Genomic DNA, 62113 nt, shown 5'->3' with positions numbered 1-62113 from the left:
ATTTGTATAAGGTGTATCCAAAACCTAAGTCACATAAAAGAGCTATATGTAAGTCCTGATTTGTCCGCAAATCCTTGGTGTTACACAAGTGATGCTGGGCAAGAAATAGGGACCTGAAAAATATGGGTGTGCCTGGTTATACCAAGCACGTGTTTTGTAAAACACCAATTCACAGAACTCAGGGGAAACCCCAGCCTTAGCAAAACATTGCAGAATATTAATGGGTATCAAAATTTCTGTCTTAGTGTTGCATCCGAAAATCTGTCATTCAGCAGACACTTGGGATGTGTTTTTTCTCATGCTGCTTTTGAAGTGATGTAATTATTTCTGGTGATGTCAACAGGGAGTGCAAGCAATGATGAATTTTAGCCAGCACTATTTTTGACTGCCTAAGCTGAAATGAGGCAGGAGAACTTGTGAAAAACTGTATGCCCTTTGGGTGGCGCCTACTGCAAAGCATTTGGTTTCTTTTCTTACAAAGTAGAGCTGAGAAAGGTCCCAGCCTGGCGCTGGCTACGTGACCTTTAAGTCCCTGGCTCTTTTGGGTACTGCTGGGAGAGGGTATCACCGCAGACCGTCAGGGATATCTGGTATGCAAACAGTCGACATAGAGTAGAAAATGAATAGCATCTATTTATAAATGTAGTTTGCATTTGGTAAGCGTGAGTCATTTGCCTACTTGGGTTTTAGTTTTATATGGCTACTGGAAAAAAAAGCTGTAAACATATTTTATTAGTTATTAAATTTATTGGCTTTTTAAATACTATTGATGTGTACACCCATCAATAAAACAAGTCCTTGTCTAGTCTCACAGTTAAAACATCAGAGAAAACACCAATTTTCTTTCTTTTTCAAGGCGTAGTAACATGTTTACATTACCTTAACAGACACTGGTAGGTTAGGTGAGAAGAACAGGTTTTAAGAAAGGCTTTGAAAGCGTAATTACGGTTAGAGATCAAGAGCTGGCACACCTGCTCTGGGGTGTAAGCATGTGGGCTCTTAGATCTTGGGTCAGATCTGATTTTCACCAGAGATTTTCACACATAAGGGCCTGGGGTGATTGTAGAATGTGAGGTGTGAACATAGCCGGGCTCGCCTCCTACCTGACCTGCCAGGCCAGCAGAGCCAGCAAAGGATGTTGTAATGTGCTGCTGGATGTGCTAACGCCATTCTGCCAGCACCTCCAGCTCAAGGGAGCTGAAGGCAGGTCTCTCTCTGAGCTTGGTTTTCTTGGATTGTTTTAGAATTGCTTCTCTGTAGACATGATGGTGCTCAGCTCTGGCCACAAAGTCTCCTCCTTTTTGTAATCCAGAGCATAAATGTTGTATGTCACTGGTATTTATAATATATCACGAGGCAACACGAAACATGATACACGCTTCTAAACAGCTGTGATGTGCCAGACTACAATGACATAACAAGGTTAGCCATTAAGCTTGGTTATTCATCAGTTTATAAAATCAATCTCTGGGAAAAGAAAACAGGCTCAAAATACCAAGAAAAGAAACACAAGGAGTTCATTATCCAACACAGAAGACTTTATTTACAATTAGACATAAGGATCTCAGAAAGAAGAGTTTGAGTTTTATTTTATTTGTATTGAGTTAATTAACATTTAAAAAAAATGTTTACCCTGCACTTTTTGAACAAATCTAAATACTTAACATTAGCCTTAATAACATGAATTAACAATAACTGCAACCAATGCTTTGGACAAAATAACTACTAATTGTAATTCAAGCGCAGTCTAGAGGTTGAACATAGTTTAAAAGTCCAAACCTACATTGAGATCAATGATATTATACATATGAACAAACATATTCATGTACATGCAAAATTGGGCCCTGAGACATTTAAAATCATGGCCTGACTTGCTGGATCACTGCTGCTGGAGCACCACATAGCACTAAACACCACCAGTAGAGCAAATGCTAACTTGCTGACAACGGACTTGAAGCCAAAGAAAATTAAGCTGAAATGCTAGTGTGTCAAAACAGACAGGAGCATTGCTGTTCTTCCTATGGTGAAAAGTCTCACATTTATATTCTAGCACAAAAGAATAGTTTTAGTATAAAAACTTAGTGTCAGATCTTGAACCACAGCAGAGCTGTGCATGCTTCAGAGGAGGTGACTTAATGACTTTAGTGGTCCTCATACTTTTTTGACCAGGCCATAGGACTCTAGGGATGCCTTCAATTGTGTCAAACTGTACCCGGACTAATATGAGCACAGAGCATCACATATGACACCAGCAATAGTGTAGAGATGAGAGGTCTTTTTTTATTATTATTTTATTTTATTGACTAGCAAGGACAGTGAGTAATCAAATGCATTGGCTCTCTAAGTGAGAGCAGAGCTTCCCTTGGGTGCCATGCCTCCTTCACATCTCTTGTCCTGTTACTTTGCATTTTCAGCTCATGGCTGGAAAAAGAGAATGTACGTGGACCTTGCCTTCTAGAACAATCTCTTGAGATTTCTGTGACTCATCAGTTCTATTGATAGCTACAAAACTTTTTCCACAAGGAACAGGGGATTAAAAAACCTGCATTTTAAGTCTGTTGGGGTTTTCCCTTTATTTCCAAAGGGTGAAAACACCTTACTAAAAATACCTGGAGAAAGATATTGTCCTTTACTAGCAAGATAAATCTTCCTGGTTTAAAGTCCATTGTAGCACTATTTCCAAACACAAGGCTATGAGAGGCTGTCCATTTTTGATCTTCCTTTGTCTTTGCAGCTCTTTTTAAAGGGGAAAAAAGATCCAAGAAGAAATCTTCAAAAATGCTGAATTTAGGCTCTTGTTATGAATTCAATGAGTCCATGGGAAAAGGAGAGACCCCACGACACTCAATATGTGCCCCATTGACTCTCATTTCTAAGATGTAGCATTCAGATTAAATTAAAAAGTAAACCATTTATGCAGATGGTAGTGTTTGCTACCTGTCTACAGGCTGATGCACCTCATTAAACAAATGGTTGCACAAATTTCTTTGTGGCAGATGGTTTACCAGTAAAGAATCGGGGTTACCTGTTTTCGTTTATGTTCTTCAACAGCAAGAAAGTGGAACTTTCTGATGTTTGATCAAAATAATTATCTCAGGCCTTCCTGTGTCTGGAGCATTCTGGAATATTTTCTCTTGACCCTAAAGGGGATGTATGAGATCATTCCCTAAGGGAGGTCTTGGGCAAAGTGAGGTTAGGGCAGAGCAGAGGCTGGTGTTCAAGCAACAGCTGGAAAGGAAAGCACACAGGAGGCAACAGTAAGAGCAGTGGAGCAGATTGGGAGTTAAGGAGTAGCTCAGATTGATAAACAGCTGTGGAGCCAAATGTTGATGAGCTCCATTAACACACAAATGACTGTGGTGTGTCTATGAGCCATCTCCATATAAAATGTATAAAACACGTATTTTAGTAAGTCTTTTATTAACTTCATGTATTACAGTTAGTAACTTTACATAATAAACTTCACATTCAACACAATTCACATCCCTGAATAGAGGACAGAGAGCAGTTCTATTGCAGCAGCTTCTATTCCCTGAAGGAACAGAAAGAAACATTGCAACGAAGGCATCTAGAGCACAGCATGAGCTCAAAGGTGTTGTCATTCCCAGTCTGTGCTCAGAGACAGAACATCAGCAAACAGCTTTCATTTGTCTTGCAAATCCCAGAAGAAAAAAAGTAGCAAGTTGCATAAACGGCAGAAAGTGGACTAAAATCCAACTGCATCTCAACTTCAGTTTGCTTGAATGTCATTTAAAATTTGTAACAAGGTTCAAATAATCAAAATTATTTGAAAGCATAGTTTCCATGGTGGCCTCTTCAGTGATGTCAGAAGTATGGACCTTTGGAAACATCAGCTTATTTGGGTTAGTGAGTTGGTCTTCTCAAAATGGAAAAGCATGTTGAATTCCGTAGCATGTGGACTGCTGTGCCTTGAATCATACCTTTTGTCTCTGAATTTTGACATGCTGCTTGGTTGAAATTTCAATGAAACGTTGCCTACCTCTGAAGTCTTTTGTTACCTGTAGTGAAATAAAATCAGAATTCAGCTTGTGATAAGTCTTCTCAAAAATGTCTCTTTACTACAGCGTACTTTTCACCATAACATTCATGTATCTGCACTTCTTTTAAATTACTCCAAAAAAGCGTTTTTTTTCCCTAGATGTCAGTGCATTAATCCACCACTTGGTTATTCTACCCATAATGGGAGTATATTTAGTCCTAGAGGGCTAGGTATGTCCAGGAGATGTTTAGGCTAACATGACAGTGATACATGACTGAGAGAAAGAAGAGAGAAACCGTCCAACACTCAATAAAACATGCCATTTACAGTGGGTTCTCTGAACCCCAGGCAGGGGTATGTCCTGGAAGAGCACAAGCATCTGCAGCTGTGTGGCCTCTGTGGCAGAGAAGTACTAGAGGGCACTTCAGAACAGTGTAGCAGTCTTGGATAAAATGTCTATTTTCATAAACCCACAAGAATCATGTTGTGTTCTGGAACAAAAAAAAATGTTGTTCTTCTGATATAGTTCCCAATACCCTCACCTGGGTGCATTAAGAGTATCCGGAAAGATTGAGGCTGGGAAGAGAATTCGAAAACATTAGATAAATTATCTGGATGATTTCCCACAGAACTGCCGACTTTACTTTACTAGCACTTCAAAAATAAGAACAGATAAATAAGCAATGATTCTGAACTTCTTGAGACCCTGAGGAAAAGTTACTGCTGAGAACTGAGCCATTAGTGCTTACTTACTTATTTTAATTTCTTTGATCTGCATATGAAATAGGAACCCATGAATGCGACGAACAGCACAGAACCTGCGATCATTAACACCATCTGCAGCACACTCAGCATCTGGACCCGACCGGTGACTTTATTTCTGAACATTTCTGCTTTCTCATCCCCAATAACAGCAGACTGAAACAGTGCAAGAAAAACGTCAGTGAAAGGTAAGATACAAGCCCTCACTTGCTGCATATACTATTGGTGTGTGCAAATCACAGCATGAGTTTAATTGCCCAATTTCAGGGCACCAAGACTGAAAAAGCTATGTCAGGGTTTTTTGTTTGTTTGTTTGTTTTTTGAACAGTGAAGATTAATAGACAGAAAATATACTAACCTCATTTAGCCAAAGAAGAGGAAAAATATAAGGGTTTTTAACTTTTGATAAAGCTCTGAAATGAGAAAAAAGAAGTACAGTATGTTACCTTCAGTTTGGTGAATAAGCCCAGTCTCTATTTAAACATTTTTCTTGTCTTCTAACTACATTTTAAACTTCCAGATCTACCGTTTTAGTATAGATTTGGACTGGGAAAAAAAAATAAGCTTACAATTAATAACAGCCATTTTACATATAAGGCAACAATCTCTTTCTTTCTATTTTTCCATATGTGGGTAGTCAGAAAGAAAAAAGCTTGGACACAGCTTGGTGCTGGTGAGAGGGTCTGAAGATCTGTGTGGTGTTCACCTGACAGATGCACGGGATCCCCAAATGCTGTCTGTACAACTACATTTGGGCCAATGAAGATAAAAGAAACAGCTAGAGACCCATCAACACTTGTGATAAAATCCATCTAGTGACAGAGCACACATGAATTCTCTCTCTCATTGGATTTATTACAGAAAACACATTTTGCCTTCTAGTTCATCCTCATGGCCCCATTTGGGTTTTGTAAGAGTGTTATTTTTAAGAACATGTTGCCTTGTAAGCTTCTGTGGGGAAATCAAATGTGTGTTAAAATACTGCCTTGCTCAAGAAGGCTTGCTCTTTTGCTGAAATTTATGTTCTCTGAAAAGTCATGTCCTAAATTTTTGCAAGAAAGACAAAAAGGCTTTGGGAAAGTATTTTTCTTCTTTTCCCAGCCATTTCTACTGACAGTCTCATAGACCAATCAGCCCTCTTGAAAAAACTTTTTTAAAACAGAATATTGAAGTAGTACTTACTCAATTTTTAGTGCAGGCTTCACAAGGAGGTTTACTTGTAACCTTTTTGCAAATTGTAGTGTAAAACCAGTGGTCTAAAACCAGGAAAAAAAAACCAAACCAACACATTAATTTAAATTTCTGAATCGGATGCATAAGACTACAATATGGACTGTGTCAAAAAGCACTTTGGTATTATTTTATCCTTATGTTTTGAAGGATTCCATTTCTAGAAACTTTTATGTTTCTAAGGGTTTCTCATTTCTCATAAAAGTTCTAATTTTATGTTCTGATTTTGTGGCTTTGTCATAGTTACTTTTTTAATTTACAATTAATACTGAGGGTAAAAAAAAAAAAGGTTAAAAATACTAAGTTATGAAATGTTTCATATAAAAATATTTTTAGGGTTTTTTCCCACCAGAAATTAGCTAAATTTTCTTGTTTCAATAGAAAGGATGTTTAACTTGCACAGGGGCAGATCCAAACATTTCATATAAGAACAAATATATCAAAGCAAAAGTCATATCTTTCCTTCACCTCCTTCTTTTTCCCTCTGTCCTCCATAAAAAAAAAAAAAAGACAGGGAGTGATTCTTGAAAATTTCATATCAGATTTAAGAAATTCTGGTGGATAACTATTCCAAATAAGGTGAAACAAAGATCTAACTTTAGATGTCTTCGCTGAAGTTACATAGCTTAACTGTCAAACTATACAACTAAAAATCTTTTAGTGTAAAATTCTGAATTTTAGCTTTTCATCCAAATTCAGAGCTAAATAAAATTTTGAAACCTTAAAATTCATCACACAATTCAGAAAAATTTGGTAAATACACTTAAAGTTAAGAATCTGAATCACTGGAACAGAGGCAGAGGTAAAATTGGAGGCAATCAAAATCAAAGTTGTCATAAATTCATTCAGTTTGGGAGTTCTGTTGGACAATCCAAGTCACAAAGACTATATTGATCTGTTCTAGTCTAGTCTGTTCGGACTTCTAGCATTTTTCTTGGAAGTAAACTGATCTATATTTAAATTCAATTAAGATAGTAATTATACAAAAATAGCTAGTTATAGAAAATGAAAAAAATATAGAAGGAACAGAAGAACTTTCATAGAAAAGAATTTTCAAAATACTTGAATGTCATAGAAAAGCTATAGCATGCTTCAAAGTTTGCGGAATCTATTTAACACCACACTACCAAAAAGGAAAAATCAAAACTTATTTTCCAGACTTTGAAGGTCAAAATGAGACAAAGTTCTGCTCTAATATTCCCCTGCTAAAACCGTAATGCTTGTGTGAGCAGACCTTGCAAAAGAAAGCATGAAAATATTTTATCTTCTGCTCGTCCCTCTGGTAAAAGGCCTACTGTACTATAATTAAATTTAAACATGGCAAGTTTAGTGAGTTACAATTATTAAATATTTGGACTTACAGGCTCTACATCTAGAAAGGTCTCATGCTCCTTCTCATTTGGGCTCAGGCCTTCAACATCATGCAATACAGAATCACTTGCATGAAGAAAATGAGGGAGAGAGATAAATACCGGTTTTCCTATTTGAAAAAAACAAACACATTTGAATCATTAAGCCTGGTTTCAGTGCTCATCTTCTCAGGCCATTTTCCATGCAAACACAGTTTTCTTATATAGACACACAGTCCTGATAAAAATGTTAATAGTTCCACCACCCCAAAAACCTGAGCATTTCTGTAATTCTGCTGCCTAGGAAAATTTGCACAGTGAATCAAGTTGTAGTTATAAATCCTGCTTGTCTTCATCCACACTGTGGATCTGACAGTGTTCCCAGTTTCACAGTGAGGTGAGGACCTGACTGTCGCTGTTTCCCTGCACCCTTATGATCTCGTTTTAGTAGAAGCCAAACCTGGAGGGAACCCATGTAGTCCACTCTTCACCAAACACAGACTCTGTATTTATTTATTTTGTTAAACCAATGCTAACCTTAGGCAATGGTGTTTCTCAATCTCTGCATGTGTATATAGCTGTGTACACACAAACACACACAGAGTGTGCATGGATTGTCACAAATACAAGGATGGGGACTATCTTTGTTTTTAATACGGTGCCTGTAGAATCCTCTTCTTTCCTTTCTATACATACATTCCTGCAGTTTCAGTGTACAATCTGTAGTACCACGACTTTGCATAGCACTATGCAAAACACAGAAATACTATAGTCCGCATTTTGGGAACTGAGGCTATAGAAAAGTGAAAGGTCTCACAGGCAATCTGTGGAAGAATTCACACACATGAATGTCCTGGATCTTAGAGTAACACCTGAGCTACAGGACGTTTGCTTTCTCCCCAGGTAAACAGCTTGTTTGGAAGTACCGTGTCACTATTATACCTGATTTGCAGGCACTAATGTCTAGGACTCCAGCTATTGTGCAGTTCTTTGATATGACTTGGTCTTTACAGAAGCAATAATTATCTCTGACTTCAGCAGGTGATGCAAATGCTTCACGAGGAACTGTGAAACGATAGAGTGGGATTCCCTTCACATTCTGCGTGCCCTGGAAAACTCCGTAGATTGATCTGAATATAAAAGAGGAGAAAAATGTTTCACAGAATCACAGAATCACAGAATCACCTAGGTTGGAAGGGACCCTTTAAGATCATCTAGTCCAACCAATGAAAAAAAAAAACCACCACACACACACAACACACACACATACCACCACACCACCCAACACTAATCCATATCCCCGAGCACCATGTCAACTCCTCTCTTGAATACCTCCAGGGATGGTGCCTCAACCATCTCCCTGGCCAGCCCATTCCAATGCCTGATAACCCTTTCGGTAAAGAAATATTTCCTAATATCTAACCTGAACTTCCCCTGGCGTAACTTGAGGCCATTACCCCTTGTCCTATCATCTGTAACTTGGGAGAAGAGACCGACCTCCGCCTCTCTACAGCCTCCTTTCAGGTAGTTGTAGAGAGCGATAAGGTCTCAGTCATTTGGATTAAAAAGCTGAACTCATGGCAATACTCCTTAAGCATCCGCCAACTGCCTCTCTCTTAAGAGAAACGGATACTCTAGGGAGCCAATGTCCAGGCTCCCTTCACACTATTCAGCAGTTTGTAGGGGTGTTCCTCTGTAATGGAGGATATCCCACACTTTCACAAAAGGATTTACACAAAAAGGCAGACAAAAATACACAAAACTAACAAATTAAATAAGAGGTCTTTTCCCTACACACTTCTGCACTCACTGATATGAAATTTTTGAAAGTTTTTGGACTACAGTAGAGATACTTATCAGTGTAACTCAGCTCTGCTATAGGTTTTTGCTGACCTGATGATACTAATCTAAGCTTTATGATGCAGGCAAGATTCTGCATAAAACCTTATTCCATTGCATATGAATCAGAATACCGCTTAAGCTGCATCTTGCTGATACATTATCAACTGATAGGGAGCTGTGGTTGTAACACAGTAATGCAACCAGGGCGGCAGCACTTGGTACTGCAGCAAACCAAAGAAGGGTTCTGGGTTTTGCAACATGGACAGAGCTGTTTTCCATGACCCCATTCCAGCACGATCTTTGGGTGATTGCAACTGTCCCTCTTCCTTCTTCATTGTTCATTAATTGTGGCAATTAAATGGCGGAAACAATCTCTCAAACTGTGTGCAATCATTCCAAAGAATTTAATCATTTCTCCTCTGCACAGAATTCCCTTTTCCATGACTTGTGAAATGCTTTCCTCTTCAGGGATACAATTACTTCACCAAAAAAAAGAACTTTAAGTTCATGTAAAAACACTGATCTTTAAAAACAAACAGTTTGCAAAGCAAGTGCCCCTCTTTAAACCTAGTTAAAAGGAAGCAGCTGTTTCCAGGCAGCAAAATAAATATAGGGATCAAACCACCCAAAGTAAATACACTGTGATGCACTTTAAATCTTTTAACATTGCTTTCAGTGATCCCACTGGAGAACTCAGGGACACTGGATAGCCACAGCAGAAGCAGAAGCAGCAGGCTGAAAAGCCATCAGCATGGGATGCCTTAAGCAGGTTTGTTTGTTTATAGATACATAAAAATAAAATATGTTAAAATATCCTGTGAGAAAACAATTTCAAGTACCTAGTGGAAGATGGTAAATCCTGTTCTGCATAGAGGATGTTCTGTAGAAATGCCAAAGATGGGCCTAACTGGCCCCTGCTGTATCTATGCAGAGGGGTAAATTGCCTTCTTAGACCAAATAAGGCAGGTTATAGGCTGGGTCCTGGTCTTAGAAGAGGTTCAAGACTTTGAACCCTATGGCCCTCAATGTCTTTCATAGATCTATAACAGCTTACAACAGTGTCAAATATTCCTGAATAACACATCTGCAACTGGCTGAAACAAAATACACCATAAATAGCCTGCCATTTGACATAAATAAAAATGTAGAATTGGGTTCAAAGTCATGAGCACAGCTCATGAATTTATTTATGCTTAGGTGAAACGTTTATGTTGAACTGCCTCGGTGACCTGAGCCCAGGCAGAGCCACCGCAGCTGCCCTCTGAAACCAAAGACCGTGTGGGTGCCACATGTGGGACCAGCCTACCTGCAAATGTCAGAGGAGAAGAAGCGCAGTACCTGACTCTTCTTAACAAATGGTGGGAATGATGCCCCATCTGTGAATAAAATAAGAGCTTGAAAGCAATTCCACTTAGAAGACATGATTTAATTTCTAGCTCAATACTCAGCTGTTACTTTCCTTTTAAGCTGCAAACAAAGTAAACAAAATGAGTTATCTATGGGGAAAATATTTATGGAAACAATGACAGGTACTCCACAGATAAGATTGTATTGTTTTTGAAAGGAAGCCAAATTCCAGCAGCTATTTTTTTTTCCCAGATGTGAAGCTGGATCATCAAGTTTATTAAAAGCAGAGGATACAAAAAACAATCCTGCTTAATATGAATCCAAATGCCTGTTGCCATTGCTTCAAGGTTTATGCTGTTTAAAGACCTAAACCTTTCTAGAGATGCTTGGTTCAACTGCAGTTATGGCACTCGGTGCTTACAAGAAACACAGCTTTGGACTTCAAAACTGCCTATTTAATAATCAGTGCTAAACCTTTTTTTCACCAAAGATTGCTCAACCGGATCTCCTCTTTGTAAGCTGAGATCGTCTCTATAGCTAATGGCGAGAAGGAAGCACTTCTAGGGCACAAGCCATCTCACCCCATGGTAGACATGCAAAAGAGGTCAGAGGAGTAGCACTTTGGTGATGTCTTTTTCTCCACTCATTTTAAAAAGAACATAGGGAGCCAGTTCTGAGGCATATTTCTGCATTGCAAACATCCAGAGTTAAGTAAGAGGACTCTCTGCCATTTTCCCAGACAAGGTGTTGTAACAAACCTTTAACCAGAACATTCATTACTTCTTGCTACAATTTATGTTTAGTTTCTTAGTCAGCTGCCATAACCAAGCCATTGAAAACATCTGTGATATCTTTGAACCTAGTTGGCAAAAGAGAGAAAGCTAAATTGCATACTGCCACTTACCCACTGCTGACAGTAGCACTTTTTCTTAAAGAAGATCCAAGATCATCCTAGACACACTATTTCTAAATCTTGGCAGTCTTGGAGAGTTTGAAAACATGAATTCATTTCAAGCTCCATACAAGAGTACTGCTTAATATTTTTATCTAGATATTCACTTGGGCTATACATGTTGTGCTTTGGTGTAAAAGCTTACCAAGATAAGAGGAATTCTCACACTTACAAGACTTTTTTAAAACTCTTCACACTGAATACTCTTGAAAACTGTGTGGTAACCTTTGCTAACAATGAAAATCTCCACATTTTCACTGTACTGGAGCACTTAGTCTTGTTAGCTGAGTATGCTTATTCCACCAACTGTGAAAGAAGGAAAAACAAAAACCTGACCCTGGGAAAAAAGGTTCAGGCTCCACAAGAAAGAAGGAAAGTCCCAGAACCTAAGAAAATATTGCCTCTTATAAAATTAATTACATAGTTTAAAAAGGAACTAATCCTTCCTGATTCACAGACTTTTGGAAAGTTAGATTCTTGTGATGTATTTGAAATACTTCAAAATACCTTCCATGTGCACTGGGTTCTAAGTAAAATGATCTATGCCATATAAAGCAGCACAGAAAAGGAAAAAAACAAAACAAAACAAAAAACAAACACAACCCAAAAACCTGCCTTTTTGATAATTGCTCACTAAAGGCCAATAGCTCTTTGCAAAAACCTCTGCCATTACATCTGCCAGCCTCAGCTCAACAGATTCTGGTGTCCTCACAGCTACACTTTCACCCATCAGAAGAAAAACATCACCTTGAACAAGTGTATCCTTAAACAACTCATCTGTTTTCATATGAATTCCAAAAGCAAATTCAAAAATATTCCTCTAGTTTATCCATCCCAAGCTACACTACTTCTCCATCCATTTTCACCTGCTAGCAGCCTCCACTTCTCTGAGAGCCTTCTTCCTTACTGCCTCAATTTCTTTTTATATATCAGTAAAAATATTTTTCTGTTCATTCTGTGCATTTAATTTTATTTTTCAGCACTATAAATGAATGTACATTATTAGAATGTAAAGAAAATTTTTCAACTTCTATAGTAAAGAAAAAGAATCTTAGTTACATTGTACCATAAAGATAATTGGTAGAAACAGAGATGGATTCTTTTCTTGTGTCTCTTCCACATCTACTCTGGCTGAAGAGGGTGTGTATACATCTATATATAAAATACTGTACAATACTGTATAATATATATTATAAAAGACACACACTTATGCATGTATAGTAGTAGCAGTATGTATACATTCATATTTATATAGACATCGAATATACAGAATACAGATCTCTCAAATCCCAGGGGAATTAACTTAAATATCGTATCTCATTATTCCCTTACAATATCAAGAAATGTGTTGAAATTTTAAAAAGCTTTGATAGGCTCACCTGTGCCATTAACCAAATCGCAGTAACCTTCCCAGTATGAAAGATTCCTTTAAAACAAACAAACAAAAAAGTCACACTCCATGTAGTATAGTATAACCTGTACTGCTAAATATAACTGCTCCAGTATAATCCTGATTCATTAGCAAAGTCAGAGGGTAGAAATGTTCATGCATTTATTCAGATAAACTATATGAAGCATTAAAATAGGACAAAAGGGACCTAGCTACTTGAGTATGCAAAACAGAAGTAACTACTTGTATCAAAGAATCAATAATTGTCTTAAATCCATGCTCCTGACAGAATCATGAATAGCTGAAAGACAGAGGTGGTTTTGCTAAGCCCAGTGCTTGATACAGCTTTCCATGAATTCTTGAAGATTTTCCATTTATCTATAGCTCTTAGTTAATCAAGCCTTAAAATTTGTACCTTGAAAATATGTATGATCTTTAATTATACAATGCTGTGATACCTTTTGTTTTTATAGCTTTCAATTATTGCTGTTTTTTTAATATCATCTGCCCCAGTATAGACGTTGTAAAGTCCATCCAATGTCTCATTATACTGTAACAGACACAAGAAGAAGGAATAACAGTTAGAAGTACTGAACTAGACTGTAGTATTGTCAGATTCTTCTTCCTCACAGCAGCTGTCTTAATTTTTACTCACAGAATGATAACTGAAGGCTTTGCCTCCTCATTGGTTTCACTTACCGGGTAGAACACTCCCACAACTGGGTCCAAGGGGAAGGGGATCTTGTTTAAGAAGGGATCTTTGTATCCCCACAGCAATTCTTTCACTGTTCTGTTCTGCAGCATCTGTGACTTAGAAGCTTTAATCCAAGTGTTTAAAAGTAGTTGCATAAAGCTACTTGGATACACAGCAGGTGCAGCCTACAAGAGCAATACAATTAATGTTTAGCATAAAATTCTGCATGTTCTTTTTATTGAGAACTTATCTTTATCTTTTGACCTCAAGAAAGCTGGTTTCTAGAGTTGCAGCTCAATGTAAATTAAGTTTTTACTTAAAACTGACACTCCTTAACAAAACAATTACTGGACATAACCTACACAAAAGCAGATAATTTGTCTTTACTGCTTGCATGAGTTCACTAGATCATCCCTAATCACAGAATCACAGAACAGCTGAGGTTGGAAGGGACCTCTGAAAGACATCTGGTCCAACCTCCCTGCTCAAGCAGGACCAGCAAGAGCCAGTTGCCCAGGGCCATGGCCAGACAGCTTTTTAAGATCTCCAAGTAATAATCTCAAACCCCCATCTGTATAACATGGGTCGTACCACTTCTGGTTTTCTACCTCTTTTCTGTCATCTCCATATGTCACATACTTCAGATTCACTCACACTATAAACATCAAAGTAAATATGTACAAGCCTTGTTACTTATTGGCTTACATAAGTGGTTTAGATTTGCTGTTAAGCTAGCATCAGAACAACTGTATCCTGCATAAACTGGCCAAGTGCTCAGTCTCCATTATTTCATTACTTAGAAAGAATACATAATTGCAACAAAAAAGTCCTTCTTTCTGAACAGCTTTAATTCTAAATAATGGATATAATTTTCTAATTCAATGAAGAATAATGTAGCTTTACCAGCAGTAATTGTAATGAACATTCCCAGAGGCATAAACACAAAGTCGAGTCCCTAGGCACTGAGTAGCTTGTGGAAAGCAAACAGAAATTATCTATGTTGAAGCAGGAAAATTGTAACAATTTTCATAAGTAAATCTGTGTAAAAACAAATCATTCTCTTAGAGCAAGCACTCAGGCCTTCAGTAGACCATCTCTTTGTACTCAGTGCTATGGGGATAGTGATGGAAGAGTCTCTTTTCCTCTCATTTTCTGCCCTCCTCCACCCCATGAATCTTCCACTCTTGTCTGAACTTGAACACAGAGCAAGCAGAAAGCACGGATATGACAAGAATATGAGATAGAGGAGATATGGGTTGAATCCCCTCAGGGTTAAGAGAGTGTGAAAAACATCTGTCTGAATTCCTTGTGAGTATTTTGATCAAGATTACAATATAAACAGTGGGCTCTACTGGATTGAAGTCAGTGCTGTCAAACGAGACACGCAGAGCCTCTCTGGGAATTTGGGCTTACAACAGTTCATTTCTGAACAGCAAAATGGGGCTTGGATCCTCTGTGCCCATCTCCCCTGACTTGACTGCTTCCAGGCATGTGTCGATGCTTAGACTCAGAAAGAGCTACTTGGTCCAGAATGTGGGATCCGAGCAGTGTTAGTTAACACTGTGGCATGAAAGACTGAGTACAGGAAACAAGAACAGCTTTCCAAACCAGAGATGCTGGTCTAAATTAGGACACAGGCAGAATATCTCTGGTCTGAATAAGGTAATTTGCCTTTATTTATCAAGTCTTTTCTCCCTAGAGAATAAAATGCTCAGGTGGACTTCATCACAATATTCCAGTACTTAAAGGGTGGTTAGAAATTTCCTTTTCTCTTCACAAGAGAGTCTCTTTCTTCACAAAGAGCAACACGGAGAAGACAAGGGGCAATGGGTACAAGTTGCACCAGGAAAGGTTTTATTTTGATAGAAGAAATAAATTTTTTACAGTGAGAACAGTCAATCACTGGAATGGCATAGGGTCCCCATCGCTGGAGGTTTTCAAGGTACAATTGGACACTTCTAGAAAAATCTTATGTAGGCTCCCTTTCTCAGAAAAGATTGGATCAGATGATCCTTTGAGGTCACTTCCAACATGCTCTCTTCTATGATTTTGTGATTGATTCTATGATTCTATATTGTGTTAATACCAAGTATCTCTTCACTCTGCCCCTAGCACCCACCCTATCACAGTGATCCTGAACACTCACACATGGACCCCACAGAGTTAGTGCAAGACAATCAGGCAGCACAACGAGGGCTGAGTATAAATATGAAAACTGTAAACATCAGTCAAGGGCAAACATTCTCAGCCTGTGACAATGCAAAAACACCTGGACTGAAAAGCCTCTAGCACTGCCCTAGGTGAGGACCCCTGTGCTTTTCTTTGAAGAACTAAGGTAGGACAGGAGAGGTCAGGGGAGGCCATTGCAGTGCTGCTGAGGGGCACCATGCGGAGAAAGCAGCTGGGGCAGTGAGATCATGCATACACTGAGCATGAGATTTAATACAGCCTCCCCTGCAAAACAGAACTGAGGACATTATGGAAAGGGTACAGTAAATCCAATTTATACTGTTCATGCTGTACCTTGCACAGAAAGTGAATACATCCTCAAACTCTTGATTCATCCCCACACTAAAATTGACTAGGAGGATGCTTTTTGATACATCCCATCCAAACTCATGACTTTGTTTCTACTGACAGGAACAAGTCAATTTTCATTTAGCATTAAGATTACCATGGGAATATAAAGAAACCTCAATATATATGCAACATGACCTCAGATTTTAATTATTTCTTTTTTAAAACAGTAATACAACTATCCTCAGGATAGCTGACACTCATGTCATCTGAGTTCATAGAGAGGAAACCTATCCTGTGGCAGTTTCAGTATTACTAAAGCTAACTTCTTCCCAGTTTCCTCCAGTGTCTCCACATTTGAATGTGGAACTTATGGTCTTGTTTCTTTACTTACAACAACAGCAAGGTTGAGGCACGTGATGGTATCATTTTCTGTCCCAACAGACATATCAGGTTCAAAACGAGCAATGTTAGGCAACATGTAGGATATTGTGCCATCAGAGTTTTCCGTGACATTCTCTTTGGGTAAATATCGCACCCTTGAAATACAAAATAAAAGAATAGAATATTTTTAACATTTGATTTTCGAGACAATGCATAACCATGCCTGACAGAAGTTTTCTGAAAAGTTGATGAATATTTTTGTAGGTGAACATTGAACATTTTATAACCACTGAAAGAATTCTAAACTTTTCATGTGAATATATGTAAAAATTCCATTTTCTGTAAAATATTTTTCTTTTGGAAATATTTCCCTAGTGCCTAATAGAATTTTTTTCTTGGTACTAAAATGAAAACAAATATTTCTTTTTTAGTTTTATTTCAATAATGGACCTTGTATCTTTTATATTTTGTTTTAAATTAATTATATTTTGTCACATTTTTTTCTAAGCTTTCTCATGGTTGCATGTAATTAGAAGGGGATGACTCAGAATCATTAATAAACACTCTTAAATTTTGATTTGGTAGGTCTGTGTTACAACAAAATAGATTGTAGGTTAAACCCGTAAGTCAGTTTGATAACATTTCATACGCATGTGGAGATTCATAAACAGTCTTTCAGCTCCGCTGAGATTCTCATAAGCCTCTCAAGCACATCCTGTCAGCGGATCACTAAGGTACAAATCTCTGAGCTGTTGCAGCTCTAGTTTTAGCTCAACTCCTCAAGTCCCCATCCTCTTGCTAACCCCTCTGTGGGGGCAGCATCCACCAGGCATCACAACATCCTGTGCTGTGGGTCCACAAAGCTTATCCCAGCTCCATCCCAGAAGGAATCTTCAGGGTACTCCATAAGATCTTCCAATCTGACCAAAAGGCTCAGAGAACATTTCCCCAGGGTACACACATAGCCAGTGCAGGCAGGCCTTGCCCTAAAAGCAGACGGATCTTGGTTTCCCAAGATTGGTTAGTGTGCATGCCATTTTAATTAATAGCCTAATGTGCAGAGTACTTCCCTGAAAGTTTGGAGGTTTGTTTTCTAATTAATATTACTTCTAACTGGAAGCAAAAGACTTAAGGTTTCCCATTTCCCAACAGAATCCCAGGGACTGTTGCATTTTCAAGGCCAAGGAAGAGAGAGAGAGACCCAATGTCATAGTCATTCAGGTAGACCCAATATCCCAGGTGAGGATGACTGCAGCAGTAAGAAGAGCAATAGTCATCATTTCTTACATAGTCTCATCTAGGCTTCTGGCAGAGATTTGTTTCTGAGAAAATAGGATTCCTGTTTAACCTTTTCTTACATCTTTCCAGGTACATTATGAGCCAAGGTATTCCAATGAGAAATAAATAACCTTTTTGGCATCAAAGCTCCTCAGTTTTAGATGCTGCAGCAGTCCAAAACTATCTTACAAATACAATATCCATCTCCAAAACGGAAGAAAGAAATATCTTATTATTTTAGGAAAGCAATTTCATAACAAGGGTGTCAGTGATATCTGGGCATTGGGCGTGATGACTCAGGAAGCATCAACTAATCCTATGTCAACATCATATTTAAAATTATGCAAACAATTAAAAGCTTCCCGGAATGGGGATGAACTGCTGCGTCTAGGCCCCAGCTAGTACATTCAGAAAAAGGAATGCTTTTCAGAGGAAAAATTTTAAAAGGAAAAGACATAGATTAAAAATGAGGAGCAAAGAAACAAAACACATTATTAAAATAAATATGAGTGGTACATGGGTGATAAAATAATCTCTTGGGTTTAGAGCATCTGGCATGTTTTATTCTATGTAAAAAGTTGTTAAACACTGAGCAGCAACAAATACAACGTGTCTGTGTGGTGGTGTGGCAAACACCTTGCTGACAAGCAATTGTTTTTCACAAGAGCAAACAGCTTCACACTCAATTACCTATTTCTATATGCATTTTCCCAATGTGAGATCCAAACAGGAAGTGTTTGCAATTGTTGTGTGTAGCTGCAATTTAGGCATTTTTGTCAAGCATGACTAAAATACAACACTGGAATTTTAAAAATAAATTTTAACTCAGCAGAGCTTTCCCTAACTTTAGCAAAAATTCTGATATGACATGTCACATATTCAGGGGGCTTTGCTTACCTGTATGTGTATGGTCCTCTTTGTTCAAGTTTTGGAGGTGCTCCTTCGTCTAATACCTCTGAAGGATTTTGCACGTGGAAAACCCAAAATTGCCTGTAAACTGAACTTCCTGGCACAAGCCAATTTTCAAAAGCAATGGTACCCTTTGCAATGATAGCTTCCTAAAAGGACAAAAATCAAGGCTAAAGTTAACCACAAAAAAAATTAATGACAAGCTGCATTTCCTTTCCAGATGATTGTAGATGTCCAAATAAACAGAAATTTAAAAAGCTATTTTATCATCAGTATGAGGCATATAGCACACATTTTTTGCCAACATTTGAAGGCAACCTGTCATTCCTGCTCAGTGACAGCAAAAGTGAGTCCCCCTAAAGCAAGTGACCACAAAGCTGATGTAATTGCCATTGTAGTCAGCGGCAAAACTTTCCTACTGCTGTGGTCAGGCCTTAGTTTGCAATTACTTGCCAAATCCACTGATTATTTGGAAAAAGAAAATCTTTGAATGACTAAATGATACCCAGCAGTTTTTAGAATCCATAAACTACTTTTCATACATTTGTAAAAATGCAGGGAAGGAAACAAGAGTTATCTCTGAGCATTACTCAGGCACTAAGTAATTTTGCACCCAGAGAAAGCAAATAGTGTTCTTGCAGGACTGTTTTTTGTCAGAAAACTCTTGTCACCAAAACTGAGATTTTCTAAGAAATATTTCTGGTTTTGATAACATTTTGTTAGGAAAGTTTCCCAGATCTAGGGAATGAGGGCAAAATATGGCTATAAGGACAAGACAGGACATCAGGAACCTCTCTAGAGTAACCAACAGCTTTGTGTCTGTGGCACTCAGCTGTAATATGGTAAATGTCTGTTCAGTACTTGGGACTGTACAGTCAGAAGAGTTTGAATGTATTGTCAGGGAAGTGCCTGCTTTACTGGTCTACATCAGGCCTTTTTCTCTATGATTTTCCCAAAGCCCTGGGATAATGTAGCTATTTCTCTTGGTGGTAAAAATTCAGAAAAGTTTTTCTATAAGAAGAAAAATCTAGGCTGCCTGGCTCCAACTTATAAAATTATTTTTTATTAGAGTGGTGCAATATTAATGAGTTAATTTGCACAGCTCATAGAGTTCCAGGAATTAAACAGCTGGAACCCCTCCAGATAGCAAGAAAAGACATTTTATATTACAAGTTGCTAGTTTTTCTTTCTAACTTAAGTTTCTGCCTCTAGAGTTTGCTTAGCAAGCACTATCCAAAAAAAGGGAAAGATACTACCAATTAAGAACCACTGCAGTTAGAAATTAATACCATGTCTTGGAGAACTCGTAACACAGTCAGGGCTTTGTCTGTGGAAAGCCTGTTTGTATGGTGGAGTTGCAGATGCCTTGCTGGTAGTGCAAAGCACAGGGCTTGCTGTCTGAATATCTGCTATAATTTACATGCATTTGTGTGAGAGGGGAAGGAAACCTTGGGGCAGCAAATGTGTTACCAGCTTGAGGTCTTGACTCAGACCCAACAGCTGTAATTCTCTTCAGCCTTGTTTTGCAAATCTCAGGAGGCCAAAGGCTTTACCACACCTGTGATCCAGTGTGAGGTGGACGACCTCCTTGGTGAAGACAGAAAAGCTTACATGATTTGGAAATCACCTTTGCAGTTTCCACAGAGAATTGCTCAAAGGATCTGGGAGAAGCAGACTGATATAAAGAAAGGTACAACTCAGTTTGCTCAGAGTTTGCTCTGCCTGTGATCTGCACTCAGCGGAGTCCTGGGATGGGGGTAGATGCCAGGATTTGAACTCCTGCCTCTGTGTAACTGGGGTAGGGAAATGGCTATGGATTCCTGGCAACTATATTGTTAAGAGGACAAACTAATCTCTCTAGAAGTCAACAATGCACAGGCACAGAGGTGAACAGAGAAGTTTCAACTTTGTGAGAGTAGATTTTAAAGCAGTGTTACTTACTTCTTAGAAGTTTTTCCTTCCATCCATTCCTCCCTCCCCTTATAACCCTTTGCTAGGGGTTATAAAAGTCCAGAAGGATATGCTAACTCCCCCGCCACTGCAGAGTTTGTGCAGAGTGCCTGAGCCATAGGACCTCTCCCCCCATCCTGCAGAGACATAGAAATAGTCCCCAGCCTGCCTCCAGCTTTAGACATTTTGGGCACTTTGAAAAATGTTTGTTCTGCAATGATCACATCTTATGACTTTGCTGACTTGGAAGAATATAAGGAACGTACCTCCTCACAGCCTTCTCCATGGAAATGATTTTATTTTTTCCAAAGGGTGGATCTTTGCCTCTAATCCTCTCTCTGCTATTGCGGGGAAAGCTAAGAGTGTGCAGGACTTCATACCAGCTTTTTAGTACAACAAGGACAACTTTCCATGTAAGCTGAGACTGTAGGCTATGTGACCAACCTTTCCATGTACTTTCTGTACTGCCCCTTAATGCACTTTATGATGTACTTCCTTATCAATCTAGAACAAATTTACTGTCCACCTAAAGAGGTGAGGTGGCTCTCCTTTATTTCTCATGCAAGCATAAGTACTACATCCATATAATACCCCTAGGTAATGCCAACAGAGAAAAATTATTTCGGGCATTGTATGAAGAAGACCCTGGGACCTAAGTACATGGGTCACCAGGTCACAACGAGTTACTGTGTGGATTTGCAGCCCACCATTTACTCTGTGCTAATGCAACCGTAGGCACTCCTGGGGGGTGCTTCAAGGGGACAGCTCTTCCAACCTGACAGTGCTGCAGCCCAAGGAGCAAGTTGGCTCCCACAGCCCCCGGTATCTGATCCATGTGCCTCCCCCCTTCTCTGTGCCAGCTCTCACTCCTCAGGTAGCTGTTTCTCCATGCTGGACTCTGGACTGGAGGAAGAATATTTCCTTTTTTTTTTTTTTTTTTTTTTTTTCTGGATTACCTTTCTACCAGTCAGCCACTTGGCTCAGTGATGTGGGTAGGGGGAAGGATCAGATAAGAGTTAAAACAAGGGAAACAGCAGGACAAAAGAGAGAGGGGGAGGAAGGGAGCAAGATCATTATTTTTGGTGGCATTCAGCCATTATTGTTAATAACATTTCTCCCACAAAGAAGATGCATATGATTCTCTGTCACATAGTTCAAAAGTGCAAATGGTGGGTTAAAGCAGAAGAAAATCTAGAGCGCTGTCTTTATTCATGTCTTCATTTAATAAAACTAATATCCTCACATCAGCAAGCCCTGGGGTTTTGGCTGTCTGATCACTGGTGAGGCCAGCCCTAAATATTATCCCTCTCTATGGCTGGTCACTTGCATATTCCTCAAGTAACACTGCCATGTTTTGTGATATTATGAAAGGTATGGTAATTTGGGAAACTACTAGTTTGCAATTGATAATATGAATCACTTCTCAACTCCCTAGTCAACCTACATCAGCTCTAATATCTTATGCAATAGTTAGCTGTTGTTAGCAAAAGTAGCTATACAAAATGTAATTGTTGCATAGTCAAGTTCGTCTCATGACCTAACTGTGCAAGACTGAGTGAAATCAATGGCAACTTTAACCCCTTTTGCTTCTGACACAATCTTCCCCCCCACTTGTGATGGGTCAACTGGCAATACATAAATTCAAGAAAAGCTGAGCAGTCAACAGTACAAACCCGCTGTACTTTGTTGCTTTACCCTAAATTCAACCAGCATGATTACTGATGAAGAAATACAAAATGTAAGACAAAAGTGGCTGTCTTGACAAAGGAGCTGGACAGACGGACAACCGAGGCCATTTTCTGGGAACTGAGAGGTGTCATGAATACTTTAGGCTGTAACAAAATTGTTACTAGTTTATGTGTTGGATGTGTTGGGCTGCATGTGTAAGATAGAGGAAACAAAAAATACCATTCTGTAAAACTGAATAAGCTAAGTTCCAGGAAAGCAAATAATCTTTTATTTTGCAGCTGAAAGTACAAATAGCCATTTATTGTTTTAAAGTGATGATTATTATCTTGTTATTGGCCTTTCTATTCAGGCTTTTTTGGATCAAAATGTTTAGTCCTTTTTCAGTCCTTGATCATAAAAAATTATGGAAGCCAATCAAGTTTATCTTTGGTAATGCTGGAATATGTGTGATTAGATCACTTATGCTCTGCTGAGAGCCAGAAGTTGCTTTAGCTTCATTTGTTTAGATAAAGAAGTACCATACGAAAATCACAAACACAATTTTAAATTAGAAGTGTTTCCTATGCCTCCGGTAGCTAAGGAAATACAATCTGGTCAATGACAGATAACAGGTATGTAGAGACGCAGATGGCTAAACATAATAGTACCTAAAATTGATAGCTTGATTTCTAAAAATAGCAGAGACTAACCCCGAGGACTCTACAGAAAAAGCGCAGCACTGAGGTATTGTGGCAAATCATACACCATTCTATATTATCAATGCATCAGGAATTCAATATATTAAGTAACACTATATGGCTACTGTTAACCTTCTGAGCTCACGTGCTTTGGTAGAAAGCAAAAGCTCTTAGAGATGTGGTGATAAAGATCTTTCTGGCAAATGAATCAGCTACCAACGGGTTTGAGTGGTTAGACCTAGCTGGAAAAAAAAGCTGATCAAGTAAAAACAGTAAGTTTTATCATAACTGAAATGGTAGGAAATTTTGCCTAGACAAATAATATTGTTTTAAGGGAGGGAAAGGCAGAAAATAGTAATTGAGCCATGTCAAATTATCTCCTTCCAACAATATCAGATGCAAGCTTTCTGATTTGTTGTTTTGAATTCACCTTTCATTTTGATTTTTTTTTAATGTTAGACATGGTGTCTGATAATAATGAGAATAGACATGATAATATGCAACTGAAATGTGTGCAGTCAGTTAAAAAAGTATGTTTTGATAGTCACAAACAAAATATTTTTGTAAAGAGCTCTGAAACTTTCATGTTTCACTCCTAACGTACCAAGGAGAGTTTTCTAAACCCCTAAGGCCTTCATGGAAAGGCATCTCTCCCCTCTGGATAGATTCAGTGCTGGAGGAAACTAGGATTTTTGCCCTTTGGTACTGAAATCAAAGACACATTTTAAGGGGCAAGTCTCCTTTCCCTGAATAGTATCAGAGCTGAAATATCTCTGCACTAATCTAATTCAGTGGATCGCTGCCAAGATACTGCTGCTGGTGGTGTCATTTTGAGTGTGCTCTTCAAGTAACTGTTTCCAAAAAGATTCAGAAAATGTATATAATGTTGAAATTCTTTAAAACCCTGCCCCCCACTAGAGGCAGGAGTAAAAAAAGATGTGAGAGAGGTAAAGCAGTCTGGGGTTAGAAAACAGCAATGTGTTTTGTGTTGAAGCACAGATGTATGTTAATAACTGGAACCCATGAAGATTACATGGACTTTGGGCTGTCCACCCATGGACTGTTCATGGGTGGAGAAGAGCACCAGCCTGCAAGGAGATAACAGCCTATACCCTGAGAGTCTCTGTTAAATTTCTAAGGGCACCTGAGATTGTCTATATGCTTGCAAATGCTGTCTCTTTGCTGCAAAAACAGTATGCAGCCTTACAGCAAAACATATCCTGCAGTGTTTACTCAGGCTAATCTCTCAATGACTGCAATAAAGGAGATCTGAGGCTGGTAGGGCTTGATAAGCTGCAAGGATGTGTGCTTAAGGGAAGCATGCTCAGGCTTCTACTGCTAGCAGAACAAGAACAGTAAGAACTACTGATTGCATTGAATTTTGAAATCAAAGTTGTCCCTATTTATTGGGAGACGCTAAGAAGCTCAACTGGACTTGCTTGAGAGTAAATTGATGATAATGTGATTTGACTAAATCTTGATAACAACTTAATTTATGAAAATTTGACTTGTTATATTATGAAGTGTCCTAAAACTATTCATTCAGGAGAAAAACATTTATCCAACATTTGTTTCTCTAATCCAGCAATAATATTTTATAGCAAAAATAATTCCCCCTAGAAATATAGACTTAGTTTTACTTTGTCACTGTTAACTTGTACAAAGAACTGGGATTTACTCTGGGATAGGATAGGCAGAGGAACAAGTAGGCGTCTTTTTTCAAGCTTTGGACTGTGCAGAATTTAAGACACAATTTTGCTTATAATGACGATATCTGAAACAGTTTTTCCCTTTTATTAGAAATATGTCATTTTGACATTTGTTTTCACCAAGTGGGTGAGGAACCCAAGTTCAGACTTTGCCTCATATGAGTCCAAATGGAAATAGAAATGCTTACAGGCCATATCCGAGAGAACATCTCACTCAGGTTTTTGACTGTCCTAGAGTCTCTATTCTTGAGAAATTCAAAATGAAGTTGTCATTGAAACTGATCTGTTTCTACCAAACATTTCCTAAAAAAATGACATTTCCAAAAGTAAAAGATTTCAGAAAAAAATTTATTTTCAGTATGCTCTGCTCAGCAGACCTGCTTCCTTTGTAGTCAGCTCTATATTTATCTTAAATACAACTGCAGTGAATAACAAATATTTGTTCTTCTTATAGCCCTTTCATCAACACTGGTAAATCAGAATTACTTAGACTCGAGTCCTTCTTGACCATCTGCTGAACTGATGTCATATTTCAGTTGTTGCACCTTGACATATCTTTTCTGAAAAGGAATAATCTTAATTGTCTGAGAGTATCATGGTCTCATTAAAGAGTCAGTGTGATAAATAGGAAAAAAATAATCTAGCATGACTTGTGATAAGGAAAAACCCCATCCATTTCCTTAAATAAATAAAGCCTCTACAAATTTACTCTTTTCTGCTCTATATAAATACTGGTACAAATTTTCCTTTTTGTATATATCAAACAAGCTGCCTTGAAATAGGTACAAGCATTTGAAACATGATCACAGTGCAGAAAATTATATAGAGATTGAGGAAAAAATTACTCTGTCTAATACTTTAGCACTAAGAATTCATGCAGGTATAATTTCTTATGTAGACATTAGCAAATCATGCTGTGTAACTGGTTCATTATTAAAAATAAGCAGATGAGCACATAACTGCTAATATGTGTAATTTGCTTTGAAAATACTTAATGGCATAAGACAACACTGAATTAACTCAAAGTAAATATTTAAAGTAAGGAGATATACACTTTTAAAACTATGTGCTTTCTAGAAAACCTGCCATTTCTTCAATATGTCAATCAATTAAAATTATTTGCAAATATAGAGAGTATGACTGTTTTTGTAAAATGTTGCAAGGTGAGTGAGATATAATCTAGTGAGAATTATTTTTTTATTTTGCATAGATTTGAAAATTTCATGAAAAATACAATAAGAATTGGAAAATTTAGGTTTTCCCTGAGTTTGCTGACAAAATTAAAATGTTACATAGAAGTGATTTTTTTCAATTTTTTTAAAAAACTGATGGGAGGATCTAGATAGGGCCTTAATAGACAGTTTAACATTTCCTGACAGTTCATATATCCACCTTCTCAATTGACATCAACAGCTGTTGAGTTAAAGGCAGTCTTCCGGAAGGGCCTTTGAATAAGTATCTCCAAGATCTCCACAGTCTTCAGCACCACATCAGATCTTTAGGAGGACTAACCATCAGCCAAAGACCTTAAGGCTTCCAGATTTTTAACTGTAGGAGAGCCCACCTTGTCTGCAGTGACCCCAAGGAGACTCCATGGTGGACACCCCAGGGCTTCCATGGTCTTTCATTCCAGATTATGCCATGATTTAGACCTTCAGTTATATACCTTTTTCACCAAAGATTTAACAAATTAATTTTCAATTTTTCTTTAAAGACAAAACGAGATTTTAAAAAACTAAAATCATCTAAAAATAAGGTGGAAAAAATTCCATCTGCCAGGTCTACAACACTCTACTTCAATTGTTCTTCACACTCCTTGATTCAAGGACATGTGAAGATACAATCAGATCCTGTAGTCTTGTGGAGCACATTGGCTTGGATCATATAGTCACAGATGTGAGCTAAATGCATGTAAGTGTAGGATTAGATTCTGAATCAGAATTTTGTTTAGATTATTTGCACATAATGTAAACATTACATAAATATAAGCGCATGGAGTCAGTACCAAAACAAGAAAAAAATACAGAAAAATAAGTAAGTGGATCACCATGGAGAAAAAAAATAAAGAAAGTAGAAACAAACATCATTAAAATAAAAACAAAAAATGCTTACTTTAAATTACATTACTGAAAACACATCTTGAAAACAATATTTTGGCTTCTCATGTGCAGCATGAAAGACAGCAAGCAAGCAATGAAACGTGGTAATATAATTAATATATTAAAAAATATTGCTGCAGCATCTCTTCCCAAGGAAGTCTGGATTGCTTATCTTACAAAAACTAGGTTTAATAAAGAAAAGAAAAGGAAAAAAGGAGAAACAGAACACAAGATTTAGAAACAACAATTTTAGAAGTAACACCTATTCAATAACCACAAACCATATATATTGAAAAAAAAAAAAAAAAGAAAAAACTTGTACCTTTTTTATTGCTTTGCCTATAAGGTGATCTCCAACCGGTATCAGCACGCCTCCGAAGATAGCCAGCACAGCACCAACGATGGCCCCAGTGAGAAGCCCACAATTTCTGTTACAGCCCATTCCTCTCCTTTGTCAGTGTGCAGACAAACAATGTAAAAATTTCCTTGCTGGAAGGCTTGATGGTTTTTCCTCACTTCTTGGTCCCAGTGGACTCACTGATCTTCCTGAGAGGAGCTGCTAATATAAGGAGAGAGTGAACAAAAATCACATTCCAAAGCTCAAAGTACAAAGTGCGTGATGTGAAGCAGGTAGGAAGATAACACATCAAAAGCAGCCAGTCAGTGGCAACCAGTGCCAAAAAAAGAGTTGCATATACTTTAGGCAAGCTTTTTTTTTTTTTTTTTTTTTGGCTCTGTTGCATTAGGGCAAACTGACATAATTACATTCAGCTCACACTCTTCATGAGGTAAGCACCTTCTCTAAAATCTCTCTGTGCCAAAGGAGGAGGTTATAGTGCTCTGCTTTTTTCACAGCCTGCAATGCCCATGGCTCCCACTTCAGGCAAAACCAGGACTTTACACCACTAGTTTGAGCTACTCAGGCTGTTTCTGCGCTATGCCAGTAAGGAAGTCCTCAAGGTCCACCAGCACCTTGGTGGAAATGGTAGCCTCTCATGCGAGGCACCTGTGAGAAGTCTGTCTCTCCAGATTTCTGTCAGTCCACAGTCTACTACTGAAGGGATAAAACTTTGTTTCAGCAACTTCATGACAAAGGCATGGCTGGATTTTCCTTTTAGAGGTGCATTCTTACCATCACCTAGTTTCATCAATCCCAACTGCCTTACAGAAAGGCAAACTTCTTCAAGTGAGTCTAGATTTTGATCATTGAAAGATATAATACCTTATATTTCAAGATCATTCAGTCTCAAAAAAAAAAAAAGTCTGCAACTACTCATTGGAAAATAACAGTTGCTGGTAATATGTGCTAACTTATCTTAAGGTCTGGCCCCTAGATAAAGGTGTTGTAACGAAAAACAGAATACTGGTTCCGAGAGACATGGTAAAACATAAGCTCCCAGTGATATTTTTTCTTATTTGTTACTGTTTATGAATAACTGAGACAAAGAGCTGCCTAATTTGCAATTTAGTCTTGCTCAGGAATTAATTACATCCACAGAATTTGCAAGGTTGTTATTTGGTCTAGGCCTCCAGCTAACAGAAAACCTGCTGGTTTCTATTTTAGATGTCATTGTCCATATCCTTTTTATTCTTACCAGTTTCTGTTTGTTAACATGTTGTGATCATCTCTAAAATAAATTTTAAAGCAGCTATTAGTTGCAGAGTTAATTACGCATTCAAGGCCAAACACAGAGAGCAAAGGAAAACAGAAAGATAGAGTGGAAGGACAACCCAACCTGAATTCCCCTTTTACTCATGAGGATTAAAGGTCTAAAAATCTTCACGAATTTCTAAATAGTAAATCAGGTGTAGGAATAGTACGTGTTTTGCTCTCATAAATGCAGTTATGAGGTCCTTTTATGAAAAAATAGATACATACAGCACACACTGACATGTAAGGTACCGTGGGCAGTAGGCTAATGATGTGTTCTCCCCTGTCCTACCAAACTCACAATTATATCATGTCCATACCTGAGCCCAGAATTCTCCTTTCATCTGCATTGGAAACCCACCTTTGGCCTGCTCTTGCACCAGCAGCAGTTTATGGCTCCCTTGCCATTAACGATGGACTATTTCTGTACATTTGAGCTTGTTTGGTATTTTTATCATTTCTCCTTAGATACTTGCAAGCAGATTGACCAAAAGACTACTTGCAGCCTCAGAAAAATAATTGTCAGCCACCTGCCGCCAGATCATTACTTGTGGTTCCCACATCAAAACTTTACCCTTTGATGCTTTACCTGCACATACAAGGGACCAAGAAAGAAACCAGATTTGGCTGAAGTTCTTGATTTTCACTAGGGACTGAGAAGAGTCTCTTTACAGCTGTAAACCTGGCTTTTCTGCTGGAGGAGGTACACCTTATTTGAACCACAGGTTGGCTTAGTTGCTTTCCTCTCTACCAGCTCATTACTCTGTGCCTTAACCTAGAACACCAGTAGAAACTCATCAAATGGGTAACATTAAGAAACAAAAAAAATCAATTTTCCCAAACTTTTAATGCAACTTGTTGCACTTTTCACAAAGATAACTGAAAGATGACTTGACTGAATTATAAAAACGCCAAGTTACTAAAGGCTCTTTGATATAGTGGATGGATGCATAATGACTGCTGGCAAACCTCAAAGTCAAGTTGGAAATTCATTCTGAAGAACTTTTAAGTGAAAGTCACTAGGACCAACTCTCCTATCTTTGTAGATATGTTCAGATCAGGATCTTTAGTGTGGCAAAACAAGAACTGTAATACAGCTGTGCAACTCATTGGATAAGTGATGTGGCTATTTAAAAATCTGACTGCTGTTACACATTGTAGCAAATCTAAGGAGAAGCAGATATTCTCAACGAAATCAAATTATGAAAAGTACATATTTCAAGTTGATATTTTTTTCCCCAATGCTATCTATTCTAATAGATTTTTTTAAAAAAATGTGAAAATACACATTTTAAAATTTAAAATGGAAATTATCTCTTCCAGAAGTGTTTAAAGAGGGCTTTTAGACATTTTATTCTTGGCTTACACATTGAAGCTTTTCAAATTCAACAGAAATACATTTCCATCTAAGTCTGTACGAGGTGTTCCAATGGATTTTTGGTGTGTTAGGTAGACTAAGTATCTCTCATAAGCACTGGCAATAAACAGCTAGAAAGCGACTGGCTGCTAATAACTTGTGTCTATTCCAAGCTTTTGCCAATTGTAAAATATTCACCTTTCTCCCACCAAACACAATGCAATAGCAGTCTAGACATACCTCAATTTATGCAATTCAAATTATTTATTGCACAACTGCGATGGACACTCACAACATAACACTCAATTTCACATAGAAGTCAACAAGCTATTCTCATCTATCACAACTGAATGTAAAATATGAAAATATAAAATATTAATTAGAAATTTCCAGTAAGAATGCAGTTGTGTCTGGGAACCCATATTCAAGCAAAAATTATTTACCTTAAGCAAAATAGACAGTACCATAACAAAATTACATATTGTCTATGAGACTACAGTATAATTTAAACTTAGATTTGACTACAGGATTTGTAAGAACTTTCACCCCATTCTAGAGTGTTGCATATGTACTTTTTAATATTGTTTCAAATGTCCTTACTAGAATATTGACAATGGAAATGGTCCATCCAAATCTCTGAAAAGTTATATTTACAAGCAACTGAATAGGAGGAAAGATGCAAAGTGTTACTAAACTTTTTCTTCCCTACTTAATTTATAATCCTGTACATGACAGTTTAAAGCAAGCCCTTATAAAAATCAAATAATAATATCTGTTCTTCTTAATGATTTCTCCAACTCTAATAGTAATTCTTAAACATTGCTTGATATGGAATTACTTTAATTCTGTCAAATAATCAGATTTACTGCCCCAAATGAGAGCAACTACGTGGGGAAGAGGCAGTATAGTTAAAATTAAAATGGGTTTTGAAAATGCCTATTAAGAGTTACAGCCCAAAACACAATTATGTTTCTTTAGACATAATTACAGTTTCTCCAAGGTCAGATGTGGGATTAAAAATCCTGAAATTATTAAGACATATATTTGCAAGGAAGAGGTTATTTCTGCTTTTTTTTTTAATCTTTGACATACTTTGAAATTATAGTTTTGAGCTTTTAATCTGCAATAGCAAATGTTACAAATATAACTTTTAAAAGATGGATTTCTTATAAATCCACATGACTCCACAACTGTAGTTTCAAGTATATTAAATATCAAAAGACAGACTGCAAATGGAAAAGCCAGCAATACTGAACATAAGATACCATTGTTAACATAGTAATGAAGCATTTCACTAATACATGTAAAATTTCACTGTTTCTTGCAAACAGCTTTGAAAAATCTTGCCATTTTATTTTCTATTACAAATAGATATTTTCAAGAGCTTTCCGCCAACTGATTTTAAAAGTATTTCTGAGGAAAACCCTCTGATTTTAAACGTTGTATCATATGACTCACCTTGAATAAGGGCAACTGACTTTTCAGCTGAAGGTACAAGTACTTAATACATGACTTGCATCAAGTTACGAGAAGACAAGCAGCTAAATCTCCCCACCAAGCACATACCCTCTAAACTCCGAGGGAGTGTTTATATATTCCAAGAGACGTCAGTTCCCTCTTTATCTTTTTGCCAGAAGAAAAAGTTAAGTTGTATTGGTGCTGGGGTGGAGGGGGGAACGTTATTTTTGCAGTGTGACTAAAAGCCACTACCTACATCTCGTGGTAATATACTTAGCAGCTGCAATCTTTGTCAAATTTTGATCCAAGTGAGTCAAAGGTCAAGGAGACAAAAGGGTAACTTACTTATTTGGTTCCTGGTCACTTCTCTAATATCCATTTGCTTTAAAACTGCTCATATTAACAAGTTATAACTAACCAGTTCCTACATCTCCTTAAAGAATATTTTCAAATCTTCTTTGCTATGCCCTGCTGTACAAATAAACCCTTACTACTGCAGTCATTCTCTGTCAAAATACAGCTTAATCATCATGATAGTATATTTTCAAGTAATAAAAATCAGGAAATGTCAGAATATTTTTTAAAGAGATTTTATTTCCCACATTGGATTACAACATTTCCTCATAAAGTGCTAAGGCTCTTCCTCTTTTACTACACGTTCAATGAACTTCATCCCAGAAGCTTCTTTATTTTAATGTATCTAAAAATCAGTTATTTTTATGCTGACATCTGTGCAGACCAAAGTGTCACCACTGCACAGTGTCTACTAAAAATTAGCAATAATGAGTTTGTCAAGCTTCTGCACAAATGTGTTTTAAATACCTCCTCGTCCCAGGTGAATTAAATGAATGGATTGCTTTAAAAGATTATTCTGGCAGCAGAAGCACAAGGAAGTAATTTATATTTGGCTTATTTGCTTATAAGAGAGAAATTATTCCTAAAAATAGATTCTTACATCCAGATGTTCAGGGTACAGCACAGAATAGTTTGTGATCCACATGTTTAGTATTTGCTACGTGTTTTGACTGATTGTTCATTGTTCTGTTTTTGATATCGCCCTATTTGAAAGTTAAGCCTTTGTGGAAGAAGCCTCCTTCTTTTAATCTACTGCTAAGTAAATCTAAGGTGGATGAAGATTAATGAATTTGAGGTTTTATCTCCTACTGGTAAAAGCAAGAGTGAAAGTGAGCCTGGTCCTTTGAAAGCGACCTGCAGCAACCTGTCTTTGTACAAGGCTCACTGTCAGGGAAAGCTGGTGACCCTGAATCACCCCAGTTTCACATCCTTGAAAAGTGGAGTAAATTTGCTTTCCTCTATTCTCTAATTAAAGAATGGAGTTTAACTCCTGAAAGAAGCAGTCCTCCACACTATGGTTCCCATGCACTACTTCTGTGAATATCATTAATAATTATTTATATTGGACATCTCTTTGTATGATGCTCTTGTTCAGGATGCTCCAGCTTTCCTCTCAGGCTGCACTGCCTTCTTCACTGCTCATTTGTCTCTTCTAAAAGGAAGAAATTCCAGTTACTCGCACCTGCCCATGGAGGTGTTCCCTACTATGCTCATTTTCTCCATTTGTGTCGTATGGGATTCAGTGTGCATCACTCGTAAGGGAGGAAAATATCTACTGCTAGGTTTTTTTTGGAATACTAAATGCACCAAAGCAAATGCAATGAAGCTTAGTTTTCAACATATACATGCTGAATTGTATCAGCTGATTTTGTGACTTATGGCATCCTATTATTGTCCTATACAAGCAAAATCTTTTCTAGCAGGCAGTGCTTGGCAGTGAAATGAGGACTTCCAGGTTCAACTGCATAAGCCAGCTAAAAGTATTTGAAGCTAAGAGAGTTGTGCACTTTCGGATATCAGCGATTTCTGTTTCTTAAATAAATAATAAATTTAAAAAAAAAAAAAACAAAAACAAACAACAACAACAACCCCAAACCATAAGTACTTAATGGTCCTTTTATGTTCTCTGGCTTCATATCAGAGTTCAGAGGTTATAGGGGAGAAAATACAGAGCGATGACAGAAAAAGCAAAAAATTATGTACTTCAGTGGAGTCCCCAGTGGTGCAACAGCAGGCAAACTACCCCACAAGGAGAAACTGTTGAGACAGACAAATAGTGCAAATGACACTCACATGCTTGATGAAGACACAGAAAACCGCAGGAAGCAGGAAAAGACAAATGCAGTTGTTAACACCAAATGAAATCCACTCACACTTCATGGAAAAAACATACTACTGAGAAGAAAATACTGAAGAGATAAGTGTGATTCCTAGCTTTTCTAGATGCCTCATAGCAGGACCTTTTGGAAATCACTTTCTTTGGGATGCTTTCTAAACACAGAGGGCACAAAGGAGGAGAGTTATCATCTTTCTATATGCCCTAAGATTCCTAAACACTCAATGCCCTCCCTTTTTTTTTTTACGTTAAGATCCCTTCCATCAGGGGATGACATAGCTTTATGGTACATATAATTTGAATTTTGAGGATGCCCACATAAACGTTCTCATGTTCCTGTGGGAATTCTCTGATGTACAGTACAGCACAGCACGATCTTATGCTCCCATGTCTCCAGAGTCATGGTACTCACAGTGTTTCTTCACCTGCCTATTATAAGACTTGTCAAAACCACTCTTAACATTAATCCCTTGTCAGATGTGGAGATGTTAGCAGATGTTACCTGAGGTTAGCAAGAAAATTAGACAACTCCAGGAAACTCCTGTCTCTACTTTTAAAAAGAAATCTAAAACAACCTTCTAGTTGTTAGGCAAAGTGCCAAGCCCTAGGGTAGAAGATGAGGTTAATGTTTTCAGCATTCAAAACATGATTTTCTATAATCTTTTGGGTAATCTATTTTGAAATAAAGGTGTGAGGAATTATATTTGCCTCATTGCTATGGTAACTAAAATCACAGATTTATTGTTTATTGGGCTTATTCTATTAGCATCATCTTACATGGCTTCTATACACCCTGCCCAAAATCCTGTTGCTACCACTCAGTGGTCCTCTGGCTTCTCCAGTTATTAAGCCCCACAAAAATGGTTGTATCTTGCTCAGTAGAGAAAAATTTAAAGTATTCAAAAAAACCACAAAAAATAAGAACATGTGCCTCTTGTCCCCAAACAAGCTCTTTCTGATTCATCACATTCATGTTCACTCATGTGCACTTAGTTCAACTGAGGAGGAGAACAATGAAGATGAATCATCAAGAGAAGAAAATGTGTAATATGTCACCAGCTGGATGAGACTTCTGCCCCTCCACCTGTTTTGGAGATACCAGGAGGTGTTCCTTCATAGGGAGTGAAATTTCATATTCATGAAAGGTAGTGTGATGAAAATCTTCTGTGTATCACGCCATCACATAATACATAAGAAGCAGCACATGAGCTATCCACCCAGACCAGCCTCAACAATTTACTTCACTCCTATTGTATTAGAGGCTCCCCTAGAGTGAACACGGCCTATCTTCAAGTATTGCCTATAGTGGACTTTAATATATAGCACTCAAATTATAGAAGTAATAAAATAGAAGTAATATTTTTTTTTTCCTAAATTATATATTCACCGTCTCTGTCCCAGCTACCCTCACTGTGACTACTATTTTGTACCACCTTTCCAAAAGGTCATTTTCCAAAAGCCCGGGGATAGAACAGAGTTACATGGCAGGAATAGTCACCTCACTTTAAAAGAAGGAAGCATCAAGATACTTCAGTTGTTTCAGTTTTGCTTTCAATATTTTTCTCTAAAGTCCTAAAAGAAACAAAAGACATAGTTTCACAGCAATAATTCTTTTCTTGTCTAAAGTTAATTATAAATTTTGTTGCAAATAACTTTATCCAGGTAAAAAGCCGGCATCTGGCCTAAGGAAGATTAATTTGTTTCCTCTCCTCTCATTGGAGAGGTATGAGCACATCCACAGACTCATCCCATCTACTTTAAGTGCTTATCTGCAGCAAGGATGTACCATATCCTTCAGAGGTATTGATGTCTCTCCTTTAATTGCAGAGGATCTAAATGTCTTGCCTAAATTAGACATCTAAATTTTAGAAGGTTAATGTTAGAACAATTCCACTCAAACTCTCAAAAAGGTCTTTCACTTCCTCCCCTTCTCAGTGCACCATACCAACAATACGAGGACAGCTATACAAGGTTCTGCTAAGTGCAAACAAGTTGTGAAGCAAGAATAAAATACACTGAGAAAACTTCAAAATATTTACCACATGACATTAATAGAAAGTTTGGCCAAAGATTGCAGAAATGGTGTAGCATTTTTTTGGCCACTTCACATCACGGACTTTTACTGCAGGTGTGCTGGCCTTCAAGACTTTCTAGCGTATGCCCTGAGGCATACTCCAACCACCAAGAGCAAGCAGTCTTCAGCCCCCTGAAAAAAGATCTTCCCAGTCATGCATTAATACCTGATTTCTTTCCACAAGAACTTGGAAAACTCATTCCAAACTGCCATGTAGCTCCTTCGTTACCCACTAAAGATTCCCAGATGTAGTATTCCCAGCTCTGTGAAGTGTTAGGACCTAAGGTGCCATCCCTTGTGATTCTCAATGGGTTCTGATGATACGGAAAACATCCTAAAATACCATTGGCTAAAGCCAACTTGGCAGCAGTACAGTGGAAACAGCGTGATATCTTTGGTTCCTGCAAGTGATGAGTTTCTCTGTCAAATTGTAACTAGGTTCTTTAAGGGAAAAATGGGTGATGGAAGACCCAGCAGCTGCTTTGGTCCATTTTTTTCCCCAGAAATATTAATTCTGATCTCTTCTTCACTGACTGATGCATGCATAAACTACTGCCTTTCCCAGTCCTCTCAATAATTTAAAAAATTATTTTGAAGTGATTTTAGCTGGAGAAACAGGTGAAGAAAGCACAAGAGGGGCAGGGATAGAGCGGATTTTGATTCTTCCACTCCTGTGGGTTCATGTGAGAGTCACACAGAACGTAGATAGGAAGGAACTTCGTAGAACTGAACCCAATACAGAAACTGTAATATAATAACTCAGGCTTCTGTGTGAGTCTGAAGCAGCTAAGAGCTATAAAAATCTGTTACCTAAAGGGCTGGGTCAGTCTATTAATGCTAGAGATGTTTCTCACTGAAACCTAAGGAGGGCACAGAGAGGGGGCTTCTATGGTAGGGGAGAAAAATTTTGAAAGTAGACATCTTTTGATAGTCAAGAGAAATTTAATAAAGCTTGCTTCTACTTGGATATATTCCATTTCTTGCAAAACTCTTCTCCTTGGCTTAGAAGTCACAGAATAATGGAGTAATTCAAAACTCCTTCACTGGTGCAATACCTGGTTGAGAAATAGTCACCATAGTGAATCATCCCAGACAATGGGAATGGCTTTGGTGAATGACTCAGTAGTCCTTACGTTAGCTTTTACCTACCAGCTACACTATAATTTTGTCGGTGTAATAATTAAGAACAGCATACATACAGGTGATTTTTCCAATTAATGACAAGGTAAGTTTAAGGTCAACTTTTTGGTGATTTCTCAAGAGATGGAGGCCTGTCAAATAATTGACATCCTTTTCTTTCAGTTTATATGTTCCAGACCTGAAGATGTGTCCTTGGTCTGAGCAACATGCAGAAGATTATCTCCACGACTGTTTGTCACCTCAAACACAAGGCATTAAAGACAAACCATGAGCCTACTGCCAGAGAAAAAAAGCCTGCTCTTCATCAGGCCAACACAAGAAGAAAGCTTTACTTAACCAACCCCATGCTCCCAGCATCACTTTGAGAAACAGAATCGGCGGTTGGGGCAGTGAAAACAGGAGATCCAGGCCTCTGCCAGCGAGACATATGTTTTCTACCAAAAGTAAGTGCAACATAGAAAATCATCTGGAGAATTAATACAGGCCAAGGCCCTTCCCAATTAAGCTTACTCCCTCGAAGGGAAATCTCAGAGACTACAGCAGTGGCAGCAGCACGGAGATAATGGAAAGACTCTCAGAAAAACAGTTTGTCCCCTGCAGCTGGCAGCAGAGGTACAGGCTGTGGGAGTCTTCCAGGGTGAGGAAGCAATACTCAGACGGTTTAGAGAAAATGTGAGCTGCCACAGAGTTTTCACCTTTTCTAGCCTTTCTCTATGGATATGGCGAGCTAGGCTTTATTTAAACTATTTTATTATAAAAAACTTTATTATAGAAATTGTCCCATGCTTTTTCTCTTCTTTATTCTACTTGCTAATGCACTACTCTTGTGTGTGTGACAAAAAAAGGTATTTTTCCCTTTTTAGTATTTTTCTTGAGAAGATATTTAATCACTACAATGAAAGTCTAAAACATAGATAATGCACACACACAAAATCCCAACTGAAAAATAAAATCACCCTTGCCACAAGAGATACCTTGGCAGCAGCTGAGGTAAATTCGTGTAGTATTATTGCATATTAGGAAACGTTAACAACTATGAAGAACAGAGTAGTAGAAAAAAGTAGTAGTGGTGATTTCTGTGCACTAGAAGTGAATGAAGCAGGCAACTAATAGACACCCTGAACTTCTCAGATTATGTCATTTTCTGATGCTAAGATATGGCATTATTCTTTCAAATGAAATCATGTTACAGAAATATGCATATAACTATCAGTTACACAAAAAGTAGTTCCAAAATTTAATTATTTAACTGAAGAAACCTACATTTCTGACCATTTTCCTGGTTTGGTCAATTATATAAGTGCTTCTGAAGTGCCTTTTGAGGACAGAAAAAAATCCCCAAAACTACACAACTACAGACTACACATTTTTTATGAATAGGACATTTTTGCCAAGTAAAAAATAATAAATCACGGAGCTAATATAATAGTTGTTGTAACCATCATTAAAGAGAATCAAATCACTAAAATACCACAAGGTATTAGTATTTACGTGACTATGCTATACCTGTTGACTTGATCTCAGGAATTACATTTCAAAATTAATTTAAGATATGTTACAACAGCATCTTTACTGGACATGAATTATAATTTTAAATATACACAAAAATGCACACGTATGCCTTTTTCCCATAATCAGTAATTACTATAGTATTTTCAGATGGTCATTTATAACACATTTATAAAACATGCATTTTATGATCAGCCATACACTTGATATTTCTCTTCATTCATATTTATTTTTTATAATAATTGTATATAATCCTTGATATGGTTGACCTTTATATGTAAGATAACGATTCACAAATTACTAAACTTATGTTACAGTTTTAAATGTGACTATATTAATTTTAAATTGAAATTTTCAGTGAAATATTAGCAATATATTAATTATCAAGATATTAATATTCAAGTGAAATAATTTTATTATCAGTATATCTACTTTTTCTAAATTTTAGTAAATAGGCTCTTAGAATTATAAAGAAGAAATATAGCCTGAAGGGCATCTGTCTTTGCTTTTAATAATTCTAGCATGTAAGAGCATTTTGCTGGCAATAGGATGCAATAGCGTGCTCACAAGAAATGAATACAATGTCCAACCGCGTGCTGAGAAACTGTATTTAGTTCAGGAGCAGGGTCACATACCTGTGTGGAGGGAGAGCTGCTCTCACTACTCTTGCTACCAGGAACTGGAGGGCTGCAGAAGAGCCTGCTAAGTTAGCTCCTTATTCACAGAAAAGTCAAGTTGCTGTAGCAACCCTGTAGCAACCCTGGCTGCCCAGTGCCCTACGAGTCAGTGGATCTTTCGTCAGCCACAAAGAGAAATAGAAAGTTGCAGAGACCCTTTAAACTCCTTGATAGCTAAACTGTCTCGAGTGATAAGGAATTATAAGACAAAGATAATATTCTTTTACACTTTGCTCTTCGTAAGAAAGTCGAGCTCAAAGAAATCCTTTCAACGCCAGCCTCTGCTTCTCATCTCCTTACCCTCTGCAATAGCCTGGCACTTGGAGGGAATGTATCAGGTCCCTGTTGCCAATCCAGAACAAGCCTAATTGACCTCGCTCTTTGCATAAAATCTTTGCCAACATAGTCTAAGCCCAGTTAATCCTCACAACACGCTGCAAATCAGGTAAGGAGTTTAATACTAGAGAGAACCCATCTGGGCTTATACATATTTACATAAAGCACAGAGACAGGTCAGAATGAGGAATCACAGCTGTTCAAATTCATGGGACTCTTTCTAGTGATTTCTACAGGCTTTGGTTCATAATTTTGTTGTCTAAACGAACATCTGAGTCAAGTGACAGTGCTATTACTTCCTCTACCTGTCCTTTGGGATCCTTGCTATATTCCTTTGATCACAGCAGTGATGAAATGTTTAAAGTGCTTTTTAAAAACAATTAAACTATTAAAGTTTTAAGCACTGTATTAATTTTTTTAGTTGAACAGCAGATTGAGGTACCTCCTTCTAGACAGTTACAGCAAATAGGAACAGTGAGCAGCCTGTCTGCAAAGGCCCTTCATAATTAAGATAAAAGCTGTCCCAGAGCATTAACAGGACCCTGAGGTGAGTCAGTATGACAGGAGCTAGAAAGCTATGTCCCACATTTACTAAATCAAGAGACATCCCATGGCACAAGACTCTTTGCCTGGCTTTCTATGAAGTTTCTCCTTCTCTAAAGTTAGTTAGAAAATAAAGCTACAAGGGAAAGGAAGGAAACAAAAATATTCCTGAAATTTCCATTAATCTGGATATTTTCTGACCTATCCTCTTATATAAATGCTGTTGTTCTACCTTTGGTCTTCTTGGAGTCCCGTTGATTGCTTCCTGTGTGGCTTTCGCAGCTGCAGCCTCCAGCTTGTTGCCAGACTTCCCTTCTGCCTTCTTTTCTACATGTGCTTCCTCTTACTCCTGTTTCCTTCCCCAAGAATCTCCTCTAACTCCAGCTCTCTGTATATCTCTCCCACCTTCCACCCTATTATCTCAGCAGTCACTCCTCCACCAAACATCTCCTCCCGTCTGTCTCCTCCCCCATTGGACTATCCTCCTGTTTTTTTCCCAACTTCCAGAATTTACAGCTTTCCACCCATTCTGTCACTGTGTCCTGCCATTAACATTTATGTTTCCCCAAATCTTCCATGATACTTTATTCTTTCTTCTCCTACTTCCCTTCTTCTCCCTCTGCCTGAAGTCCTGGTATACAACCTCACACTATCAGTTAATCAAAAAGCTGCTTGCAACTGAAAGCCAGTGCTCTTTGGTACTCAGATGAATCTTACCTGAAAAGGTTAATTATAAATAATAATTTAAGCTTGATACCTTAATCCTGTAATGGGTTTTTGTTTGTGCTTCTTCCTAAAGCCTCAGAAGAGTAAAGCCCATGGTATTCCTGCCATATCTTTTCCCTGCCCAGCTGTCATTCAGCACTCTTTTTGAAATCCTCCCACTCCTAAGAAAATGAATATTGAACAGCTTCACCCATACACCAAGAAGCACATGTGCCAGGTAAGGAAAAGTAAACCTCATCCTCAACTTACCTGCACCAGGTCAGAGAGAGGATCTGAGATAAGGCTGGGAACAACTCAGACTTCTCTGAATGCAGAGGCAGGCAGGTTCAGTCACAGAGCAGACATACTGGACTACTAAAACCAGTGCTGTGCCCTCCCTTCCATCCCACAACAGCTAGAAAGGATATGGGACGTATCCTTCACCTCTTTCTTATGCTTTGAGAAGTCAGGACACTCATTAGTGTTTAGCGTTTAAAAACAATCCTTAAAATTACATAGGATGAAGATTACAGAATTGTAAACATGCCATCACACCATGAAACACCCCGGGCATGTTTGTGGCAGAGTGCACACCCTCCGTCTAATTATACTCAGGCTTCTCTGTTTTAGGCAAAAGGTAACAATAGTCACTTATCAGATTCCCAAAATGGTATTGGAGAGGATTCAGCAGGACACTCCCAAGACTTTTTGGGTAGTAACAGCCACAGGATTACAGACATATAAATGCTCAGTCCCTCCAGCTTCTGGCAACTGTTTCTTCCATGCCGCACTCTGCTCTGTTAGTGGGTTTCTAGTTAGTTTTTTGCCAGTCTTTCTTTTACAATTCCTTTTCTCAGCTGCCAGATTCTAAAATGGACTTCTCCCCCTTTCTCTAAGCCTTGCTATCAGGGTGTGTGCGCACATCCTCTCGGGGGATAAACCTTGACCATATCAGAACGGTACTTTTAAAAGTCATGGACATGCAGACGGAAATGCCTATCTCAGCATTGCACCTTCACAAAAGAGGGAAGTTTTTTCCACCGTACTGCTGTGTGTGAGAACTGTTTTAACAACAGTTACACTTGCTAGGTCTTATTGAACGTTGTATTTTCTAAAGCCTGTGTACCCAAGGGAGCGTTGCCAGTATCTTCACCAAACACCATGGACCTCTGTCAACTGATATCTGTCAGTTTAACCACCGTGCCTCTATAATTTTTATGTGTTTGTGATTCTAACGTACACATACCTAAATAGTGTCTGTATGCACATTCAAGTAATGTGTGTGAATCTCCTTATAACAAAAGACAACAGCTGCAGTGGAGATGATTTTTTACAGCCTCCCAGAAGCTTTCCTGGCAGACAGCTCTCATCCATTGGGCTTATAAAAATCCTAGTAAAAGACAATTTCTTTGCCATTTGGAGACAGCAGATCCAGGTATTTTGGTTCTTCACCTGCAGGTAATGAGAAGAATCTTCATCTTAGTATGACAGGCATATGGTGCCTCATGAATTGATGAAGTTTGCGAGAGGGTCTTTTCTTTTCTTGCGTCGTAAACATAGAACATATTTACCTGTGGATATTTTATTTTCCTGTGCCCAAGTAAAATGCAAAGGCCCTCTCCCCTAAGGGCAACAATATCCCATTTTTGACTCAACAAATATTTAAGCATTTATGCATCCTTGCATGTATACATGAACACACATGCATGTGCCTTGTTGTAAATTCAAAGAATGTCTCTTGAGACTTAGCGTGTAGCTGAGCCCTTTTGCCTCTTGCAATCTTGCTTATTTCTGTTTTACATCATGCAAACACCCTGAAAAATACCACCTTTTCCTTGGAAACTTCCATGTGTGTCTCACTGAAATGCACGTGGCTGGGAGTATTTGTGCCTACATAGACCTTTGAAACTGTGTTATGATTCCCTGCACAGCCTTAATCAAGCCATACTTTTCATACCATGAAGGTTCCTCACCTGAAGAATGGGGCAGTAATATAGACCTATTTATTTGGCACGATGTCACACTTAATGTATTGCTTAAACTGAGGTGCTTTCTGAGGTACTACAGCTGTCTTTAATGTGGCTACTGTATTTCTATGTAGCCTTCCTTGTCTTATGATCCATTAATAGATTCACACTTTTAGAACTATGCCTCATCTAAATACCATTTTGATACTTCATGTTTAATTCACATTATGTGCCCAGTGCACATGCTATAGACAGGACAAGACCAACTTCCAAAGTACAGACCAAATGCAAATGTTTAAACTCAACACATCATCTAATTTCACTTCCAGATCTTTCTGGATTACCTGAAAATATATCTTGTTTGGATCTAAAAACTCTAAGGATCAAAATCCACAATAAACATGTCTTTAACTATATATGTGGCATCTTCCACTTTACTGCAGGAAATCTTCATGTTGTTGTTCTCTGTTGTGAATGTGATGTGCAGTCCTGAAGCATCCTAGGAGAACCAAGCCAGTGCATTGTTTCCTGCATGTAAACTTCAGTAAATTTTTTTAGGACTAAAAGTTAACAGATCTTAATTAAGAAAAAAAAAAAAAAAAACAACCCACAAACCAATGAAAATCATGCAGCTGACCTTAGTATTTTTTTTTCTGCAAAATCTTTAATGCATTCTGAATCAATATGCATTTTGTTGAACGAAAGAAATTAACTACTATTCTGGGTAGAATTCATCTTTCCACATTTCGTTGTCTACATTGTAGACATCCCAATATCTACCGAAATCCCTTCCTTGTCTACAGAGAAAAATATGTCTTTCTAGGACTTGAGTCCTCTCATCCTTAATACGTGATAAATTAAAAGTTGTTCTCATGAACTACCTGCCACGAGTGTCTACTCCTCTGCAAAAATTTAGCTCAGAATATTTCCCAATGTGAGATGAAGTTTCTTCTTTCTTCCCAAGCAAAAAAAAAGGAGTATTATTCTATATAATACCACTAAAAAAACATGCAAAGATGCACTCCAAAGACCTTGAAGGATTTTCAGAATTTCATAAATAAGTTCTATTAACTTCATGGGGCATTAGAAGGGAGCAGAAACAAATAAAATAATAATATAAGCTTTATGTGACCTGGTCTTATCCTCATTTTCTAATTGAGACTTATTTGATTCTGGGATTTACTTGCTATTTTCTTCCTGAAAAAGTGACTGCAGTTAGCAAAAGCTGATACAGTGATCTAACTTGAATTTAAACAGCCTATAGGCATTGTTCCTGGGTTTTGCTCAGGGTGAATTTCATCACAGTTGAAAGAGGTCGCATAACTCTTTATTAAATAATAGCAACATGAAATTGTCCTATTCTGATTCATTAAGTTTTTTATTCTCATTTATTCTTATATTCTTTATTCCATCATATTGTAATTAGTAAAATTAATTTAATACACAATTAATTTGCAATTAAAACTTATGGAATGCTCTGTGGTTGCAATGCATGAAGCCTAAGCTTCATGAAGTGCTGATGGAATTCCAGTCAGTGGTTTTCTTCAAGCAGTTTTAGAGGCACATAAAGGTGTCATCGTATTAATTAAATAATTATGGGTCTTAATTAGTTAGATATTAAGATAGAAATTAGTTCAATATTAAATGTTAGAAGGACCACACTAATCTAGACACACTGTGCAATGCTGACTGATATTTGTGAAAAAGTATTACACTGACAAATATTTGACACCTATGTCTTTCTGTATGGCTTCTCCAATAATAATAAAAGATGTGAGATATTGCAGTACACTGTACTTCTCTTCAGAAATTATAACAGCAGACTGAACTGGTCTTTGCTGTACATTGCATTAGTAATGGACATTTCAAGTAAAACAGTAGGATTGCAAGATTTTTATTTTTTTTTTTAATGAAGAATCAAAATAGCTCCTGAAGAGTTCAGTGGCTCAGGCTCTGAAACGAGAAACGGACTTTCATAGAGTTTATAAAGATTCAGAGCCCTTGAAAATGTGTTCTAACAGCTTTTTGTTAATAGAGAGCCTGACAATCTCTAAAATCATGAATAAAAATGCAAAGAGGAATTTATACAGTGTTCATACTTTCTATGCATGTTCAAGAGTTAAAAGTCAGTCTGAATTTAGAAATTACAAAGTGGCATAGCTCCTTGTTTAATGACAAGCCATCCCTGCCAGATTTACGCATGTAATTGAGTGTTCACAGTGAATCGCCGCAGAGCCCGCGGGGAAGCTGGGAGAGCTGGCACTGGTGCTGAGTCTAGGTGGTGAGACTGGAAACTCCGGCATCTCAAAGAAAATGTCAGAGCAGGAATTTTTCCTAGTCCAGTTGCCTAGACCTGCTGCCTACCTGCCCAGAACTGGTGACAGCAATTGCCCTCTTTTCCGACTGAGCCTAGATGCATTCGGAGACATTCAGAAACAGGGGCCAGACCAAGTGACAGGTCACAGAAATCCAAAAGAGCTTACATCAGAGAAGTCATGAAGGTACATAAAGAAAAGGAAGTGGAAAAATCATAAAATTTGTGCTATTCTTCAGTTTTTCAGAGATAAAGCCCATTTATTTCTATGTATTTTCTTTAAGTCTTGTCATGGCTGAAAACAGCATCTCTGCTTTATTTCTGTAAACTGAACACTAAAATACCCTAATCTACATGAATTCTAAAATGTTTTTTTCAGAAGTCACAAATTATACTGGATGCCTTCAAATTTACATAGCTGATTTGTGAAGTCTGCTATTTGTCCTTTGGAAAATTAGATCCCTTTTAGTTAAAATTACCATGTTTCACAAAACAAAGAGATTAGCATTGCCAAAAAACTTTTAAAATAAAAAATTGCTAGTTACTTAAAAAATGGAAGTGTTGTGTTTGTTTATACAGTGTGTACACAGTGAAAAATAAAGTTGTTGTTTTAGATTATTTCAATCTTACCAAATAGCAATTTTTTTAATCATCAAAAAATATAAATCTCAGATCTTGATTTCTCAGCTGGATAGTTCTCTGCTATCCCTTAAAACAGAAGCAAAAGATCTTTCTGTTATTTTTTTAAGTTGTACAGCCCAGAATTTTGCCCATCAGAGTCAGCTGGAGTGTTCCCAGCAGGACACCCATAGTGTTTATCTCCTCTCCTACTGGAAAGATTCTTAACATTTGTTTTTCATCTCAGCAAACCTTAATTAGTTTTCTTTTCTTTGGCCTCTCATTTATATTTTCCAAACACAAGTGCCATGTCTGTAAAACACCTTTTGAGGAAAGTGTAAGATTGGACATGCCATATGTCTTTCAAACAAGCATTGACTTCCAATATACCCCATGTGTATTTCAGTATATCCTGTCTTGGGACATCTCTGTCTGGGAGTTCTTGATTTACAAAATATATCTTCACGAGACATGTGAAGGCACAAGAAGTAAAGCCACAGGCTTTACAAAGGACTGATAATCAGTTCCTTTCTACTTTAGCAAGCAAAAGTTATGTACACTGCTGGATGAAAGAAGGCATGGCATCACAATTCAGGCAACAGGCTGCTGTCTCGAAGAACTGAAACTTACCTTTTTTTTTTCTGCTGAAAATGAAAAAACATTGTCAAATTCAAGAAAACTAAATTTTTCATAGAGATCTCATTGAATTGCTCATGACCAGCTTCCCAGCCTTTGTGTCTGAAGCTAAACTCAGTAGAAGACATACTCTAAACAAATAAAGCCACCCAAAATATATTGTTTTAAAACTCAGGTCACAGGTATATCATCAGAGGATATCACTAATATGTGAATTTACTATTTACAACTTTTATCTTTTAAGCTTTTATATACAAGTTGTAACTTCAGCAATCTGGTCATTACATTTCTGAAATAAAGGCTCCTTTAACAAGATACACAAATGCCTGAACTGTTCTTGCTTCCTTGAGGGGCCATTCCCTTGTGAATTGACCAGCATTAAGAATTTTATCTATTTATATCTTGAATAAACATTCTTTTATTTAACATTTGTAAACTTAAACAGCTAAATGAACTTTTTATTTATGGGCTATGCAGACTTTCTAATTAATGAGAAACTTAAATAACAACTTGTATTCAAAATCCTCTGATATTTGCATTATTACCAGGATCAGAATGCAGACTCTGGTGTGAAGAATGGAAATGCCTGTATCTTGTGCTCAAAGACTATCTGCCCTACTGGGCAGCTGTAACAAACACTGATCCTTGCTAAATTAGGAAGATATTGAACAAAATGTCACAAGAATGCTTCTTGCACTTTGTGAGGACTTGGAACCACACATGCCCTTTGGGCCTCTAATGGCTCTGGCAGTAATTGTGGGAAGAACATCAGCCGATGTGATGCCGTAAAGTTAGAAGTCAAGAGCAAAAAACATATTGAGATTGAGACAGATCTTGACGTTGCACAAGTCATACGTAAATAAGTGCCAAGAGTGACTATTCAGAGGCCAGTAGCCCAAAGATACTTGGCTCTCTTTACATTTTTAATCATTTTGTTCCAGGCACGTATAAACAATACCTAATTGTAGGGAAGTTGGGAGGCAATTTTCAACTCCAAAGAGTATGTAAAAGGGTAAAGGAAACTCTGATGTTAATAAGGGAGAACCAGACTTAAGGACTATCTGAAAAGCCTCAAGGGACTTTACAGCAAATAGACTAGCAATCTTCAAGCATAACTATGCTGTGCAAGGAAGTTGGGAGAAAATTAAAGATTCAAGAAAGATACTAGAAAATAAAAAACTAAGTAAGTGTGGTAGGTTGACCTTGGCTGGCCGCCAGGTGCCCACCAAGCTGCTCTATCACTCCCCCTCCTCAACAATATAGGGGAAGAAAGTGCAATGAAAAGCTCATGGGTTGAGATAACGACATGGAGATCACTTAGCAATTATCACCATAGGCAAAACAGACATATCGTAGGGAAATTAATTTATTGCCAATTAAACAGAGTAGGATAATGAGGAAATAAGAATAAATCTAAGCCCAACCTCCCCCTCCCTGCTTCTTCCCTGGTTGAACTTCACTCCCAACTCTTCTGCCTCATCCCCCCAATTGGCACAGGGAGATGGCGAATGAGGGTTGTAGTCCATTCACAGCACTTAATCTCTGCCACTAATTCCTCCTCGCACCCCCTGCTCCATTGTGTGGTCCCTCCCATGGGATGCAGTCCTTCATGAACTTCTCCAACATGGGTACTTCCCACAGTCTGCAGCTCTTCACAAACTGCTCTAGCATGAGTCCTTTCCAAAGAGTACAGTCCTTCAGGAACGGACTGCTCCGGTGCAGGTCCCCAACATGGCTACAGGACCTACCAGAACATTTGCTCCAGTATGGGCTCCTCTCCCCATGGGCCACAGGTCCTGCCAGGAGCCTGCTCCAGCGCAAGCTCTCCACGAGGTCACAGCCTCCTTCAGGCATCCACCTGCTCTAGTGTGGGGTCCTCCAAGGCAGGGGGACAGCCTGCCTCACCATGGTCTTAACCATGGACTTCAGGGGAATCTCTGCTCTGGTGCCTGAAGCACCTTCTCCCCCTCCTTCTTCACTGACCTTGGCGTCTGCAGAGTTGTTCCTCTCATATATTCTCACTTCTCTCTCTCTCAGCTGTTGCACAGCTTTTTTTTTTTTACCCTTTCTTAAATATTTTATCACAGCTACCAGCATCACTCACTGGCTCAGCTTTGGCCAGCAATGGGTCCATCTTGGAGCCAGCTCCAACTGGCTCTATCAGGACACGGGGACAGCCTCTAGTGTCTTCTCACAGAAGCCACCCTTGCAGCCTCCCCTGCCCCAGTTACAAAAACCTTGTCATGTAAACACTATACAGCAAAAAAAATAAAAAATAAAATATTACTGTGGACATAGGAAACAGTAAATCAACAGAAACATTTCAGGTAACTGACTTTTATGAAATCCATATTACCCGATTGGCTTATCATTTTGCTGTTGATCTTACAACGTTTGGCACGGTTAAATTCCTATTTATAGACACAAGTGTAAGTGCCAATATGAGTATCTCAGCTTTCATTTCTGAAAACAAAACAAAACAAAACATTTCTAACTATTATAGCTATAGCAAAAAACTGAAGAAAAAAAAATTATTTTTGCGGTGAAACTAGTCTCCTAATTCTATCAAGGTTAACTTGTTATTCCTGGGGGAGTGTGGTGAGGTCGTGTGTGTTGAAATTTTCCAATTTTTACCAATGTTTGTGGGAACTTTACTAACTATGTCTTGGATATTGAAATTTATTATTATTATTATTACATAATCATTGAGAGCACATAATTTTAAACTAGATTCCTTCCCTTCTGTAACTCTAAAAAACAGAGTGGTAATAATTTAAGAACTACACACAGAAAGGAATCTGACTTTTACCGTGTGTCTGTAAAGAAATGAAAATGAATGACAAGAATAAGTGCTGTCTTAGCAGTTCTTAAATAAGGCATATATGATTACTTAAAATACATTATTACAGACTTCCAAAAAGTGGAGAGGCAGATTCCCTCCTTTGGTCTCACCAAAGACCTGTTACATTTCAGTGGGGGGTTTCCACGTCCGTTTTTTTACTCAAAGGACTTTTGCACACCACCTCTGAAAGTCCTTGAAAATGAACTGCTTTTCCTACAGATTTCTAATCACACAAATGCAGGAAATTGTTATAATAAATGTTCTATAAACAGCCTTGTTTTGATGGATTAGTATTTCTGATTCTTCTAACATTCTAACACTGATTTTCTGGCAATAATCTAACTGAAAACATAAGAAAATTTTCTGGAGATTGCAGCTACTTCAATAGCATCTAAGGAAACAGTTATTCTTTTAAATTGTTCTGAATAAAGTAAGTTAATTAAATCCAATTAAAAAACATTGCTTATGAAGAAAATGTTCTGTTGGTGATTCCCCAGTGTCACATGGTTTCTCTGCACAGAGAAGTACGTGAACAAAACAAGGAAGACAGTCCTTGATCATAAAGCAGACAGGCCTGACCTTGTCTCAGTCATCCAGATGAGATAAAATGTGAAGGAGGATTTTTTTGGCCATCGCCTGTTTCTAGCGTCTTGTCATCCATCTAGCAATTAGAAATTCTGTCACTTGCAATTGCTGCCTAAATCAGTAATTACTTCAAACCATGTAGGTGACTTAACATAGTCCTATTTTAAAAGAATAATTCAACAGCTGTTGAAGACTTGATGGAAAAACAAACCTATAAACACAGTAGCTGAAATCAAAACATATTCAGTATAAGCTATGTTTGTATGTGGAGAAAGCCCTTCTAATAGCAATAAAACTGCTTTCAAGAAGTTTATTTACTTATACTTTAATTAAGCAAGTGTATTCATAGATATATTGTCACAAGACAGTTCGTACTAATTTTGGTGATAATACAACTTTGCAACTGTCTTGAAAAGACTAGTTTGCATCCATGTGTGGTAAATAGATACATGGATATTTTCTTTGTAAAACCTGGTGTTTTGCTAAGAGACAAGGGAACGAATGTAATTTTGAAGTTAAGGTCTTTTTGTCATGTCATGAGAGCTTCAAGAAGCAACTGTTTTTCATGACATGCCACTGTCATCGTTACTTTTTTCAAACTCTACTATTGTATTTGTTTAATTAAAATAAGGCTTATCTGAACTGGTCAACAACTTTAAATATGTTAGTACGCTCCAAGGTGCCCTCATTCTGTAAACTGTGTCTCCTCACATGCCAAGTTTTGCCTTCAACTAAATAGAGAAGTTGGGCTGAACTGACAGCTCTGACTGATGACTGCAAATCCCATCCTTCCTTCCCTCCCTCCCGCTTTAACACACCTGCTTTAAATGATTGCTTTCCCAATATCTGTGATGAGGAAACCACTGGAGTAAGTGAGGTTGAGCAGATAGGAACAAAAAGTGGCTTAATAAATTCTTTCTCTCTCATAATTGGCATGCAGAGTTAATGTTAATTGGCTGCTCCAACACAGTTTGAGGTTTTGTTTATCTGCAGCTGGGGTCACCTCTGAATACATATGAGTTAAGGAGATCGGAGATGGAGGTGAGAAATGGCATTTAGCTGTTCTCCGTACTTTTTTCATATTTGAAAAAAGCTGAAAGCTCAGTTATGTGAAGAGTCTGTTCTGTATTGAGGTGTGATTGGTAAAGAGAAGCTAGGTGCTTTTTTACTTCAGCAAGAGCTGAGGGCATTTGGTGAAATTAAAATTTTTATTTGGGGTGTCTAAGTTGTGATTTCTATGTTAAATTATGCAACCCAAAATCCAAGTAAGCCCATAAGCCCTGTTTGTATAGACGAAACTCAATGCAATAAATACGATCACTTTTTGAGAAATACACCAATATGTCATTGTGCCCCTTGTGTGTAGGAAAATACATTTCATTGGGGCAGAAGCGTCAATCCGCAACAGTAAGTCCAACAGCCAGTGCAGTGAGTAACTGACTGGGATTTCTCCAGTCAGAATATCAAATTAATGCACTGAAACAAATCCTCACCTTATTGATTTGAAAGATTAATTGTAAGGCAAAGTTCTGAAACCCTTTCTGTCAACAGGAGTTTATCTGAGAAAGGATACAATAAAAAGAGTTCAAAGTCTCTCAGAATTGAAACATAGTCTGGAAAAAATTGATCACAAATGATTAACAGGAAAATTCTCTATCTGAGCCAGGACAGGTAGGTGTTATCCTACAGTATTCCATGTCAATGTAAGGATTTTTTAGCTTATTCTGCTTTACATGGAGTAGAAGGTGTTAAAAATACAGTGTAGAAAAGCTCTGGAACATTTCTCTTTTGAGGTTCTGGTCTTAGAAATAAATCAAAACAGTAGAGGATTAATCCAGTGTTTAGAATTCAGTCCAAATTATACAGATATATTACAAGATAATATTGCTCTATTTTAAGTCACTGAGATACAATGATTATAGTAATTTTACCATCAATTCAAAATATGCGAAGAAACAAATCTTAACTTTAGAGATGCAATTAGAATCACTGAGTAGAGCTTTTCTGGTTGGGGGCATCTGCCAGGTTCTCAGTTTCCCAGTGGAGATGAGTAACTTTCTGGGAAAATGCACCAGCACCACTGGACATGCAGGGCACATTTCAAACCATAGGAAGTGCTGCTGGGCACCAGTCCAGACAGGCAGGTAGAAGGGAGGAAAGAAAGAGGAAAACGTGCAGAGGAAAGGCCCAGTTACAAAGCAAGATATAACAAACTCAACTGGAAATTAACGCACTTTACCACTATTAGACTAACGCAAGCATGGACTTTAATAAAACTCTCATCAAAAAAATACAAGAATCCTCAACCTTTACATGTAAGCACAGTGGTTTTACAGCCAAAGACAGCAGCTGCTATGAATAGAGATCTGAAAGGGAAGGGCTGCACAGAAAACTTAAGAGGGAAGGAAACCCACAGCAATGCTAAACTTGGAAAGGTTTGATAAGGTGATAAAAATAGGCCGTCAGTAATCATGTCTTCTGCCAAGGTGAACTTCTTCACAGCTATTCTAAAATCTTGGATTCTTGTCTTCAGAATATTTTGACTTGGCTGTATGAGGGTTAAGTCCCAGTTTCCCCTCTGCTGTTCTACAGCATGGTATTTTGGACAGCAAAGAGGAATGGGACAGGCTGAGAAAGAATCTGAACTTTGATCTCCAGTATCTAAAATTACATCCTTAACCACCAGGCTCCTACACAAAAGGAAAAGTACTTTTGCGAAGATCACAGCAACCTGGCACCTGGGCTTTTGTTTATCCCATTCATTAAGGTGTATATCCCAGCACAATGAATCCCACTTCTACAGCCTCTTCTGGAGCCTGAAAGCACCAAAATTTCATTTATAATCTCATGTCAGAATATGAAGAACTGCCTCTGGGACTGCTTATGTTCCTGCTTCTTAACTTTTTACCTAAAATTTAAGTAGCTGAAGTTGAGAGGAACTTTATTTCAATTGTTAATTGGTTTGAATTTTTTTTAGAAGTCTGATCATATTTTAAAATAACTAGTCTTCCAGGTCCATATACAAGTATCTAACCCAGTAGTCTGACACTAATCTTACATAGTAGTCAGATGTCGTGGTTTGGACTGGGCTGGCCACTGAGACAAATTACAGATTCTCTCTAACTTCTCTCCCAAGTAAGAGAGGAATGAGAGAAAGAGAGTCTTATGAGTTTAAAAGACACTAAACTATTTTAATGAAATATAAATAATAACATAATAAAAATAAAAGACAATAAAATTAATAAGAAAAGAATGAAGCATATACAATACATAGAAAACTAGTATCAAGCTCCCAGGGTGACAATGACATCACTGGCAGGCACTAGGAAAGTCCCAGTCTGCACTCAGAGATGGACAGGAGCTGAACTCAGGAACTGGATTCAAGAACACACAGATTGGGATCAAAGGCAGACAAACAGCCAGAGTCCTCCTTGGATGCTGGCCATTGAAGAAAGAAGCTGACCCCTTTTTTCCCTCAGCTTTTATACTGAGCATGATGCAGATGGGATGGAATACCCCATTGGCCAGTTTTGGGTCACCTGTCCTGTCCACTCCTCCCCACAGGATTGACCCCTCTATGCTTTTCTGCTTCTGACCCTCCAATGGGACAGATAACAAAGTTATCTTGGTTGTTATATCAACAGGAGCCTCTCTGCATACCATTCCTTGGTATTCACTATAAGCAAGGCCGTATCATTCTGGAAGCAGATGCTGTCTGAAAAATACACCATTAATTTCAGAGCGTTCAGTTAGTTAGAAGAGGCTTAGCTGAAAAGCAAAATCACTGGAAATAAAATTGATCTTCTTTTTCCTCAAACCAGGATATCAGAAAATGTCTTTGTTAACTTGAAGCTGGGAGGTGATGTGAAGTCTGTTCTAACATAACTCAAGAAAATAGGTAAATACCAGGGAAAAGTTAATAAAGGCCTCCCCTTTGTCAAGAAAAGTCATGCCTCAGACTTTTCTTTGAAGAGGCAAGCAAAAGTGGACATGGGAAATCCTGTGTATGCAGTCACTTCAGTTTGAAAAACTTGTTTAACACAATCATCCATCAAATGTTTCTGAAGAAACCAAAGTGGCAAAGCATGAGAAGGAAAATCCTTTACTGAATGAAGAACTGCACAAAAGATAGGCAACAGACAGCAAGAGGAAGTAAACAGTTGTTTTAATGATTTCAACAAAGCTGGGAGATCAGCAGGGGAATTCTGCAGAGATGTGTGCTGGGGCTAATGGAGGTCAGCAAAAATTAAAAGATTAGGCAAAGAGGAAGAATAATGAATTGACAAATTTAGTAATAATAAAATGTTATTCAGGTAGGAAATACGAAAACTGAGTGTGAAGAATCACAGAAAAGTCTTGTGACATTAAATGACTATGAAATAAATTTTCCTTAAAATATAACTGAAGCTCCGTACATAGAAGGAAATAGTCCTAAAATCTCTGGAATTCTGAGGTCTTATCAGTCTGGAATTGGAGTGATGAGAGATTTTGGACAGAATAAGCAGTTCCATGAGAATGTACTCTGCATAACAGTCAGAACAGCAAACATAATGTTGGGAACTGTTTTGGATTCTTTATCCTGCAAGATGGTTTGCTGAAGTCATGAGAGAGTTCTGTAAATAGCATGACAGAAGTGAATTGTTCTTTCTTCTAATACAGGAATTAAATGTATTACCCTTTAGAGTGGAATAAAAACACAAAACAAAACACACCAAAAAAACCTAAACCCAAAACAAATAGGCAAAAACATATGCAAAACAAAAGGCAGTGTGCCTTTACACAGTTAAGCTACAGAATTATCTGCTGTTATTAATTTATTTTGGTTCAGAAAGTAACAGAAAAGGATTCTTGAAAAAAAAATCTATTTAAAGCTGTTTAGCACAAAACCCTCTTTGTCAGTAAGCTACAGCCTGCGATAGGCTGGGGGATTACTCAAGAGAAATTTTTTCTCTTCTTATACCATTCTGTAGGCATTTCCTACTTGGGTAGCGTTCAGGATACTAGGTTAGGTGGACTTTTAGTTTGATCTCATTCTTCTGTTTTTACATCCTTATGAAGTTTAGGCATTTCATACAATACCAAGGAATCTGACTTTACATGTGATTGATTCAATCCTGGAGCCTGAAATTAAACTGAGTAACATGAGCTTTTTTTTTCCTCATTTATGATCCTCTCCCAGCTATGATGAGTAAAATGTCACAGTTCAGCAGAACAGAGCAGTGGCTCTAGAGGCAAACAGGAGAAAGTTGATAACAAGATAATCTTTATGAAATTTTTTTTGTCTCTTTTGCTCACTTGTCCCACTGCAGAGAATTTATTTCTTCTGCAGGCATCCTTCTATCATTTCAACTCATGTCACTTTGGGGTAGTCTGAGGAGTACTTTGACTAAAGAAATTATGAGATACAAATATTTGGCAGGGTAGAACTTGTACGCAGGTGTTCTGATTGCTGCTAGCAGTTTGGGACTCCAATGTTTATTTGTTGCGTAGGCGTGCCTCTTTTCAGGTATCTAGAACATAAGGAATTTCTACCCCTAAAGACTGTGACAGGCCGTCACAGATGAAAATATTTGACACAGTTATGATTTAGCAGTGATTCAAAATTTATTAATAATGTAAGGTAGATTGAGAGGCTGAATTTTAGCAGCACAATCATTAATGGGTTTAGAGGTTTACAAAGTGAGTAAACAAAATAATTGAATAGCAACTTAGTTACAGATTCGAAGATGGCAAGATTCATACTAATGTACTAGAAGGTATCCCAAATCAATACATATACGTATGAGTAGAGGTAAAAATCACAAATTAATACTTACATATATAAATATATATAAGCAAAGAATACAAGCACGTGTGTGCACACACAAACATACAGGTCTCCGATCAGGAACTTCTTAATAGCAGGCAAACCTAGTGAGTCGAAAGGTACCACTTTTAGGTCCTACACCTGCATGGATGGACAGAAGAGCATCCACATCTATAAAGCTAATATGTATTTCAAAACATACAGATGGACAGGTGGATAAGAGAGTGACACTAGCCTATAGTTAAAATTTCCCTTTCTCAGATTTAGGGTAAATACTCACGATGCACCAGCATTCCTCAGTGGGGGATAGTTGAGGCTTGAGAAGGGTTTTCTCCTGCCCTGGCCTCGAGGTGTCAGCCTGAGAGGTATCTCAATTCAGGGAAGTTACTGGCCACAGCCCACTGCGATCCAAAAGAGCTCAAAGGGTCTTTATTAGAATTGCTACTTATAGGATCTGAGACAATCAACTTTCATCAGGTACTTTTCCACTCCATCCCAACTTGGATGTTGGTTAAGCAACCCCAGAATTTGCTAGACCTTGGGGTCCTGGTATTCTCCCCCTTCTGTGGCCACGGTCCATATGGTGTCAGGAATGATCAATTATAGTTATTATCTTCAAACAGTAGGAGTCATGGGGACCAGGCACACTGTTGTGTTCTTGGTCTGTTGTTCTCTACCTTTTCTTTCTTACCTGTTAGACCATTATGTTACGTTTTGGCCATTGTGTTGTTCTGTGGCCCAGGTTGGGAGGGATATCACACTAAGTACCGACTGGCCTGAAGGATGGGGAGGGGTTGCACACATGTGTATTCAAACCAAGTGGATTAATTAAAGGAGTCACAAAGAGTTTCTTCATGAACACAGTTGAATGAAAGTTGAGTATGCTGCTTGTTTGAATATCTCATTTGATTCTGGAATTACGAAACAGAGCCATATAGGATGCTTAATAGTAGAGAGAAGCTTTTCACTGTTATAGGGGCTTACAAATACAAACACTCAAGAGTCTTAAGGCTCTAAGAGTGTGGCTTTTGTGATGAATTTTAAAATTCATTTCCTATTTAGATCTTCTTAGAGGGGAAGAGAAATATCCTACAAAAATGAGTGTAGTATTCATTAAATATTCTGGTAGCCTTCAAATGAGCCACTAATATTTACAAATAATTACCCTTTTTGCCACAATTATTTAAATGTTTAAAGTCAAAAGAACTTTGTTTTTAAATAGATCCTTCTTCTGTGTGACTATAGCTCTCTTTTTATACCCTGCTAATCATTTTCTCCCTTACTCATAGCCGTTAATATTTCTTTACCTATCATCCCCCAATTTTTAGGTTTCCTTCTACATAGAAATCTGGCTTTATCCGATGTAATTCTTATTATTTTTTCTGCACAGTAACATATTTTCCTAATATTTTCTTTATTCTCTTTTGTATTGCAGTAATAATACCCTTGTTCTCTTTGCCTCCTTACGAGAATGTTAATGTAAGTTATTTTCACTGACCTCAGTGAATCGCTCTGAGTTCACATAGTCACGTTTCCTCTAGTTTTAATTCCTGAAAAGGATCTCGGGTTTTCTGGCCAAGATAACTGACTGCTATATCAGTCCCTGAAGGGAAGGATGCTATAAATGTAGCATGGACATTAGTAATGAAATGTGGTGACAGCATCACCAGAAGATCTTTCAGACCCTGGCTATGCAAATTATCCTCTGGACTTTTCCCACTAGAATATCTTCTCCCACTTGCCATTATCTTGTCTTTGAGCTCCCTGATGCCCAATACTTTCATTCTTACTCTGATCCCAGAAATGTTAAACAAGCATCTGAAGGGTCAAAAACTGGAAGAAACACTAAAGAAGGAAGAGAGTGGCAGTGTGAAGTAAATAAGAAGGTGCATAATTGGCTCAGTTTTAGGAGGAAAGGGAACTTCCCTATAGGCTTTCTTATACTGTGGGAGACCTGATTAAGTTCCAGCTTTTCCACAGATGTCCTGAGTGACATTTGTGAGTTGCTCAGCTCCATACTTTCAAAAACACTTAAGTGTTGCAATCCTACAAATTCATGTTTAGCATCTCATGTGTGGTAGAATCAGAGAATAGTTTGGGTTGGAAGGTCACCTAGTCCAACCCCCCATGCAGTAAGCAAGGACGTCTTCAACTAGATCAGGTCGCTCAGAGCCCCATCCAACCTGACCTTGAGTGTTTTCAGGGATGGGGCATCTACCACCTCTCGGGGCAACCTGTGCTAGTGTTTCATCACTCCCATTGTAAAAATTTTCTTCCTTATGTCTAGTCTAAACTTACCCTCTTTTAGTTTAAAACCATTACCTGTTGTCCTATCGCAACAGACCCTGCTAAAAAGCTTGTCCCCATCTTTCTTATAAGCCCACTTTAAGTACTGGAAGGCTGTTATAAAGTCTTCCCAGAGTCTTCTCTTCTCCATGCTACACAAACCCAACTGTAGTTCCTAGCATGAACTTTGTGTCTTTCATATAAACATGTACAAACACCAGCATAACTTATCCAAGCAAGAATGACAGAAGAAAGGGAGGGTAGGTTAGATACATGCCTCATTCAGCATAGGAAGTTTAAGCATGAACTCTTAGCTGTGGATGTGGAGGTAGACTCCTTCACTGGTAGTTGCTCATCATAAGTGGGATTGTAGTCAAGAGCACCCCTATTTCAAGATTTGAATCAGTTCACACATCCCCACCTACCTCTGAATAACAGATTGTCTTTTGTGATAGTGCTGTTCAGGGGATGCCAAAAGGATCAGGTATTGATGGTCCTCTCCTACCTGATTCACCAAACTTGAGACTCAGCAGCTTTGAGTGTGTACATTTGGACAGAAGAAATTCAGGCACCAAGATCAGTATGTCTACACAGAGAAGTGAACGTAGCCTGAACAGTGAGTGTGAGCACTGACTGTCTAAGTTTAGCACTTCTCAAAGCAACAGTTCCTTAACTGTTTTGAATGACTCCAACTAGCTCTAGCACAGTTGACATAGGACAATCAGTGCCACTTGGTTCTGATCCCTTTTTATTTGGCAATATCAACAGACTCTTAGAGGCCATAGGTAAATGTAGTTTTTTAGGGTGCTTGTGATGTCTAAACAGCGGTTAAAGGTACCCCAGGCATCACTAGTTTAGCTAAATTAATCTCTCTGCTCTTTGGAGAAAGTCAGGAAGCTGGAGAAGCAATTCAGATCTTTGGAACTTCAGTTCTTTTCTTCTTTCTATAAACTGCAGGGGGGAAGCTGAAGTGACTAACCTCCTAACCTCACTGAATCCACTAAATGTCTGGATTTGGACCCCAAAACCTCTTAGGGGTAATTTCCTTCCTCGCACTAGCACGGGGGATAAATGTATACCTAGGTATAAGAAGTGGAGTGACTGGGACTCGAGCAGAGAATGAGTGCTGTGCATGTATTTAAGGACGAAATATTGTAACATTTGGCAATGAGGCCAGGGCCCTATCTCTGTGTGTTCACCAAGGAGAAAAGCCCCTGGGATTTTTTTTGAATATATGAGGGCCTCATCATATTATTTCTTTTCAGAGTTTTCCACTTCATTTACTCTAGTGCTGAAACCTGCTTCTTTTCCTTCACAGAGATGGAACACAATATCCAGGTTTTTTTCTTAAAGCATGAATGAACTAAACTGTTCTTACAAAATATACTAATAATAGTTAAAAAATAAAAAGAAAAAAAAAAGTAGAAAAAGCAGTGTAATCCCAGTAATTAAGTACTTATTATAGTTATTCATTAAGAAAAAACCCATAAATGTCTGTAGTAACAATATTGCACAAAATATTGTTTAATTAACCCTAATCCAGAATTGCAGGGTGTGGACCAAATAATCCACACTACCCAGGCTGCATGTTCTGCACCTTCACCACGTTCAAAGCATCATCTTGGCAAATGGTACAGAATTTGCAATCCTGATTCAGCTCTTTTTAAGGACAGTAGTGAAAACTCCCACTGTTTTGTTGGGTTTTTTTGCTTTTGTTTTAATTTGAGTGGTTTTTCTTTTGTGTGTTTCATAAACTGTACCAATGCCTACAGCTAAGGGTAGAAATGGCAACCTGGCACCTTCTAAGGCAGTGCTTAACTTCCAAGGCTTGAAAGCCTTGGAAGTAACCTGTGTTACTTTTTCCAAGGAGGTGGCATCCCTAAATCCTCCTGTATGCAATGACTCTTTCATAAAGTTCCAGCTATGAAAAGTATGCAGATTCAAGAGAGACAAATAAAATAATTAAAATCTTGAAGCAGTGCAGTCAACAGCTCTCCACAGGTTGGGGCAAGGGCTAATGGGGCTGGGCTGGGCTGGAATGGGGACCTGGGCCATGGGCAGAATGGAGGAGGCCCCAGGATGGGGTGGACACGAACCACCCAGGCCTATGGATCCCCTCAGAATCCTGACAACAAACAACTGCAGACCTCCAAAGACCTCATCCTGGTTTAGTTCCAGGATTTAGAGCAGGGCCCATCCTCTGTGCTGCATCGACCAGCCTCTGTGCAAAGTGACACTCCACCGTTCCTCTCCCATCTCATGCTTGGGAGCATCTCCCTTTTGTTCAAATGGACAGGGGAAGGGAAACAAGACTGAAACATCTTCTGGAAACTTTACAACCCCAACAACAACCATGAGGTGCAAAGAAACAGGAGCAGAAGTGAGCGTAAGGCTCTGAGTGATGAAGATGAAGGATCGTGCCCAGCCAGAACAGCCTTTGTACTCAAACCTCAGTAAAACATTGTCTCATTTGACCCCTCTGCTTCAATCATCATTCAGTTGACAGAATGATTCTGAAACACACAGAGTTTTAGTTGCTCACTCTTGATATTCCCTAAAATTAGTTTCACGCTGGGAGACTTTACGGGTAGTATGATGATGCACATCATTATTAACTGTTTCTGGAATACACTTAAAAGTTTTTAGTTATCTCAAAATCACACCTCAGAATTCATGCTAGTAATGTAATAAACATCAGCCTTTTAGCAGTCACATGTTAGCTTTGACAGCATTGTTTTTACATGCTGACTGGGATGTTTGTCATTCTGCCACAGTTTTAAAAAAGAGAGTTACATAAATCAAGAACCACTTTATAACCACTGAGGCTGAAAACTTTCTACTTCCAGCAACAATGGCACTGATTCTACTTTGACTTGACTTTGACATGGAAAAGTATTTTTGCATAAAATTGACTAGTATTCACAAACAAAACTGCCATATTTTGAGGAAGATCAGAAAACTTGACTGCCTTGACATAGCCATTGTGTAAAACTTTTCTGTTTCATAATTAGTTATCTTCTATTACTCATATCTAAATATCATATTTGTGATCCCCCCAAATACTTCAAATCACAACCAACATAAGTGTTTTCTTTGCTCCACCTGTTTCAAAACATACTTTGGGTGATTATGGATCATTCCATAGTTTCTGCTAGATCAAACAGATAAAATAAGTTAAATCCTGTGCACTGGTGACTTGAGTGCTTCACCTGTGCTGTCAACACACATGGGACTTGAGTGCCTAAGTTAAAAAATAATAATTACAACATTTAAATTAAAGCAAGCATGCAGCATGGCTTAAGCTGCATCCAAGCTCTGTTTTCAGGACACATGGACTTTCTCCTAAGTCACTGCAAAAGGCTGAATCTGTGACTTTCCAAATTTGATTTACAATATCACAAAGATTTGAGGCACAGGAGGGAATCTGTACTAACTACATAGATTCATAGATTCATAGATTGGTACAGGCCGGAAGGGACCTCCAAAGGTCATCTAGTCCGACCTTCCCGCAGTCAGCAGGGACACCCCCAACTAGACCAGGTTGCCCAGGGCCTTGTCAAGCTTCACCTTGAATATCTCAAGGGAAGGGGCCTCAACCACCTCCCTGGGCAACCTGTTCCAGTGTTCCACTACCCTCATGGTAAAGAACTTTTTCCTAATATCCAATCTAAATCTCCCCTTCTCCAGCTTAAAACCATTGCCCCTCGTCCTGTCACTGCAGGCCTTTGTAAACAGACCCTCCCCAGCCTTCCTGTAGGCCCCCCTCAGGTACTGGAAGGATGCTATGAGGTCTCCCCGGAGCCTCCTTTTCTCCAAGCTGAACAACCCCAGCTCCCTCAGCCTGTCCTCATAGCAGAGGTGCTCCAGCCCCCTGATCATTTTGGTGGCCCTCCTCTGGACCCGCTCCATCAGGTCCATGTCCTTTCTATATTGAGGGCTCCAGACCTGCACACAGTACTCCAGGTGAGGTCTCACCAGAGCAGAGTAAAGTGGCAGAATCACCTCTCTGGATCTGCTGGCAACACTTCTTTTGATGCAGCCCAGGATGTGATTGGCCTTCTGGGCCGCGAGAGCACATTGCCTGCTCATGTCCAGCTTCTCGTCCATCAGCACCCCCAAGTCCCTTTCCTCAGGGCTGCTTTCTAATACCTCATCCCCCAGTCTGTATTTATACTGAGGATTGTTTCTTCCCAGGTGCAGAATCCTGCACTTGCTTTTGTTGAACCTCATGAGGTTCATCTGGGCCCACCTCTCCAGTCTGTCCAGGTCCCTCTGAATGACATCCCATCCCTCTGGTGTATCGACAACACCACACAGCTTGGTGTCATCTGCAAACTTGCTGATGGTGCTCTCAATCCCTCTGTCTATGTCTTTGATAAAAATGTTAAACAGTACTGGTCCCAGCACGGACCCTTGAGGGACACCACTTGTCACTGCTCTCCATCTGGACTTAAAGCCATTGAGTACCACCCTCTGGGTGCGACCATTCAGCCAATTCCTTATCGACTGAACCATCCACCCATCAAATCCGTATCCCCCCAATTTGGCAAGCAGGATGTTGTGAGGAACCATGTCAAAGGCCTTACAGAAATCCAGATAGATCACATCCATAGGTCGCCCCTTGTCTACTGACCTAGTCA

General features: G+C 38.3%; 1 protein-coding gene across 3 annotated transcripts; it reads right to left on the bottom strand.

Moving 5' to 3' along the window:
* Positions 1 to 1517: 1517 nt before the first annotated feature.
* CD36 (CD36 molecule (CD36 blood group)) lies at positions 1518 to 40077 on the bottom strand. 3 transcript variants are annotated; one of them, XM_074169119.1, is made up of 14 exons: positions 31245 to 31484; positions 27101 to 27337; positions 18643 to 18803; positions 16478 to 16622; positions 13572 to 13751; positions 13331 to 13422; positions 12862 to 12908; positions 10490 to 10559; positions 8284 to 8471; positions 7354 to 7472; positions 5945 to 6018; positions 5121 to 5175; positions 4754 to 4918; positions 1518 to 4019 (listed from the first exon to the last, which is right to left on the bottom strand). In XM_074169119.1, the coding sequence occupies exons 2-13, from the start codon at positions 27218 to 27220 to the stop codon at positions 4754 to 4756; spliced, it is 1416 nt and encodes a 471-aa protein (XP_074025220.1). In that variant the 5' UTR covers positions 27221 to 27337; positions 31245 to 31484; the 3' UTR covers positions 1518 to 4019. The 3 variants fall into 3 exon arrangements, with proteins under 3 accessions (XP_074025220.1, XP_074025223.1, XP_074025221.1); XM_074169122.1 differs by lacking the exon at positions 31245 to 31484 and adding an exon at positions 39947 to 40077 and having other exon boundaries at positions 1519 to 4019; XM_074169120.1 differs by lacking the exon at positions 31245 to 31484 and adding an exon at positions 38794 to 39150 and having other exon boundaries at positions 1519 to 4019.
* Positions 40078 to 62113: the final 22036 nt, after the last annotated feature.

The sequence above is a fragment of the Numenius arquata genome, chromosome 2 (assembly GCF_964106895.1).
Source record: "Numenius arquata chromosome 2, bNumArq3.hap1.1, whole genome shotgun sequence".
NCBI lineage: Eukaryota > Metazoa > Chordata > Aves > Charadriiformes > Scolopacidae > Numenius > Numenius arquata.
This window is presented reverse-complemented; position numbering and strand designations above follow the sequence as displayed.

Excerpts from the sequence above, each read along its gene's own strand:
- CD36 (XM_074169122.1), bottom strand. The coding sequence starts at position 27,220 with ATGGGCTGTAACAGAAATTGTGGGCTTCTCACTGGGGCCATCGTTGGT. Across the intron at positions 10,560-12,861 it reads CGATTTGGTTAATGGCACAG|ATGGGGCATCATTCCCACCA; the intron begins GTGAGCCTATCA and ends TTTTATTCACAG. Across the intron at positions 6,019-7,353 it reads CCTTTCTAGATGTAGAGCCT|ACCACTGGTTTTACACTACA; the intron begins GTAAGTCCAAAT and ends TCCTGGTTTTAG.